This window comes from Mus caroli, chromosome 3 (assembly GCF_900094665.2).
Source record: "Mus caroli chromosome 3, CAROLI_EIJ_v1.1, whole genome shotgun sequence".
Taxonomy (NCBI): domain Eukaryota; kingdom Metazoa; phylum Chordata; class Mammalia; order Rodentia; family Muridae; genus Mus; species Mus caroli.
This window is the reverse complement of record NC_034572.1, coordinates 15,277,816-15,342,085: the sequence shown is the minus strand read 5'-3', so window position 1 is coordinate 15,342,085 and position 64,270 is coordinate 15,277,816. Positions and strand designations below refer to the sequence as shown.

Genomic DNA, 64,270 nt, shown 5'->3' with positions numbered 1-64,270 from the left:
ATAGCATTGGAAATGTAAATGAAGAAAATACTTAATCTAAAAAAAAAAAAAAAAGAGTTGCCTTGGTCGAGCCATGCAGTGGTGGCGCACACCTTTAATCCCAGCACTTGGAAGTCAGAGGCAGGCAGATTTCTGAGTTTGAGGCCAGCCTGGTCTACAGAGTGAGTTTCAGGACAGCCAGAGCTGCACAGAGAAACCCTGTCTCAAAAAACCAAAACCAAAACCAAAAAAAAAGAGTTGCATTGGTCATGGTGTCTGTTCACAGCAATAAAACCCTAAGACAGCTACTAAATGAAAATCTAAATTTTAATAGGATTTCCAGTCAATTGGCATGTATGTTACAATCTAAAAGGCTTTGTTATCTCATACAATGGAAACTCAATGCAAAGAGGGCTCAGACAATGGGTCATTTAATTGTAGTATCATTTGAAAGAAGACTGTAATGGCAATATCAAAATGTTTATATTTGGTTCAAAGTGGTAATGTCAGAGGAAGTTGGATGTAGACAAGGCTCTGTCTTGCTGCTGGGTTGTTTGTTTTGTTTTATTTTGTTTGGTCTTCAGTGATCTCGACTCAGGTAAAGCCATACTATTGGATTCACTACAGAAGAGACTATCAGAACAAGCTACTGTGAAGCATAGTTGAAAGTTATTAAAAGATCCTTTTTAGGGGCTGGAGAGAGGGCTTATCAGTAAAGAGCACTGATTGCTCTGCCAGAGGACCTGGCTTCTATTCCTGGCCTCCACATGGCAGTTCCAACTGTCTATAAGTGTAGTTCCAGGGGCATCCCATGCTGATTTTCTGGCCTCCATGGGAACTGTACAGTCATGCTATACAGATATACAAGCAGGTAAAACACACGCATAAAATAAAAATAAACAATATTTTAAAAGATGTATTTATTATTTCATGTATGTGAGTACATTGTCGCTGTCTTCAGACACACCAGAAGAGGGCATCAGATCCCCATTACAGAGGGTTGTGAACCACCATGTGCTTGCTGGGAATTAAACTCAAGACCTCTGGAAAAACAGTCCATGCTCTTAACTGCTGAGCCTTCTCTCCAGCCCAGAAATAAAATTTTAAAGACATTTTTAGCATAGATCTTAAGCACAAGGGTTAATAGAGAGGTTCTCAGAACAAGAACAAGCCATCCATATTCAAGCAACAGTATGAACATTTTTGTAAATGTGACTGTCAATTTCATTTCCTCAGATGAAGGGATGAGATGAAAACCTGACTCAAGATTTATGAATACATGGCTTGGTCTGAGCCCGGAGCATTTTATCTAACTATCCCTAGGCCTAGGCAGGAAGCTTCTAGCCTACATGCAATCTAATCTTCCGTCAGCCTGGACCTTGAAGACTTCAGCTTCCAGTCTTTGTCTACATAGGCCTAAAATGTTTCAGCCGTTGAGTCTTACTGCTGAATAAATTCACTCTTTCTAGCTCTTTCTGAGCTCTGGATGGCTGGTTCAACTCAGGTGTTCTGGCTCAAACTCCTCTCCAGGCTGACTGATTCAAATGGGCTTTTCTCAGCTGACTGAATTGATCTGCTTGGAAAGACTGCCTTGAACCACACAAACTGAACTGCTCTGAACTGAACTGCTCTGAACTGAAGTCTGTCTCCCTCCCTGCTCTTTAAGTAACTTCTCTTACCTGTTTATTTTCCTGAAAGTTGGTTCTATCTTTGACTCATTCTGTCAGATCTTTCTCTGACTTGACACTTTGTCTGCCCCTCAACTGGATGTTATGTTTGGGATTAAAGATGTATACTAAAGGTGTGTCAATGGTGTATATTCCAGCCAGAGGGATTAAAAGTGTGTGGCATCTCTGCAGTCCAGCTGTGTCATATATTTGGATGTAACTCCTTGCTAGAGTAGCCTTGATGCTGAATTAAAACTCCTCTACACTTAAGGGAGACTGGCACTTTATTGTCTTTACAATGGCTATATCCGTAACCCTGAGGCTTTCTGAACTAATTTACAAGACTTGAAGATTAAACAAAACTTAAAATTTAAGTTAATTTTAGAAATTAATTGAAAACATACAAGCTTATTTATTTATGTAAAAGAATTTTCTTTTATAAATACACTCATAAATTTCTTTTTTCTGTGCCTTCATTTTTAAGTTATATTTCTTTAGTCTATTGTGAAAGGGTAGGAGTGGGAGCTTGCTGTTAATTATGATTGTGGAGAAAACAACTTGCAGGAGAATCCTCTCCTGCTTTGTGGTTCCTGGGCATTGAGCTCAGGTTGTTTCCTTGGCAATAAGTGCCTTTATCCACTGAGCCATCTCACTAGCCCAGAAAGTGGTTTTATGAAAGGGGGAGGTTATTTAGATTTAGAGGTGACACTGGCGTGCTGAAATAGTAAAATACAAAGTTGCAAATACATTGCCCCAAGTAAATACATTGTTGCTGTTGCCGATCATATCCATATTTAGAATGTCCTAAAACTTTATGCATTATCCCTTTCATTTTCTGTCTTTCTAAGCAGTAAAGGCTGTTCTCTCTCTCTCTCTCTCTCTCTCTCTCTCTCTCTCTTCCTCTCTCTCCCTCTCCCTCTCCCCCTCTCTCCCTCTCTCCCCCTCTCTCTTCCTCTCTCTCCCTCTCTCCCTCCCTGCTCTCTTGGAACCCAAGACCACGAGCACAACCCATAAGGGGCCCTCCCCCCTTGATCACTAATTGAGAAAATGCCGCACAGCTGGATCTCGTGGAGGCACCCAACTGAAACTCCTTTCTCTGTGATAACGCCAGCCTGTGTCAGGTTGACACACAAAACCAGTCAGTACATGGGTTTTTTCTGTTTTTTATTTTGTTTTGTCATTTGTTTGTTTGTTTACCAGACCCATCTGTTATCCTGGAAAAGAGCCACTCACCTTTGTAGCACCTACTCTATCTCCCTTCCTCCACTTAAGTACAGTTCAAGTATAGCCTTTATATCAAGTATAGCCTTTATACCTCCTAAAGAGAGCAATTCTTGTAAGCACACAAGGTTTGAGTAAGTGGACAATTGTGTTTTCCCTTTGCCCTGCAGTTTTGTTTCTTAAAAATGACATATATGCCAAATACTAGAAGGTCTTCCTTACATGGTCCATTGGCCTTCAAGCCACAGTGGGCATGGAAAGACTAGGACGGACTCAAAAGAGCTTCTTGAAGGGTAACACTTCAAAAGCTCTGACCTTAAGATCCCAGCACTTGAGAGGCAGAGGCAGGTGGATTTCCAAGTTCGAGGTCAGCTTTGGTCTACAAAATGAGTTCCAGGACAGCCAAGGCTACACAGAGAAACCCTGTCTACAAAAAAAAAAAAAAAAAAAAAAAAAAGGAAAGAAAAAGAAAAAGATTCCGATTCTTTGTGTATCCCTGTAAAACTCAGGGAGAAGACTCATTTTAGGCCAGAAATATGAGGGCAGCTTTGCCTTCACAACTAGACCTTGTACCAAACAATGAAAATAGTCACCTTAGTTTCTCAAGGTAGGAGGACAGCACAATGGTGCAGCACAAGCCTGATGTGTACAACACTCTGTGTTTGAGCCCTAACATTGCAGATAAAAAAGAAAAGAAAAACATCTTATTCTATGCTGGCTCCTCTGACCTGATCATTACACATTGTAAGCCCAACCGACAATACTGCAAAAATGTATAAAGTTAATACATTATCAGTTAAAAATAGAGTGTAGTTTTCAAATGATGCCTCTAGGAGACCTGGACTAAAGAACACAAATGGACTTTTTAACTTGTACTGGTTGAGTCTAGTGGAGGAGGTCTAAGCCCACATGCCAAGGAGCAATGGTGTAGATATGGTCTAGGATGATGGGTGTGGGGCTATATCTTTACAGACCCTCTGTGAATAGACAGAATCTTCTGCCACATCTAGTACCCCATGCCATAGCCTAGCAAAAGAGTAGCATTTACGTGTTTACCTTAATGCTGCCTGGGGACTGGGGCAGGTGTTCGGCATCATGGAAGAATACCATATTGCATATCACTAACCAATGAAATATCAAAATTCAAAGTGGTTTCTGATGATGAATAATGCTTTTGAACTATTATGAAGTTGGAAATTGGAAGTTCAGCAACGACTGTAAGTTGAGGACTATATTGAGGATTGCAGTGCTGTCTTCCCTTATTCTTCAGTATCTGTTTCCTGCTTTGAATAGATATTGTCGCCGTTCATTATTGAGAAAAGATCTACAGAGCGCTGAACCACCACTGCTGTGCTTGGGCCGAGTGGGCGGGATGGAGAATTGTGTTTGCAAGGTGTAGACTACATTAGAAAAGTATTTCTCAACTTCCCCCCTGAAATGACAAATTGACCTTCAAGATTTGTGAAATAGATGAACCGAAACAACTGAATTACCTAAGCAGAATTACGGGAACTTACTACCCTTTATCCAGAACCAGTATGCTAAAGGCACTGGGGCTTTCTATGGGAGTGTGTTGATCTGAAACAAATCCTATCTTTCCTCTTAAGGCTTATTATCATAGCAAAGTAACAACTTTTCTGAGTCTGAGTTTCTCCTACCTACAAGTATATGGCAGTATGGAATTCCTATGCCCCTGACTTGGTAAAAGGGTCTTAACTACCTGATTAAAACCAGTGGTAAGAGTCTAAATATTTGGCAAAAACGTTCTCTTCAGTTTAAAAAGTTTAAATGAATACTGTAACTGGCGTGACTTTGAGAGGTCTCTGTTAATTCAAAGTTTATTACCCTTGCTTTTCCTGCCACAGGCCACACAGCTCTGCCCCCTTCCTTTCCCAGGCCCTGGAAGGAACGCCCGCGGCGCAGTCCCCAACAGGTGTCCCCTGGGCACAGCAGCCTGCGGGTCCCCAGGGCCGCCCCGCCCGCAGTGCGCACCGGGGAGGATGCGGCCTGGGCTTGAGCCTGCGCGGCCACGTGACGGCCGCTATAAGAGCAGCGGGCTGCGGACTCCCGCCCTCCCTGCTGGCCGCGGTCACCTACCGGCGCCCGGCTCCTCCGACCCACCCGGCCACACTATGACAGGTACGCCCCGCGTAACCGGGTCCCGCGACGTCGCCGCCCTTACGCCCGGGAAGCTCCGGGTAGCTCGCGAACAGTGGAGAGCGGCTCCGGCTGCTAACCGAGCCGCGCTGCATGCAGAGCGGCGGCTTCCGTCTCCCGCATCCGGGGAAGGCCAGGAGGGGTGGGGCGGGCGCGGGACGCACTGGGGTCGCACGGAGCCCCGAGGTGCTCTTGCCACCGGGAGCAGCAGGCGCCCTGCGGAAACACCGGGCTGCGGCCCTGCTCTGGCCGCTTCACTGAGCCTATTTTTAGGCCTCAGCAGCCGGGTGCTGCTACATGGGAGCCGGCTAGCGCCCCGGGCGGGCCTCGGTGCCACTTGTTGCAAAGTATCAGGCCCTAGGCGAATGAACCTCAGGACTGGGCACTAGAGGTAACTGGCCCTTCTGAAAGCTTGAAGCTGTAGCCTGGGTTATGACAGTAACTGAACGGCCATCTGAAGGTTAAACCACCCAGCTGTCAATTGGTCTTACTGTCCATTTGTCGGCTAAGTCTGGTGTTTTAGCTTGTGTTTATAACATCTGGCCCCTCCATTTGTTAATTTAACCTGAGAAAGCATAGCGTAGCTTCCTGTAGTTTTTACATACCCGTTTATTATACCACCTCCACGTTTCTCCGCCACCTCCTGAAGTCTCTTTGGATTTAACACATTGTGCTCATTTTTAAGTACTTTTGAGGCAAAATGGTTTTGAAATGTTACTGTCTCAGAATGTTCTAAGAATAACACAGATGAGTATCAGCCGAGGTTGATGGATGTGGCAGGTGTCATTACAGAGTATAATTGACTGGAGGTAGGGTATTCACAACTTTCTTCATCTTGGTAGTGTGTAGTGGGTTGTTCTGAAAGATGGCCCGGTAGTATGAGTTAAAATGGCTTTCAGGTTTCCTTCTGGGGAATGCGCTGGATAACCAGACAACCCACCCACCACACTGTCCCTGCTCAGTGGAATTCCCACGGCTTCTAGCATCCACACCGGAAAATAAGCAAGGGGAAATGAGGAAACCTGAGAGTAACACTGACAAAATCTCCTAACTCTCTTCTTGGGCATCAGTCCCCCCAAATGACTGCTCTGGAACTTGAGCCTTAGGATCCCTATGCATTTGGAGACCCAGCAACTGCTAATGTTAAAGTCCCCTTCAGAGATGGTCCCCAGAGTAATCTTACAAAAAGCCTGAAAAATCTTACAGGCTGATATAATGAGGACTCTTCAGTGGGAGAAAGAATTCATGTTTGACTTCTGTTTGGCTGGGGGTTTGGGAAAATTGGCATATATGTCCATGTCTCTTGTTAGGGGAGGAGGGGAGAATGGGGAAGGTGGTATATTGCTCATTTTCCCAGAGAAGTAAAGGCAGCTGGTCATGGGTTACACCTTTAATTACTAGTACTTGGTATGGGAGACAGGGTTGTTGTCTGGTCAGCTTGGTCTATGCAGCCAAGTCCTAGCTCAAAACAATAAAAGCTGGGAACGTAATTTATCGGTAGAACGCTTGCCTAACGTGTGGAAGGGTTCGGAAGCATGCGGATTGGGACCCCAGGGAAGAATGTGGGTTAGAATAAAGAAAAGACAGAGAAAGGAGATAGAGATGGAAGGAGACAAGAGAGAGGTTGGGTAGAGTTGGCGTCTAAACTCACCAACAGTGATTGGTCTCTAATAGGTAAGGCCACTGTGGGAAGTTCAGTCTTGGCAGCTGCTCGGTTACTTTCTGGGGTAGTGGGTAAGGAGGATCTTGCCTGGATGAAAATACCACTCACCAGGCCTTGTAAGAGAAAGGAAGTGTGCTTCGGAATATTCTCATCACCACCCGTTTCCTAAGCTCCACTCCCGGGGTACAGTTTGCTCTAAGGATTTGTATGGACTCTAACTGGGATTTGAGTTTTGTGGTGGTTATGATCGTCTTGAAGGTTATCTGGCATTCCTGCTAAACTGCAGGTTTAGCCTATTCCTAGATAGATGCCTGTGTGAGTTCTCCCACAAAAGGGGCTGCCGCCTCATTAACAGAAAGTTGATCTGTGAGGAGATGATTTTGCTGAACTGTTGGTTGAGAGAACACCTGGGGAAAATTCTTTTCAGCTGAGATATGCTTCTTTTTCTTTGTATTAAGATCAGGCTTTTGTGACGCTGACCACAAACGATGCCTATGCCAAAGGTGCGCTGGTCCTGGGCTCATCTTTGAAACAGCACAGGACTACTAGGAGGATGGTTGTACTCACCAGCCCACAGGTTTCAGACTCCATGAGGTAAAGATTACCTGCCTGTCTGTCTCCTTGTCCTCGGGACTCTAACACTCTTCTCCCTTGTACCAGTGGCACGGAGCCTGCACCTTCCTGGGGAGCGGAGCACTAAGTAAAAACAGATAATCGATGCCAAGCTAAAGATTATGGAATTTGGCATTTCTTCCCAGCTTTGGGGAGATGTCCCAGGATTCCTCCAGGGAGGTTCCATCTGTGCTCCATCTTCCTGATTCCATCTCAGGAGAGAGAACTGCCCCCTTACTGAGTCTTCTGAGGGGGATCCTGCCAAGTTCTGTCTGTCCTCACTCGTCTGTAGTCCTTTTCCCCCAAATGAAGCTAGGATTGTGTTGTTTCCTGTAAACAAGGAAACCTTCAGGTGCTATTGAACATTGTCATTTCTAGCTGACATTTGTCACCTAGTGATCTTTATGTATGAGAGAATAAAGTCCTTCTTATTAGGCTTCTGAAACTGCTACAGAATTTGTTGGGGACACATGCTGAGAAGTATAAGCTGCTTATTGATTGCATTAGTTCATTTTGAGTTTGGAAATTCAGTTTGCGATATCTGCATAGTAAACTTAAGAAGATTTTGGTGTTTCAGCAGCTTTGTGCTGTCTTGTTTTTACTACCTCCTGGCCTTCTTAGAAATTGAAAATACCTTTTATTTTTTTAAATGTAAACATAGGCCAAGGGCCTTTAAAAAATAAGGCACTATACATATGTGCATATACATATATATGTATGTATCTTCCACATTAATGACATTGATCCTACATAGCTCTTGAGAATGGTGCTCCAAACTCTTTCTTCTGATATATCCATTAGTGAGGATTGTGTAACACCCAGATCTGGTCTTGTACCCCACTACCATGACTCACTACAGTCGCCAGTGTCAAGGCCAAGGTTGCTCTGTGAACTAAAATGTATTTGTTAGCCAACTTACCTAACTTGAGAGATGAAATGCCACACCAATCGTTCTTCTGTTAAAGGCTTCTCAGTAGTTAAATGTTTGTATCGTTCAGTTTTCCTCTAGCTAGATATAGTGTCTGTTTCATTAACATGCCACTAAAGACATGGAAACCTGAATTCAATCCCCAGTACCCATATAAAAATCTGGGCCTCATGGTGGTGCATGTCTGTAATATCATCACTAGGGAGGCAGAGAGAGTTGGATCACTGGAGTTCACTAGCTAGTCATCCTAACCTAGTAAGTTCCAGGTCCCACTGAGAAAAGATTTCCCAAAGAACAAAAACAAAAACCACCAAAGCAGATAGTTCCTGAGAATGACTTCTGCACGCACATGCTCTCCTGTGTGTGCACTCTAACGGGTGAGTGTGTACACACACACACACACATACACACACACACACATACACACACACACACACATACACACACACATACTCTTAAGTTAGGTGACACCATAGCAGTTATCATTACTTATGGGATTTACTACATGTGCACGTGAACACAGTTTGTTCTGAAGTGCATAAAGACAGATGTAAGAGGGTAGACTATGTCAGCGCACCAGTTGTCTTGTGATTGACAGGTTATGAAGTAGAGTAAGGGAATAGTCTTTAAGTGTATCATGTGCTATGAAAAGAGTATATGTGATGCTTTCTGGAACTTATTTTTACAGAAAAGTTTTAGAGACTGTCTTTGATGAAGTCATCATGGTAGATGTCTTGGACAGTGGTGATTCTGCTCATCTAACCTTAATGAAGAGACCTGAGTTGGGCATCACATTGACTAAACTCCACTGCTGGTCACTTACTCAGTATTCCAAATGTGTGTTCATGGATGCAGATACTCTGGTGAGTGTGGCTTTAAGGGCTGAAAAGATGTGCATAGTAAGGGAGACCTGCTACTCATTTGAGAAATGCTCTCAAGACATGACAGATAAAGCCACTATCATAAGAAGTGTCAAGTGATGAAGGAGAATAATCCTAGGCTGCCATATAGCTGTCCCCATCTATTGTTTTGGGTAACAGGGAGAACCTCAGAAGGGTGTGCCAGGGCAAGAACATTCTTGAAACGCCTTTCTTTGTCTTTCTCCTTGAACCAGGTCCTCTCAAATATTGACGATCTGTTTGAAAGAGAAGAATTGTCAGCAGCACCAGACCCAGGGTGGCCTGACTGTTTCAATTCTGGAGTCTTTGTCTATCAACCCTCCATTGAAACGTATAACCAGCTGTTGCATCTTGCTTCTGAGCAAGGTAGTTTTGACGGTAAGTACCTGCTATCATGCATTTGATAAGCTACTAGTAAGTCTCTATATATTTAACTCTCTCTCTCTCTCTCTCTCTCTCTCTCTCTCTCACACACACACACACACACACACACACACACATCTATGACTGTATCAGAGTAACCTAAACTAAGACAGATATGTATTTCTGTGCATGTTTGTTTATGACAGGGTCTCACGTTGTCCAGACTAGCCTCAAACTCACTGTGTAGCTAAGAATGACCTTGAACTCTTGATCCCCTGTCACTACTTCCCCAAGTCGTATTCATCATAACTGGGTTTGTTGTGTACTGGTCGGATCAAACCAGGCTTCAGTCAGGCTAGGTAAATACTTCTCCAGATCCAGGCAGATGCTTAAGTGGCTTTCCCCTATCTAAATCAGAGTTAGTTTTTAAAAACTGAGAAAAGACCAAAGAATGACACACTTCTGCCTTAGTGCTAAGTTCAAAAATAGTGGCCGCTTGCTTGTTTTGAATATGTGATACCCTGGATTCAATCACTAGAACTGAATTAAACATTACTTCTGTTTTTAAACCCAAGTAAACTTCAAAAGTGTTTGTTACCCATTGCTAACAAGGATCCAGTGTTTTGTGAAGAAAACAGCCTGATAATTTGGCATTCTTTTGTAAGTTGTTAAAAACAAACCTTGGGTGAACAATCTCTATTTCCAAAGGCTCATTTTCTATAAAGCTATGTATTAAGTAAAATGCCATCTTCACAGCTGACGAGTGGAGCATTGACTAAGTTGGAAGCCTTTATTTGTATGTGTGAGTATGTCTATAGCTATAGATAACATAGGCCTAAATTGGTCTCTACAAACCCTAGGGCATGCAGTATAGTCCAAGTGATACAAGAATGAAATCGGTTCAACACTACTGGGCGGCGGGGTTGGTCCAAACCTGTAAAGTCTGATGCTGGGTACTTAATTTCAGGAATGCTTAAGTACAGTATAATTTGGAAAAGTGTTTCTTGGTGTAACACAATCCCAAGTGCACAATAAAGGATAATTACATTGAAGCTCCTTTCAAAGTGCTGTCACTTCTTTCATGAAGATAAGTTCTGTAGATAGGCTACAAGAGTTACCTTAAAAGGGCATAGGGAAGGCTCTGATCTGGGCTCGGTCATACAGATAGCACAGAGGTCATCTAGACCACTAACCACTTTCATTTCCACCCTCTGGGCAGAAAGCAGGTTCTACACCTCTTCCTCTGAGGAGGCAGCCCTGAGTGTTGTCTCCTCATGCTATCTGTGAGCAAAAGGACCTTTGTGCTCCCACTAGGCCCACATGTCTTTCAGAAAATTCTTCTCTCTCTTCTCTTTATTCCCGGTGTCAGATCTTGAACCTAGTGCCTTGAATGTGGTAGGCAAGTGCTCATCGGTGGCGAATATGAGCAGCTGAATTAGTAGTATTTGTTTCAGGCCATTGTTTTAAATAATATCAGAAACTTCACAAGACAAAGCCAGCAGTTAACACACAAAAGCAGTTCTTCAAACTGCTGGTAATGGTTTTTTAAGTAGAAAAGGTAATCTACTTAGTGCAGACAGAAAGGACACACTCTATAAAACCTGTTCAGTAGTGACTCAGTGTCAGACCGTTCGCTGACTGTGCCAGTCACAAGCAGGAACCATGGGGACAGTCAGATGCCTGGGCACTGTAGCAGATGCCTGCTTCAGCAGCTTCTTTCTTCCTAAGAACATACCTTTGATTTGAAGTAACTGGGTCTTTCAGAATAAGCTGAACCAGGCTTTCTCATTGAAATTCAACCATGATCATCAAGAAAGAGTCATTCTTGGGTTCAGGGATATGGCTCAGTTGGTAAGAGCACTTGAGATGCAAGCACAAAGACAGGTGTTTGCATCCACAGCACCCATGTAAAGGATTGGCCTGTGATCCCTATGCTGAGGTTTGGAGGAAGACATGCAGAGATTCATTTCTCTTAACCAGTTATAAAAGTTTAAAAAATCTTAATGTCTCAAAGGTTAAGCTGAACATTTGTAACATTGCTGAAGTCAAGCTTGAAACTTCACAGCATTTCAGGCTATGCATATGAGAGGTTTTTTTTCCTTGTCATAGACATCAAATTCTGTATAGTTATTTGCCTGAAGATTTGGGATTTACAGCTCTTTATAATCTCATTGCAAAGAATAAGGAGGGATAAGCTTCTCTCTTGTTTCACTAATTGGCTTATTTACATCCTGAGCTAATAGTTTTCAACTAGGAATGATTCTGTGTTGTACCCTCTGTTCCTTTACCCACCCCAATCTAAAACCAAAAGATGTGTAGCTACTTCTAGAGAATTTGTTTTTCTTGAAACAGATTGTTATCATGTATCCAAACTAGTTGTGTAGCTCAGGCTGGCCGTAAGCTCATTACCAATTCTGCCTCAGCCTTCCAAACTCTGCTTGGACACATTTGTCTTAGCTGAGGGAAGCCGGTGCTATTGGCACCTGAAGGGTAGAAGCTGACACCACTGCGTAATAGTTTGTAGTGCAGAGGAAAGCTCCTCACAATTAACTATCCAACCTACCATAGCAGCAGTGCTGAGGTTCAAATGCTCTGTTTAATGCCAGCGCTTTCTGTGCTGGCACCTCTGAGGAAGTAGTCAGGCTGGGGAGGTTTCTCCGTGGGTAAAGTGCCTGCCGTGCAGTTGTAATAACCTGAGTTCAGTTCCCAGGCACATGTAAGAAACTAATGGGAACAGAGTGCTGGAGCGTTTCTGTAACCCAAGCAATAGGGGATCCAGCACAGGAGGATCTCTGAAATGTATTGGCTGGCCAGCCTAGCTTAATTGATGGGCCTCAGGATCCGTGAGAGAACAGGAAAGGTAGGGGGCAGGCAGTCAAGCAACATACTAAATGTCAATCTTAGTGACAACAATTCTCTCTCTCTCTCTCTCTCTCTCTCTCTCTCTCTCTCTCTCTCTCTCTCTCTCTCTCTCTCTCTCTCACACACACACACACACACACACACTGTCTTGCTTAAGCCACTTTAAGAAAATATTAACTGTTCACTGGGACCAATAGATAAGAGAGTGTCACTTTACTGACATGCTTTTAGCTGATACTATTTTGTTCTCATGAACAAAATGGGAATATGCTAATATTCATGTTTAAACATGTAGAACATTTCTGATCCTTACACTAAAGACAGCTGCCTTAGCAAAAATAGAAAGCAGTGATTTTTAGCAGAACTCTACTGCGTCTCCACCTTTGCTTTAGGTAGAGCTCTTTCCATTTCCTATACTCTAATTGAAGGAAGGCTAATCTTCTCAGAAAGCCAGCACAACCACTCTCAAGTTTAGAAAGTGACTCAAATTCTAAAATATATCTGATGGCCTGCCAGCTGCCTAAAAGCCATGTGATTTTCATCATCTAAAGGAATTCTAGCTTCTAGTCTAGTGGCTCGCAGTTCAGATCCCAGTAGTCACATGCCGTATTAAGTTATTCAGGGTACAACTAAAGATGAGGAAATGAAGTTAACAGCTAGCCGCCAAGAGGCACTGTGCATTATGGAGGCCCTGGTCACGGAGGGCCCGTTGCTAAGCAGCTTGAGTGTGTGCAGTGTTCCTTGGAAAGTGTGTCTGCTTTTTCAGTCAGAACTTGAACCTCTGCGATTCTCTGTGCTGCAACATGATTCTTCATTTAGCTGTAGCGTTCCAGACCCTGACCTTCTTTTCACTTGCTCCTGGCAAAGGGATGGGCTTTCTCAGGTATTCAAAGTGAAAAAGTTAAGCAGTTGGCTATTCAACATGTTTAAATTCAGTAGAAGAATAAACTAGATAATCTTAACTAAATAGCATTGCAGGGGTGTGTTGCTGAGTTTGATTCAGCAAGGTTAGCTAACTCCATACCTTAGGAGCCTGCCCTTCTCTGCAGGGATGTATAGTCATTCCCTTGGAGCAGCACTTGTGTGACAGTAATTAATGGAGCTTATACCTAAGGCCAGTAATGAACAACAACTTTCTGGTGGCAGTTTAGGATTTGTCTCAGAATTTTAATACATTTTATTTTTATTTTAATATATTAATAAATTTTAATATATTTTAGTTTGTAAGAATTATAAATACATAACATTTTTATGTGGATAAATGTTTTGTCCGCATACATGTGTTCCTTGTGCCCAGCTAGATCAGAGAGGACTTCAGAGTCCCTGGACCTGACATTACTGACTGTTTTAAGTCACCTTGGTCCTCTGCAAGAGCAGCAAGTACTCTTATATACCAAGCCTCGCTCTATCCCAATAAATATAGTCTGTGTAATATAGTATATATTACATAAGTATATTTATATGAAATAAATATATATTAATGTACTTTTAGAGTATTTTTGTTGCTGGGCATGATGGCACACACATTAATCAGAGAACTCAGGAGGAAGAGGCACAGCTCTGTGAATTCAAAGCCAACCTTGTCTGTATAACAAGTTTCAGACCAGCTAGAGAAACCCAGTGAGACCTTATCTTAAAAATGTTTGTTGTTGTTAAGGTGTTAAGTCATAGGCATGGAGGCAAACATTTTCAAATACTCCTTTCTCTTGTGCACATTCTAACACCCACAGGGTGCCCCTTCTCCTTTCACATACATTTATCAGGGCCTTGAGTATCAGCAGTGTCAGATTGCTGCCACAGAAAACTTGTTAGCAGATCATTGTATCTGTCTGAGTATCTTCAAAGTCTTGCTTAATCTCTTGGTCACATTCAAAAGACTGGAGCCTGGTGTCTCTGACAAGCCACACGGGCTGCTGATGGCTGGGCTCTTGCAGCTGCTTTTAAAGCCCTTCTAATGAGAAGGAATGTGCCTGCTATTCTTCTAATCACCAGCCTTCAGTCACATCCCTCAGCAATTGCCTCTGGCCAGGGGAAGCATCCTAATATGGCAAACCAGGCTTGACTTCTCTTCATTTCCCAAGTGTCTGAGCTACCAGAATTACAACTAGTGACAACATACTTCATTACTAGCCTCTGTTTTCCTTAGGGGCAAGTGTTAAATCCAATTTCCTATAAAGTTTTGTGTATTTTTAAATTAGCTTGAAACTTGTACTCTATTTGTTTCCTGAAAAGCTGAACAATAGCTTTTGTGAAAGTCCATTAGATTTTATAGGATACTACACAAACATTTCAGAGGAAGAAGATGAAGCTCAGGCGTATTAACGATAGAAAGAGGTCACCGTACCACAAGCCCTCATGGGGTGAAATGAAGCCGACACATTGGCCTCTAAATTTGCACTCAGTCTGCACAAGTTCTGGACTGTACTTTCTTTCCCATGTCTCTAAAATATCCTACATTAAGGCTGCTTATGGATCTGTATGTGTTAGTTTTAAAAACTCATTACAAGAGTTCATATTGCCCAATCTGGAGTGCCTTATTGTTTGTTTATTTAGTCTTGATAGTAGCTTTAATTGTTATAATAAAAGTACCCTAATTACCCTAAATTTTTAATTTATGTACTAGAACTTGGATTTATAATTAAAGTTTGGAGAAAATAGAGAATAAATATTTGTGGCAGAATATTAGATTTTATTTTACTTTAAGCTGTATCAAGGATCTGTAATAAAGTTGGTATTGCTCCAATTTCTTAATTTTCCTTGATATCCTGAGAATCTGATCATGTCTTACAGGTTTGGTGTACCTTCCCTAATCTGTGTAGTTAGTCTGGCTTTGTACTGAACTTGTCCAACAAAAGAAGGAAGGACTGAGGCATTTCAAAAGTAATGAGTACATATATACTTTTTCTTAAGACTGTTTTTCTCGTTGTACTCTTGATCCATTTTCTTAGCCATCTGTCTGCCCTTAGCTTTGGAACAAGGAGAAATGAAGAACTGTGAGAAAGAGGAGGAGGAAGGGACTAATGGGTTATGTGCCCGGAGACTCTAAACCAAACTGTTTTACATTCTCATTATTTCTCCACAGCCTGGGAGGGACAGGTTCTTGCAAGCATTTGTCAAGTAGTCACTGAGTACTCAATGCTAAAAGCTCAGGGCAGCAACTTTCCGACTGGCTCTGAGCTGGCAGCAGAGCCGGCTGTGAGAGGAGTCTTTCTCAGCTCTGCCTCGGTGTACAAGGGGAGGAGTAGAGAATTGTTGCTGTTGCATTGGTTGGTTGTTTTGTTACGTTTCTTTCCCAATTTGCCCACATTGAAACATTCCCTAGATTAAATTCTGAGAATGATTATACATGAATAAAAATATCCTTATTACCCTGTTCATTTTATGGATTCATTTCTTAAGATTCACTTCTCTGAGTAGAAAGAACAGCTAGTGCCTTAATAATTTTATAGATGAAGTGGAAAAGATTCAGGTCTTTTCTTTGGCAGCTGTGTTCCTCCCCTCTGCTCTGCGTCTGGAGACTCATTCTCAATCAGCTGTCTGTCCTCTCCTGCTGTTCTTGGATGTTACTGACTTCCCTCACCTGTGTTCCTATAATCACCCATTGACTTGATATTTCAAAACTTATCGTAACCTCTTACCAAATTGAAGGAACAAGAATAAGTGTCCTAAGTAGCACAGGTTTGGATTTCTGCCTCTCTAAAGTTTACAATATTTGAAAGCCTGTGGGTGTTTGACAGGCAGTTATGCAACTACCGTTCTGTCAGGATCAGCTTTCTAATGATCTTTCCAAGAGTCCCTGCCTCAGACTGGGATGTGTCATTCTTGCTAAAATCAATGTCTCATGGCATGCATGCAATATAACTTTGTCATTAATCTTTTTTTGGTAAGTGAAAAGAGCTGTGTGATGTGGAATGGTAAGTCAGTTGTTCTTGGTTTAAATGGATTAAAGCCAGTGAAATGCAGACATGCCCGGGCCAAGTGCCTGGATTTCCCTAAGCCATGTAGGGTTAATCCACTGATCCCTGGTAAACCTCATTACTCTAGAGGTAAACGTCCCATCTCCACTGTCCCCAGTGCAGTATTACCTGTCATTTGGGAATCTTTGGCCTGCTTCTGTGTGCAGCAGTGATGGTATCTTCCAGATAGAGTGTAAAAGACAGCTTTAGTAATCAGTTTTATGTCATTTCAGTGCCTGACTGATGATAGTTGGAAATTGTTTACTTAATATTGCACCTTTGCCCTCATTCTGAATTAAGAACCATTTGAGAGTTGGACCTTCTCATTTATCATATGCATTATACATATATCAAACATGAAACTTTGTTTTAAATAGAAATTTTTCAGTGTTGTATCCATTGATTTAGTAAATCTTAAAAGGAGTTTTTGTCTAAAAGATTGTGGACCAGTGCTCCTCAACTTGTGTGTGTGTGTGTGTGTGTGTGTGTGTGTGTGTGTGTGGTTTTCACATGGGAATGAAAATGGATTCTGAGTCAGTAGGACTGGGGTGAGAGTCAGCATTCTGCATTTCTATCAAGCTCTTGGGTAAGAACTATTGCTATTGCAACCTGAGTCATGATAAATGAGAAGAATATTCTTATGGGAGAGATACTGGGTTTCTTGTTTAATCTAGAATTGATTTAGACCTTCCTCTTGTGACAATGACCAAGCAATCTGCCAACAAACTTGGCAGTCCCAGAAACTAGAGAGTATTGGGCACATGTACACATTTCAGAGGCAACACTCCCTGTTTATAGAGCCAAGAGAACCAATGTCTTTTTATGTGTCCATGGTTACTAGGCTCAGGACCCTACTCAGAAATGCTAAGGAGCTATAAAGTAGCAGCTCTGGCAGGCTAGTGGAAGAAGCTGATACAGAATTGGGTATTTATTTTTGTTGCTAACTGGAGTCACATGTCCCTTGTTTCATTTTCTTGCTCTCTGCCTCATCTCTGCTGCCACACTCCAGCTTACCAGATCACGCCTGCTGCTGGTCAGTTCTGTGATGACTGAGGTTCAAAATTCTGTAACCTGCAAGATTAAGTCAAGATGCCTATAAGTCTGACTAAAAAGTACTAGACAAAATCCTGGCTTGTTATTTTTTGGTAGTGGAAATTGAGCAATCTTCATTGTATCTTTGTGTGTTTTGTGATGCGTGTTTACCTGTATGCACATTCTGCTTTGAACAGTGATCTTAATATTTCTTAAAAAAATATTTTTCATATCTAAATATTTCAAAAGAAAAATAGAGACAGTCTTACTGACACTAAGTATAGATCTTTCTAACCTTTCTGCATCTACCTTACTGAAATGTTAAGCTGTGTGTTTGAAAAGAGGTGACGGGAATCTCCAGACTGCTTAAGCAACAGCGTTGCCTGACAGTTGTGGTACCACACACCTGAAACCACAGCACTCTGAGGAGGAGACAGGAAGGACAGACATCTAAGGGTGCCTTGACTATAAAAGTTCAAGGCCAGCCTGGCCTACTTGGGACCCTGTCAAAACACTAGATATTACTCAATTCCATTTTTAATTCACTGTTTTGGGATAAACAGTGATTTGTTGTAGTTATATGATGGAGTCAGTAGTTATCTGACTTACTGAGCATTTCAAACACACAGTTTGACATTTCAGTAAGGTAGATAGATAAAGGTTAGAAAGATCTATATGTAGAGTCAGTAAGACTGACTTTTTTTTCCACCAGGGCAACTTTATTGCCTCTTATCCGTCCTGTTTCCTGGGGCCTCAGGGCCTCTCAGTCTTCCCTCAGCTAATGAGCTAGGAATGTCTGGGGGGATGGGCAGACAGAATGCGGAAACAGCCTTTCATGATGGAGGCTACCAGCTTGTGGCTGCACTAGGCCAGCAGCTCTGACTCCTCTTTCCTAAGCTCACATTGGGCTGACTTGGACATGAGAAGTTCTAGTCAGGCCTCTGTGGGATTCAATCGTTTAGATGCTTTGTATACATAGCAAATATTCATTTTAAGCATTGCTTTTTAATGGTCTTACATTGTACCCTAAAAAGACAATAGAAGGGCTGAGGATATAGCTCGGTGGTAGAATGTTTTTCCAGCAAGCACAAGGTTCTGGGTTCCATGCCTAGGTCTGCCAACAAACAAAACTGGTAGTCCAGACAAGTAAGTGGTTTTCTAAAGTTCAAAATAGGAGCTACTGCTTATATTGTCTGGGTATACAAATGTATACAAGTGTAGTAAGGCAATTGTGAATTTTATTTATGATTATATAACTTAATAATTACACTGGGGGTGGGGGACAATGAGATTGGATGGGTGTGCCCTCACAGAGAACACAGAACAGTCTGTAACATCCACGCTCTTAAACTGGATGTGTAAAGTTTTATTAATAAGATGTTTTATCATCTACATTATACTTTTCTGTTGATAATAAGAGCACATAAAGAGTACTTAGAAAGGTCTTAGGACAATTCTCATTCCTACTGTTTTGTATTGATATTTTTAAATTACAAAAATAAAATAAGGAAAAATTAGAGAGAAACATCTATAGCACCAATCCCCTAATATAATGTTGTTTTCATTTTTATTCTTATGTTTAATGCTTCTATCTCATGCATGCAGCCTTGTGTCTTTATAGCACACAGTGGACAACTGGTCTTTATGTTGCCTTTAAAGGCATGATAGCAATTATGGATGATTAGTGCCTTCACTAGATAGCCCTCCATGGCATGATGTTACTTCAGCTGCTCTGCTGTGGAGGTTCTTGAATATCTTGAGGGTTTTGCATTTATTCAGGAACGGGAAATAGTTTTTCTATATTTATGACATACTGTTATCTAGGAGGACGACAATGATAACCAAAAAGGAGCCAAAATCTTTGTCCTTGTGTAATTTAGAGTCAAAATGACCAACAGTTTCTTACTGTATTCTGCATTTTAATTACATTAAGCCTTTTAAACTTTTATGTGTTTATATTTCATTTGCATTATTTTTTATTTTGAGTGAATTGTAGCTTCTCATGCTGCTATAAGAAATAATAGAGATTCTCTATTGCCCTCATTCATCTCCCTCAGTGGCAACATCCTATATAACTATGGTATAATACAAAAATAAGGAACTTTACATTGATCAGTCCATGAAGATTATTCTGATTTCATCAATTTTATGCGCTGGTGTGTCTGTCTGTATGGATGTGATCTGTTCCATTTTATTACATGTATACTTTGTTGTGAACACTACCATAGTCAAGAACAGACCAGGCCCCATCATGATCCACTTTACAGCCACAGCTTCCTCTCTTCTCTCTCCTGTTCTTGGCAGCCACAAATATGCCGTCTGTGATTTTATCCCTCCAAGGAGTTTACATAAATGGGATCATTCTGGTTTTCACTCAGCAGTATGTCTCTTGAGATTGATGCCCTATGCATCAGCAGTCTTCTTTTTTCTCGGTGACTTTCTAATTATGGTTATATTTATGTACCTGTCGAATGGCATCTGGGTTATTTCTAGCTCTGCCCTTTAATAAAAAAAAAGCTGTTATGATCATTTCCTCAGATTTTGTTTTGATAACTATGTAAAAAGAGAATTAGTAAGACTGTAGACATGTGTCCTTGGCCATTAGTGTCTGTGTCATCCATATTGATGATCTTTGGGAGACTCAAAGTTAAGTTTCAGAATGGGTGTAGTGTTTGAGTATTACTACCTTAAGCCTCAGAATATATGTTGGTCTATACAGATAAGACCATCTTTTGTATTGATCTTTGACTGTAGAGTTTAGGGATGCTATTGACCAGGGGCCTGTGCATGATAGGGATTTATTTATTAGTTCTAGAGACTAGGAAGGCCAATGTCAAGATGAAGGCAGATTGTCCTACAGGAAGCTAGCACTCTGCTCTCTCACACCATTTTTTTGCTGTAACCTGAGGTGAAGAGCCTCCTTGACCACTCGGTTATGACACACATGCAGTCTTGGATCTAATCTCCTCTTGGAGATTAGGGTTTCAAAATGTACATTTGGGGATCATAGCCATTCACTTTATTGTATCTTTGAAACAGTGAAACATACTCTATTCCATTTCTGATTTCCATTTCAGTTGTTCATTGAGGAATGGGACCTGTCAGAGGCTCCTCAAACAGAACACTTTCTCCACAGATTGAACATCAATGAATGCCGTTCATCTATCAATTGAATGGATGGTACTTGGGAAGAACAGGATATACACAGTAGGGACCAGGCACATTTGGGTATTAAATACAAAGCTCCAATTTTACTAATTTTTCTTCATGTTACACAAATATCCATAATTTTGAAATCTTTTGGTCCAAAGGAAACCAAATAGCACAGATAGACTATTGATTGGACTTTTTGAATGATTAAAAAGAATACTGGATCTTGACACAAAGCAGACCCAGGACAGGATTGAAATACACGGTTGCTAGCCTCACACTTAAAGTATACTCATTTCCTCTATCACCTCACCACACACACAGTCACCATAAGTCTCTCCATAACACACACACACACACAGACCCCATGTGTCTCCTGTGTCTCACACACACTGTGTCTCCCCCACCCCACACATTTCATGTGTCTACTCAATGTTCTGACTCTTAAGCATGTTTTCTGAACTCTCAGAGGCTAAAATAGAAAACTCCTGGGCTGAAATAAAGATTGAGTTTGGAGATAATTTTTCTTAAATGTCTATTTAGGACTCCGGTCAGACGCTTAGCTTTTTAGATTGTTTCTTTGTCTCCCCTGCTTTGTTTCTGTTTGTTTTTTGAGGCAGGATCTCACTCTATAGCCTAGACTGCCCTGGAATTCACTGTGTGACCCAGGCAGGCAGACCTTAAACTCATAGCAATACTTTTAGCTTCTCCAGTTGGGGGATTATAGGCAAAGAGCTGAGAGTACAGGTAAAAACCATCATGCCCAGCTTATTTTCCTGTAAAGTGAATAGTATGTCTTCACTTTCCAAGAGAGACATAGAGTCTAGGCCCCTAACGGCACTTTACTATTTCATGGATAACCTTAGCCATAGACATGACTGACCAGCACTTGGCCAGGGACCAGGTCAGCAGCACACCCCTGATGGTTGTCACAGTGCTGGCTAAGGTGTGCGGAGAGTGTGCTAATTCTTCTCTGTCCAGATCTCCTTCTGGGCTCATCTCTCCTGAAGTTGTTAAGTGTTCCCCAGGAGAGCTCAGGTCTTAACTCAAGCACAGCTTTGCCTGGGAAGCCTCCTCTGAGCCGAACCCATGAATCCCTATAACACTTGTCCACTTTGCTTTTGTACCCTCATCCAACTGTGATCATTTTTATTGACTTTAACTTGTTAGTATCTCTATCTGCTATCACATTCCAGACCCTTGTGAGGACAGTGACCATGTGTCTTATTCACATTGGTTCCATAGAACCTGGTACAATGTATGACATAGTAGCTGTTCCTTAAGTATTTATTGAACATAAATCAGAAAAAATAGCCATTTACTCCAAGAATGTCTTAAAGAATATGACTTGAAATATATTACTTAAAACAGAATTAGTATATATTTTAAGCTTCCCATATATTTCTATAAAATTCCTGAATTGCCTTAGAGGTTTATAAACCATAATTCTATTTGTCCATTTCCTTCCAGGTGGGGACCAGGGCCTACTGAATACATATTTTAGTGGCTGGGCAACGACAGATATCACAAAACACCTGCCATTTGTGTATAACCTAAGCAGCATTTCAATATACTCCTACCTCCCGGCATTTAAAGCGTAAGTACAAACAGTTTAACTGCTGTTGGTTATGGTGAGGGTAGAGGAGTGGCCTTTCATGTCATCGTCTTTTGGAGGAAAATAATAGCTGGATGATTTTGAGAAAAGCTTGCTCTTGTAAAATCCTGGCTGCAGTTTTGAGAAGCTTGATATTATCCACTGCTCCATACTTAAAGTAGCCCAGAAACATTTTGCTGCCTTCTGGAACAGATTCCCCTCTGTTTCTGCGTTACACCACACTGGCTGCTGAACTTTGATCTTCACTCTTCCTCCTTGTCCTTCTCCTCTTCCTCCTCCTCCTCCTGTCCTCCTCCTAGTCCTCCTCCTTCTCCTCCTAGGCCTCCTCCTCCTCTTCCTCGTCTTCCTCCTCGTCTTCCTCCTCTACTCCTTCCTCCTTATTCACAATGAGGATGTTGCCAATCCCCTCCCTGGCTTTTTGTGGGGGGACTTAGAGCAGGCAGCACCATGCTGTTGTGGTTGGGAGAGGGGGTGACTTGCAACTGACTACACTCAGCTCATATCCTGAAGTTGCCGCTTACCAATTACTGATGCTGGACTAAAGTCTGAGCTGTTCTGCCTCTGTGTCTTCGTGAGGTCATTGTAGGCACTGAAACCGTAACCATGAAAGCAATTAGGAATCTGGCCTGCACTGAGCACTAAGTGAATGTCTTTCACTTAGTTCCATTTTAGAAACTCTGTGTCACTTCATTGCAGTTTATCAAACTGTGAAGGCCTGAGACCTGTTCTTTAGCTTCTGAATCGTTTGTGGTCAACTGAGATGATTCTCACTTCCTGCGCAGCGGCCTAGCTGGCAGGGTGATGCTAGGACATAGACATAAGAACAAGGCCCTTTTGGGAGTTAATCTACTCTCTCCCATCCCTGTGTGGCATGCACATTCCTGCTTTATCATCCAAAGTCCTCTCTGTGCATCCTGCACCACAATAATGAACAAGTCTGGGATTTTGTGGTAGAGATGTTTCCTTTACAACAATTTTTGGGGCAGACTCTGTGACCATCCCCAGATAAGGATTTTAAGTATCTTGTGGGGGTTTCTTTCCCCCTCAGTCCCTCAGTGTTTTTTGGCACCTCTCTGGCATGGAGTCAATTCTTTTGCCCTTCAATAGTAAGGCAGGCAAGCTCTTACACTACTATTCTGAGTAAAGCAAATAGAATAGGGTTGACATCATCAAGAACATAAATATTGTTTTTCATTCCTCAGTCCTTGGAATTATAAAATCCAATCTGTCTTGTGTGCACTTGTGGATCTGGTTTATTTTAATCCTATTGACTCATCACTAGCCTAGCCAGCTTGAACAGTGTCCTACGATCACGGCAGCTTGACCCCCTAGAGCTGAACTTGTCTATAGTAAAGCAGTTACTATAGTCCAACTGGGCAAATGAGTGTAACAAGCAAGAACCATGTGAGAGCAAAAAGAATTTAATGGCAGGAGCAGGATACTTCGTTCTTCGGAGCAGGTATCCGGGAATGAACGTAGTGGAGTGGCACAAAGCTGATGTTGTCTATTTAGCTTCAGTTTCCGAACATGATGAACTTAGTGTTCATGATGCTTCTGTTTCCCTGTGGCTTAGTTTAATCTGCTTTCCATCTTCCATGCCAACACCAGACACATCCCATGTGTCTGGACAGCTTGGTTTGCTTGAGCTCTACTTGTGCTTTTTAACACAGAAGAAGCAGGAAGAGCAGTCTTAGTGCTGCAAAAGAAGGACGACTTTGCTAGAGCTGTGGTACCTATCTCCAAGCTGTTGCATGTGCTCTAAATGAAGTTCCTAAAGTTTGAGATCTAAATAATCATAATGGCCAGGGTGGATTCTTCTTCCTAGTGCAGCACAGATGCTGGCTTTGGCAAGATCCTTGCTTTGTTGCCATTTCTGTAGAGTGTACGGTACATTGAGGAAATTTGGATCAGTTCCATTAATCACTAATCATGCGACCTATAGGCTGGCTGACACATGTATGTTCCCTTACGGTAGCTTGTCCTCAGTGGGGCCAGCTCTTTATTCCTTTGATATGATTGCTCAAAGCCAGACTTTATTTCCTCCCACTGCTGCCTGTTTAAGAACCCTGAAACCAGATTCACGAATTCATTTTCCCTACCTTCTGCCAGAAAATGTTTTTGTTTTTCTTCTAGAGACCTAGCCTGATAGACATTTCCCTCTATTTTCTTATACTGAGAAAAGGATGAGAAGATGTAGGTAGTTCCATTTCTTTTATGCTAATGTATCAATGTCAGAATCAGTTTTTTAGACTAAATTAGCCTGTCCTGGGCCACAGTAGTTTTCTACAGAGAGGCCTCTAAATTAAAGCCCATATCATGTTCAGAATAGCCCGGTGGTCTCTAGGGCTGAGTAGCTCTAGTACTTGCTGCTGCCTGTGGGTGACCATGGGATATGGTAGGTAGAAGGAGAGGCTGGACCATGGGTTAAAGCAAGGGGCTTCACTAGAAAGAATGGAGGTTTTGTCTTAAAACTGCACATAACTATTTGCTAAGATATATCTCTAAAGCCTTTAGTTGTTTCCAAATGTTATTCACAGAAGTCACTCAAAAATAGACTATTTACATACATGCACATGCACTCATGAACCCACACATGCACTTCGTGTGCATCCACATTCACTTTTAAAACATGCAGTTTCAACTAAGATGTCCTCATGGAAATTAATGTGTTTTTGAGCCATGAAGTAGTAAGTCTAATGCCCTCTTAGGAGGTACATCTCCTTGGAGAGGTATTCAGAATGGGCAAAAGGGGGTGAAAGGAGTGAGATCCCACATGCAGAACCTTGTTGAAGATTAACATCTCAATTGGAGAGGGGCTTATGGAAGGACAGAACAAGATTAAGTGGAGGTCCAGCCCTTCTCACAGATCTTCAGCCCTTAGGCTGCATTTGTCACATACGTTTCTTTCAGTTGTGCTATGCATAACTGAATTAAATTCAGTTGGCCTTGTTTAAAAATTAGGGGTTGACTCCCAGCACCACAATATAAAAAATAATTTCACATAAAACCTAGTATTCCAACTTCTGGTAGAATATGTTGAATATGACCAGTAGGTTTCTAGAGTGTGAGTGTTGCATTTCATGAGGTAGGAAGGACTTTGGATAGATGTTAGGAAGTGTATATGAACATCCTAGTGAGACTGTGAAATAGACAAGCTAATATAAAAGGATTCCTCCAACCGTGAATCACACATTTAATCACGGAACATTGAAAGCGAAGGGATGTAAAGGACGCAAGTTCTGGGAAATGGAGAGGGGAGGCTTGTGCAATGTCACCGTCTAGATGCTGTGCAGCGACTGCCCTCATGGGCTCACAGCAGCTGCACTTTCTCACATTGAGACTGCACAAGGCAGGCCTGTCACATGTCAGCTAGGGTTAGGGAAAAGGCTGAACTACTGGCTACTGATAAATCTATCCGTAATGGGAACCTTTGTTTTCAGGTGTGTACTCCATGCTAAGGTGATCAGGATCCACTGGATAGGATAGCTCCAAATCCATGATCACAAAGATGGCCCCAATCAAACTCAGTGGGTCACCCACAAACATGACAAAAGCCATGAATATAGCAATTAGTAAGGAAGGGAAGTATATAGAGGAGGGAGAGAAATTAGGGACAGTACTGGGTAAGAGCATATATACATCTTTGGAATAAGGCCATATACATACATCTATGTAACTGCCAAAGAATCAATTTTAAACAAGTCACACATTTAGGAGAGAGGTATGAATGGGACAAAACTGCCAGCACATAAATGTTTATAGCCACTAAACAAGATGATGTAACCAATGGACTGGTTATTGGTAGAAGAATCCCCAAAACTGAGCCTGGGGAGAAGGGGTAATAGACCCAGAACAGAAATGTACAAGGAGACCCAGCAAGATGGTAGTATTGTGGAAAGCCACTCAATGAAAATGTCTCCAGGAGAAAGGAACACTTTATCTGTGTGGAGTGCTATTGCAGAAGAAAGGACAACTTAGAATGGTACAGAATGTAGACTGTAGAGGACACTGGTGACTTCAGCAAGTATACCTGTGGTAGAGTGGTGGAGGAGAAACTCTGGCTGAATCAGGCCTAAGAGAATGAGGTTGGAAATGTACATTGCTTTCCTAGATGCCTGCTTATCAAAGGAACTGGAAGGGGGTGGCAGCTGACTGGGAAAAGAAAGCAGATGTTACATGTTTCTAGCAATAGGAGTGGATTTGGAAGGATGCCATTAATAAAGCAGAGAAGTGAGAGAAGAGCTGAGAGTGATGCCTTTGATAGGATGAGAAGGAAGAGATCCAGTATACACATGGAGAGGTTGTGCTCAGAGAACATCCTCAGAAACATGGGGGAAATGGGTGTGTAGTACAGGTATGGATACTGGCACATGAGTCAGCTGGTAGAGGCAGAGAATGACATGCTACACCAGGAGAATCTTCCTCTTGACGTTCAGAGACATTGTGGCAAAATGCTGTCCTGACAGGCAATGTAACTGACTAGGCCCAATCAACACTATAGAGTGTCTATGCTCTGACTAGGATACTGTGAGAGGATTTATTTGTAAGGCATGGAAAACAGTATGGCATTTCGTTTGTAGCTGTGAAACAGCTTTATCTGAGGATGGGACAGGCATGGTTCTGTGTTTCACATCCCTATTTCACTTGGTACACAACTCTCTCTGCAGGATTAACCATATCTCACAGGCATTTGAGTTTGCGACTTTTAAAAAATATTTGTACTAGGTTGGGCTGGCCTTGAACTCACTTTGTAACTCAAGCTCTCCTCAAAGTTAGAACAATGCTCTTACCTCACTCAGCTCCTCACTCCCAAGTGCTAAGAGTTTAGGCATGAGCTAGCACGCCAGGCTCCTGACTAACTGTGGATGGGTGAGAGGGGTCCATTTTGGTGAGAGGAGAGAGGTATTCATCACTAGTGGGGACGAGCTGTTGTGACACTGTCTCAGCATGTGTAATCTGAACAGGCATATGAGTGAGTGGTGATGAGACAGAGAGCGTACTCCACACTGGGGTGGGCAAGAGGATACCCGGTGCCTTGGACACATTTCCAGAGGAGTACCATGCAAGTACTTCTTTCTCTTTCGTAGTGTCTCATAGAACATTGCATATAAAAGTTGACTGATTAAATTGCTTCTGTGTGTGTGTTGTCCTGGATTAGTTCCTTTCTGTTCTCACTAGGTCTGAAGCCTCCTCTGTGTCACTAACCACTGAGCAGCCATACGATGTCCATCTGATCTTGTGGTAACATCAGGTCACAAGGATTATTTCAACAGCTAACATAAGCAGTGTTGTTGCTGGCTTCAGTTCAAACTATGTCTTGTGATCTGGATGATGACTCCTTAGAGATTCTATCAAGTTAAAATTAGAATACTTATTTTAAGAAATATATGCAAGCTGATACAAATCCCCTTAGTGGGTCAGAATAAATGGCTCTTGATAATTTAGAAACAATTGAACCAAACTTCCTTTTTAAGTTTCTGGCTAGTGATTTTGTGGATAAACCCTGGGTAGGTCAGGAAACCACCTCATTATTCCTGTCAGAGCTGGAGTTGATTGAGTATTATGCCCTCTTCCTAGCCACTGTGGTGGGTGTTTGTTTGTTTGTTTGTTTGTGGGTTTTTTTTTTTTTCTTTCTGACAGGTAGTATACCTTCTATCTACTTGCGGCTTTAACTGAGGGAAATGTAAACTGTTCACCTACACTAGTATTGAGGCTGAGATTATTTGTTCATTTATCTGTTTGTATGTTTGCAATGCTAAGGCTTGAGCCCAGAATTACACGCATGCCGGGTACCCTACTGAATGAAATTTCCATACCCTTAAAAGTCTTAAAAGACTAAAAGCATTTTTCTTTTACTTAGGACCTTACTCTTAATTCATTTTCATATCATTCTTTTTTATTTTATAAATGAGCAAAAGGTGGAGTTCTTTTTGCATTTTTAAAAACTCTTTTTTTGATCTTTGTGAGTTTCACATGATATACCCCAATCCCACTCATCTCCCTATCCCCTTGTATCTGCCCTCCTCCTTTGCAACCTCTTTCTCCCCCCAAAATAAAAAATACACAAACTAAAAAACAAAACCACAAAAAAAAACCCAAAGCATAAAAAAAAAAATATTGTCATAGAAGCTGGAGTGTGTCATGGTGTGTCTCAGTGTCTTTGTTAGAGTTTTGCTGTTGTGAATAGACACCATGACCAAGGCAAGTCTTATAAAGGACAACATTTAATTGGGGCTTGCTTACAGGTTCAGAGGTTCAGTCCATTATCATTAAGGCTGGAATATTGCAGCATTCAGGCAGGCATAGTGCAGGAAGAGCTGAGAGTTCATCTTCATCTGAAGGTTGCTAAGAGATTACTGGCTTCCAGGCAGCTAGGTTGAAGGCATTTAAGCCCATCCTCACAGTGACACACATACTCCAACAAGGCCACACCTCTTAATAGTGCTGTTCCCTGGACTGAGCATATGTAAACCATCACACACAGTTTATCCCTCTGTCTACACATCTTCTCTTGCAAATGTTCATTGCAATGAGTCATTGGTATGGCTCAAGATCTCTGGCTTCTGTGACATCATTAATGGTGGATCCTCTCTGAGACTCCTCCCAGTTATCCTGTTATCACTCATAGAGATCTTGCCGTTTTGGGTCAGCAGAACTGGCCCTTTCATGAACTCAAACAGTTCATAGATAATGTAGATTTGGGGGTGGGCCAACTCAAAACCCTGTTTCTGGGCCTGGCTAATAGCTGAGCTGGTCATCCTGACAGCTGTCCTGCATCCACACCCCCAGGGCACCAGGGCAAGCTCTCCAGCCCTGTTCAGCTAGGCTACCCAATGCTGTGGCAGGAGGCAGGGTCAGCTCTCCTGCTCTCATGCCCTCATGCCAGCTTGCATGTACCCACACCTCCAAAGCCAGCTCCGCTCTGCTGCCCAGTCCATGCACTGGACTCACTCTCCCAAGTGCTACAGCCAGTGAGGGGTGGACCAGATCTCCTACTCTCACATACTCAGGGCCAGCTCACCCAACGACTGCAGGTGGTGAGGGGTGGGCATCACCCCTATGCCCATTCTGCCTGATGGCAGACAGTGGCAAGGCCAGATCTCCCACACTCACAACCTCAGCCTGCTCCCCTAAATGCTACTGCTGTTGAGAGGAGGTGGGGTCAGCTCTCCAGAGTGCTATAACAGTGAGGAATGACATGAGTTCTGCATAGCCTTTGGATACCGACATGGTCCTAGGAGGCTGTCCAGACCAGGGATTTCCCCATGGTCTCTAGTGGTAATATAAGCCACAGGCATCAACACCGACTTGCTGCAGCATGGCCACAGACCCAGGCATGGCCCGCCCTCAGTGCCAACATGGACTGGAACTTCCCCATGGCCTCAGGTGGCAGGGCTGCCTACTCCTCCCCACCCTCTCATCTCCAGTTCTGCCTCTGTTCATAATGCTCAGTGCTCTGCTTCTCTTCCTCTCTGTCTGTCCATCACATACTTACACACTGTAGTGGCTTCCACTCCAGGCTAGCCACATGTCTGGCCAGCCTCTGGGTGACCTCATCATCTTCCACTGCATGGCATAGCAGCAAGCAGGACTCTAGGTATCTAAGCCTGCCGATGTGACATGGCAGTGGGTTGGTCTCTGGATGTCTTCCTCCTGCTGGGCTGAATTTCGCTACACTGCAATGGTGGCATACAAGCCTCTCTGTGTCTACAGCCTACCTGTGCCATGCAGTAGAGGGCAGGTCTCTCTGGGTGTATCTCCCCACCAACACTGCATGGCATGGCTGGAAAAAATATTTTTTAAGTCATTCCCTCATGCCCATAATGTAGATGTAAAAAGTCTGAAACTTGAATTCAGATAAATTGAAACCTTGGACACAAAAACTAGCCTAGTGTTTGAGACCTTCTGCTCATCGTTTTTTTATATAAGATTATTGGCTAAATCCTTTAGCCTCCTTGGCTGTTCTGCTAAGCAGCTAGTATACTGTGATAGAAGCGAAGGCACTCTTTAACTTTTGTGACCAGTGTGGGACCCAGATAGTGCTCCTCACACTGCAATAGCCCTACACGATTTCAGAGATTGTTCTCTGCTGTGACTACTTTACGTAAAACTGGCAAGTTTGTCTCCATTGCTATTCCTGAGTGCAGTCTGCTTCCCATTTAGCACTGCCTTATCACTCCCTTTGCCTCAGTCACCCAGGAGCTCTTGGGCTGGCCCAGACCAACCACTTGTTTAGTGACCAGTGCAGGTGCCAGCTCTTGCATGTTTTCTTTCTCTTGCTCTCCACCACTATCTATTTCTATAACCATTGTATATGTGGCAGTTTAACTACTAAAGTATGGAGAAGTCCTCAGTCCTTGCTGCCCAGAAATGAGTACCGTAGCCTCAGCTGAAACCAGCAGCGACTGCTCTCTGGTTCCTGCACAGCCATCCTTGCATCATTCTTCTCTCTTCCCTGCTTCCTCCCAGCTTCCTTCAGGAGCTGCTGCTTGTCTTCTCTTATGTAGTCTGCTCCAATTAGCATTTTAGAAAGCTACACAAATCCTATGTATTGTTTCGTTACAGAAATCTGGTCATTGTGCCATGTAATACTTTCTATGGTCCTGCTAATCTTCATCTAAGAAATTCTTTACCTTAGGTCAAAAAGAGCAATTCCACCCACATCTCAGACATCTTATACACTGGTTCTCAACCTGTGGGTCAACTCTTTGGGGAGTTGAACAACCCTTTCACAGTAGTCACATATCAAATTTTCATTATGAAATATAGCAGTAGCAAACTTAGGTTGAGGGACACCACATGTGACAAACAGCATCTACCTTAAACAAAGCTTATTAAGTAATTTAGGACTGCTTTGTCTATTAAAAAAAAATAACCACTGGATTTAGTTTTTTTTTTCTCTCTCTCTCTATTAGGATAGGATAAGTAAAGATATTTCGTAGGAAGAGGATCCTTTCTTTATTACAAAAGGCAATAGTGATCTAGCTAATGAGTATTGGAAACTGGCATTCATGAATGTAGATGCCAAGGCCTGGACCACAGTGAAATGTAGGCCTGTGGGTATCTCCAAATGCCGTTGCTGTGGACATTCGAGAGGAGAACCCTGGGCCCCAGCATAAATCCAGGGAGGTTGTGGCGAGGATCTGAAGATGAGCTGCACATTCCTGCCCACAGCAGAGGACCAGACCATCTGTGCAGATGGGTTGGCTCGTTTTGTCCTTCTCCTCCATGCAGCTTGAAGCCCCAGTTTGCAGACTGAAGTCCCAGGTACAGGAGAGCATTAGATGATCAGTGCTCTGCATTGCACAGTCTATGCATTGCTCACTGTGGACCTGAGGTACACCATCCACTTCTTGTTCTGATTTTCCTTTTTCTCCCCAGACTATGTATAAATTTTATCCTTCTAAGAACAGTGCTTAGACTCTTGGTACTATGGAATTTTCCTGTTGGTTACTTCTACTGCACAATCCTCAACTATACTATGTATTCCCTTTTCTGCTTAGATTGGCTGCCCATGGATGGAGATTAATAGATGCCACTCATCAAACAATGCCCGATACTCCCAAGCGTGTGTTTACAGAATAACTCATCCTGGCCTGGGTTAATCACAGCCTGTTCATTCACTAGCCCTGTGATTTAGCCTTTGACATACTCTTTAACTTTTAGCCTTGCCTGCCCTCCGACTCACACAGTAGTTTTAGAGACCAAATGAGGTACACAATGCAAATGCTAAACATAGCGTAGGGTTTGTACTTCAAAGTATGTCAACTGACTCCCGGTAGCTCACATCTGTGAACTGTCAGGACCCGTAGGAAAGGATAGCTACTCCCTAATATTTCCATGTATTTTAATTATCCTTGCCATCATGCTATGACAGTATAGCATTTATACAAGATACAGGCTAATAGAAATATAAAGATCAGTATATCAGTATATCAGTATGTAGGTTGAGGTTTAGTGCTTGGCTAATACTAGAGGAAAAAATAAGTGCTGTGGCTTCAAGCAGGGCATTTTCATCAGGACCGGTGAGTGTCTGAGACCTGTGCTTCCTTATGTGTGCCTTCTTGCATAATTTGTACTGCTAGGATCAGGCTGTGCCTGCTGCCACCACCTCTGCAGCACACAAACATACACACCCAGATCTCTGAGACAGAATCCCTCACCATCACTGGAACATGTGAGGATGACTACTTGAATCCTGCCTGCCTTTCCCAGGCACTGCTCCATCCCTTACTTTCTACTTGAAGCCTGTTTTGAAAACCCACCTTGGAATTTCCATAATCCATAATATCACCACCCTAGTGGCCCTGACTTGCTTCCTTTCACTGACTATTTTTATGTGACCATTCTTCCTTCCTGGACAAGGCTTCTTGTGGATACACAGCTAACATAGTACCTGGGATATAATAGGACATTATCTTTAGGACATTAGGATTTCTGTCTGTTTAAGTGCAGAGAGCGGGGAGGATGGATGGAATGGAGAGACTGCGCAGGGAAGACAAAGACTTTGTGTATAAAATAGAGAGCTTGGGATACAATCCACCCATTTTCAAAAAGAACTAAAGAACACGAGGAAGACTAAACAAACCTTGAAGAGGAGCTTTTCTTCCCAGCTTTAGTTTTCTTCCAAGATCACAGGTTAAGCTCTGGCCTCAGGCAAACCTGTATGTCTCTGCCACTTAACAGCCATATGACCTTGAACAACAGTCTCTTTAGCTTCAACTAGTATGTTAATCGAAGCCTACACAATAGGATTATTACGCCCAACCATGTCCTTACAAAATCTGGACCTATCCCAAACATTACAAAATAAAATTGGAAGGCAGGAAATGTTACCCAAATGGTCTATGCTATTTTGTTTGTTCATATCACTCAAATATGTTGACTACATATAGGGTAAATCCATAAGTCTAACTCTTTAACCCAGTACACAGGACATATATCACAGTTTCTGGCTATGGCAGTGGCACATGGTTGTGTCCACAGGCTCACACCTGCCATCTGACTGTTGGCATTTGGTACAGATACTCAAGATGTCATCCATATAAGCTTGAAGTTGCAATGTACTGTCTCAAACTTCTGCCCTCCAGCAACTGACTTGTAGTGCCTTCCTTCGCTCTGAAGTCTCCAGCACCCAGGGTTCCCTTTCCCCTTGTGGCGGTTCTTGCACTTGCACTTATTTTATCTTAACTTTGAGACAGATTCTCACTGAGTAATTTGGCCTGCACTTGAACTCACTGTGTAGCATAAGTAAACCTTGAATTGTAAATCCATCTTTCTTGTTCTCTCAAGTAGCCAGGACCACATGCCTGTACAAATAGGCCCAGCTGGTTGCTGGTTGCTGAAATTCATCACCATCATTTTTGTGCTTATCCTATGTGACATCTTAGTTATTCTTTTTTTTTTTTTTTTTAAATTAGATTTACTCATCTTGTTTTGTCTTTTGACTAATTGTATGTATGGGTATCACATGCATGCTTGCTGTCAAACGAGGTCAGAAGAGGACATCAGATCTCTTGAAACTGATGGTTTGTGAACCACCATGTGGGTGCTGGAAACTGAACCCAGACCCTCTGCAAAAGTAACAAGTGCTCTTAACCACTGAGCCATCTCTCCAGCCCCTATTGTTTGTTTTTAAATTCACGGTTTTTTTTTCAAGCTAATCAAAGGACCAGGCTTAGCACCTATGCATTTAAAGTATCATTTGCTGTGAAATTGGGTGTGTATTACAAAAAAATTACCTGTCAAATAAAAGTGCAGTGTAAGGCTGGAGAGTTGGCTCAGCTGGTAAAGCCTGCTGTGTAAGCAATGGCGCCTGCTTGGTAAGCAATGACATCCTGAGTTTGGATCTCCAGCGTTCACATAAAAAGCCAGGTACAGGCACCTGTAACCCCAGTTCTGGGATACAGTCCAGCTGTCTCAAAAATCAAGTAGAAAACAATTAAGAAAGGTACTGACTGTTCCCCTCTGGTCTCTGCACATACAGGCATACATGTGCACACACCCACATCACTTCACACATATATCATATACAAGCTAAAGTGGGTTTCAATTTTTCATATGTCTGTGTATATGGGGGAGGGGAGATGTGTACAAGTGAATACAGTGTCCTCAGAAGCCAGAAGAGGTCATTAGACCCCATTGAACCATGTGTGATGTGGGTTGCCCAGTGTGGGTCCTGAGAACTGAACTCAGGTCCTCTCCAAGAGCAGCAGCACATGCTTTTAACATAACATAACCTCCCTCTTCCACCACAAACTACAGGGTTTTTAAATACTTGCCACTGAAGAAATATCACAACATAGTAGGATGACTGTAGATAACAATATTCTATATATTTCAAAATGCCAGAAGGATTTTCAAAGTTTTCACCAGAAGGCAACAATACAATCTTCAGGAAATGTTTGAGAACATTGATCTAATTATGTAGTGTATATATTTATCAAAACATTACATTCCTGATAAGCAAGTATTTATTACTTAATATCTTCACAGGCCAAAAGAGACAGTTTTAATCTATTCCTAGCTGAAACTGGAACCAGGCCACAGATTTGAGAGAGAAATCCTATGTAACTGGCAGGCTATAGACAACATGGTTCTGCTGGCAGGAGTTTTAACTTCCCAGAAAGAGTAAACATAAGCAAGTTGGCAAGGCAATCAAGTCAGATGAGCGTGTTTAGTAGGAGGTAGGAAGTCCATCCTCTCTGTGGAGAAAGGGAGGGGTGCACATTTACTGTTCAATAGCCTCATCTAACAAGGGTGTGGACTGCTTCTAGTTTGACTAGAAGCACTGTAGTAGCTGTGGCATTGTAATGTCTGCCACTGCACAAACCTATCTCTTTAGAACAGGTGCCTGAGGGATTAGCTCCTGGGAGGCAGAGCATGGGCATTTTGTGTCTCTTATTTTTGGTGTAGTTTTCTTTCCAACTTCTACCACAGGGTAGAAGGTGCGTAACGGAAGCTTTACAGGAGAAGGTGCGCACAAACTACTCACCCTCTCTACCTGTTCACTGGGCAGGTTTGGTAAAAATGCCAAAGTTGTGCACTTCCTGGGACGAACCAAGCCATGGAATTACACTTATAATCCCCAAACAAAAAGTGTCAACTGTGACTCCCAGGACCCGACCGTGAGTCACCCAGAGTTTCTGAACCTGTGGTGGGACACTTTCACCACCAACGTCTTACCCCTGCTCCAACACCATGGCCTTGTCAAAGATGCCAGCTCCTATCTAATGATGGTAAGTTCTGTTTGCTTTACTCTTACTTCAGGAAATTTAGTGCTGTACTTTTTAAACTTGATATAGAATTCAGTAATTCTTAGTAGTATTTTAAATAGAGGAGGACTGTATGGGAAAAACTATAACTATCTTAGAGCTGGGAAGAGAGAATACCACAGAAACAAGGACATTGTGTAGCAAATTTCATTAAACCTGAAAATAGATGGTTTTGGAATTCTATAAACTCATACACTGAAACTATAGAATTCTTGGCTGGATAGTCATAAAAATGATGCTTAGGTTATTCTTAATATTGTAAATCTACATAAAGAGTGCGTAGGCTAGCATTTAGCCTCGTAGAGAAATGCTTACCTAGATTGGGCAAGCTCTTCATTACATCTCCAGTAATGGCTAGGAGAGGTGAAGAGAATGCCATATTTAAGGTTTAGGAACCTCAAGCCTTTAAATATATGTTGTATTTTCAATATGCTTAGAAAAATGAACTTTCTGTTTAAAAAAATCACAATAGGGATACATAATACACAATAAATACTGTAGGAATAGTCTCATTTCCTGTTTTATTCTCCTAAGATCTTGAAAGGATCCCTTTGTGGGAGGGAGACGACGCTGTAAATTTTATAATAACAACGTTCATTAGCATCTTTTCTGATTTTAAAGGTACTTTTCTGAGGTTTGTTCTTCATGCTGAATTGGAAGATGAAGAAGAATGTTATTTTACATACTAAGATACACACAACAAAATTAATGAGTAAATGGTGAGGTAGTACTCAATATAGGTGTAAGAAAGGGATAAATACCATACTCTTCTTAATCAGTACTGTGTGCATCATATACCTGTTGATAGAGTTGGTAGCAACTATATGTTGGTAGTGTCTACCAACATAGTAAGTCCTTAACTGTCTAGAACAATTTGTCCACTCAACTAAATAGTTGTTGTTAATATCCCATCTTTATAGAGGAGTTATAAGGCTTAGAAATCATAGAATTTTACGCACATAAAAGATTACAGTAACAACTAGGACTCAAACCTATGGTCTGAAAGACTATACTCTTTACGAAAATTTGATCTCTAGAGCCTATAATTATAGCATTTTATGGTTGAAGGGAGAATTTTATAATTAGATGCTCATCTATTTTGTTAGCTCCATACCAGGTTTGATTGACCTCAGGTGCCTCTCTCTTAGGGGCAGTCACTAGAGTAAACTCTAGTTACTGTACTGTAATGACCCTGTCTTTAACATCTATGTTGCAAGTAGAAGGCAAAGGTAGGGTTGATCTGATACGCATACTTCCTTGCTTTGCCTGAACTCTGTCCTTGTTCTGTGCCTAAACTACTTGGAGCTTCAGGACATGGATTAATAGTTGTTCACATGATAGTTAAAAACCCTGTACCTTGGAGCTTCAGTACTCTTAAATGTTCATCTACAGTTTTACACATCAGTAAAAACCCTTTACCTAAACTCTTGGGAGATTCAATATCCTTAAAATTATAATATTTATGCCAATAAACCAAGTACAAAAAATGTTCCACCATTTTTTTTCTTGAAAAATCATTACTTGTTTTTATTCATTTTTCTTCCTCTAGTAAGATTTTCACCACCAAACTCAGCTGAGTTTCTGACAGCACAGTGTGCCATTTATGGTACACTTAGTTGATTGTCTAGCCTAATGCAATGAAAATCTAGTTTATTGTAGAGTAGGTTTGCTGCATGTACCATTCTTTCCACCACACAAAAGCTGAGGATTATAAACCAAGAAAAGGTGAAGATGGGAAGCAGTTGTCTAAAACCAAGCAGATTATCAGAAGCTACAAGAATAGATGCTACTTGCAAACCAAATGAAAGCTTGGACAGAAAAAATTGGTACCACCTCAAACCACTTAGCTTTCTTTCATGTAACAATGATTGAGTGTGCACTGTCGCTCTCTGGGTAAGTTTTCTATGAAGCACAGTATCTAGGAATCATTTTGTTTAAGTTCTCAACCTTTCCAAGCCCACATGGATCAAGAATTTATCGTGAAATTTGTGTGCCCTTGTCCGTCCATCTTACACTTTCTACTGAACTGTTTGCAGCTTTCAGACTTGGTCTATACACTGGCTTTCTCTTGTGGCTTCTGTAGAAAGGTATGCAGAACTTAAACATTAACCCTAATTATCTTGTTCTCCCAATGTTTCACTGAGTCAAGAAGTCTTCATTTTTTAGAGGAAAAAAAAATCATATTGCCCTTGTACTCTTGTCTTTTGTTTGTTTGTTTCATGTAATGCTTTTCAGTTTTTTGCATGATGATTCATTTTGGCTTTTCTCATTCTGTTGGTTACATTCTTTAAGTTCATCAGGACTTCAGCTCTTAAGGTGCCTCTGATGACTCTCTTCTAGGAACATGTCTCAGGAGCCTTGTCAGACCTGTCCTTTGGGGAGGCCCCAGCTGCACCACAACCTTCTATGTCCTCAGAAGAAAGGAAGGAACGGTGGGAACAGGGCCAGGCCGATTACATGGGAGCAGATTCTTTTGATAACATCAAGAGAAAACTTGACACTTACCTGCAATAGAAGCACTGCCATTTTCCTGTGGACACACCCATGTCTTAGGCACATTTCGATACATAGTATGTGAAGTCTGTTACAGTTGTTAGAGGCTTTCACTAAACCTCATCAGATGAGGGGTTTGGGCAGGACAACAGGTGAGAACTGGGCAAATGTTATTAAGTCATAATTCCATCATATGGACACGTGTTCTGTTTAATCCTAGACTTTTTTTTTAAACTCTCAATTCTTAAATTGCCAATGTGTGATAAAAGAAAGCCAACATTACGCTACTAAGATGGCTCTCTCAAGTGGTGCATAACTTGACTCTCCATCTTCAAAACAAGGTGTGACATTTTCCAATCTTCACTTGTTGCATCCTTCACAAGACCTGCAATGTAGAACTGCTCAAAGCCTGTCGGAGAAGTAGCTTTCCAGACTAAAGTGGCCTTTATTAACACTGCTGAGTGATTCCTAAGCCTACCAGCTAGTGTTAGTTCACCAGTTTTCTATGCACCGTGAAGGCAGCATGCAGACTTGTTCTTTCTCAGTTGTCTACTTGAAAATTGCAGTGTGCTCTCTGATGGTAGCTGTGGTAGCACTGTGTATAACAAATAAACACTTATTGACATATCTTGGTTGTTTAAGTACTTCTCTACCTCACCTTTGGGGGGCAGGGGAAATCATTCGGTAATGTTTCAAAATTTGTGCAATTAGTTTCAAAAATACAAACCTTCACACTGTAATATGCTTTAAAAATTATTTGAATTTTAAATCTATTCTCTAGCGATTGTGACAGATCTGATCAGTGGAGGAAAGTGAGATGAAAGGTACTTAGTCTATCATACATTGCATCACTGATGAGTATTCAGATGTATTCTTCAAACCTTAAAATTACCAGGCCATGGCAGTAAGCAGGATGCTCAGCAATCTTTCACAACTATCAGACTCAGTCCTGAACCGGTGATTTCTAGTGTTTTAGACAAAACAATACAAGTATTTTTGTTAAACTTTTGGATACCTGAGTCTACATTCCTTCAGTCACCCTAGGGGAATGACCTATAGTATCAAGAGTGTAGGCAGCAATGGGAGGCAAGCTGTGAAGGGTGAGGCCTAAAGCAGTATTATATAACCAAACCAAGGAATCACAAATGATTCTGCTGAAGAAAACAGAATATGAATGAGGAAAACAAGATTTAATGGACAGAATCTGCAAGGGCTTTTATGCCCTACCTCTTATATTCCCTAACTACTTTTCTGTAATATCTTACAGATACTTGGGTCATTCTTATTTGGTATGGCTGAATGAATACACAAGGGTTTGGATACCTCAAGACAAAAATGACTAGGAAGCAACTCAGAGGCAGACTATAGAAACTCTTAGTGATAAAGTATCTCTGAGGCAGTTGGACCAGTAATCATGAGCTGCTAGGATCTTCAATGTAAGAAACATTTACCAAAAGGACGGAGGTGCCTTTGCCACTGGTCAGATGATGTAACGGAATTACAGATGACGTCCAGTTAACTTAGCTAAGTCCTATGCTGCTTCCTTTTTGGCTTCTGAGTCTAGGCTAGAGATAAACAGACTTCCACCTTACCTGTGGCTAAGTAATATGTAGTCCAAACACAACATACAGGAAACAGTGTAACTGAAAATCCTTTTTTTATAATTTTTTTTTAGGTATTTTCTTCATTTACATTTCAAATGCTATCCCAAAAGTCCCCCAGACCCTATCCCCCCACTCCCCTACCCACCCACCCCCACTTCTTGGCCCTGGCATTCCCCTGTACTGGGGCATATAAAGTTTGCAAGACCAAGGGGCCTCTCTTCCCAGTGATGGCCAACTAGGCCATCTTCTGATACATATGCAGCTACAGACACAAGCTCCGGGGGTACTGTACTGGTTAGTTCATATCGTTGTTCCACCTATAGGGTTGCAGACCCCTTTAGCTCCTTGGGTACTTTCGCTAGCTCCTCCATTGGGGGCCCTGTGTTCCATCCAATAGCTGACTGTGAGCATCCACTTCTGTGTTTGCNAGGCCCNGGCATAGNCTCACAAGAGACAGCTATATCNGGGTCCTTTNAGCANAATNTTGCTAGTGTNTGCAATGGTGTCAGCGTTTGGANGNTGATTATGNGATNGATCCCTGGATATGGCAGTCTCTAGATGGTCCATCCTTTTGTCTCAGCTCCAAACTGTGTCTCTGTAACTCCTTCCATGGGTGTTTTGTTCCCAATTCTAAGAAGGGGCAAAGTGTCAGAAAAGATTTATAAACATCAAATTCTAGGAAATCAAGCACTGAATTACTATTCCCTATTTTTAATACAGCCTAAGAGAGTAAGCTTTAGGGAGAAAGCTTCCATGATGTTAGATTTTGCTTAGTAGGTATTTAGTGAAGCCTATCAATGTTGTTAGAGTTAGGAGCGGTACACATTTACCACACAACATGGTACAACACTGTGGGATGATGGTAAGCTGTGCGCAGACAGCCTGGTCCCGGTTGAGCACAGGCCTGGAACCCCAGTGACCCTAAGGGACAAGACATTTGTCCACACCTCCTGGGCCCCTGGCTCCTGTCTCAGCTACAGCCTCCCACAGCCCCCTGCAGAGAGGGGTGTGGCCATCAGTCACAGACAATGCCCCAAGCTCCTGGTATTCAGTCTGGACTCCACCAGATATGCTCCTCCCCACAGTTACCTGGCAACAGTCAGGTATGCTCCTCCCCAGTTACCTGGCAACAGCCAGGACGGCCCAGCCCCCTATAAAAGGAGTTGCTTGCCCCCTCCTTGCTCTCTTGCCTCTCTTACCCTCTTTTTCTCTTACTCTTGCTCCCTCACCCTTCCCCCTCTCCCCACGTGGTCACCCCCTGTTTCTCTACTCTCTCCCCCTGGCTGCCTTTCTACAATAAATGCCTTAAAACCATGAACCATTCTCATCAGAACTTGCTGTGCTGGAGCAATGGAGCAGGTCTTCACATTTAACCTCCCTAGGAAGTCTTCCTATACTCTAGTCCCAGCCACCAGCCAACCAAGCAGCCCTCCCAGATAGCTGCCCTCTCCTCCCCACGGTAACCTGCCAGAGGTCTCCTCCTACCCTTTTCCCTCAGAGAGTCCCCACCCGTTTCTAAGCTCTTCCGTGTCTGGGATGTACAGGAGCAAGAACCTGTCATCCCTGGCCTCCGTGTGGCCCAGGGACCCCAGAACTGGCTCTTCCGCGGTGCCCCAAAGCATCTGTGGTGCCGGAGAGTCAGAGCCTGACTCCGGCAGTTCCACAGTGACCTCAGATTGTGCCTTCCTCACCCCAGAGCTCGATCCTGCAGCTTCTCACAGTCCAACGCCCACTGGCCCCTGGCCCGCCCTTACGGTTCCATTGGGTTCCGTGGGGTTGCGCACAGGACGGTCCGCCTCACCCATCGGCCCTAGCTCCAAGTGGACTCGGGACCCCATTTTTGTCCCACACAATACAGATAATGATGTATCTGCCTGTGTGACTGCAGTGGCATCACCAGCAGCCTACCATTCCTTTGGTAGACTTCATCTTTCAAAGAAGCCTCAAAGTGAAGTCTTTCCTTACTGAAACATCTTTCAAGATTGTTTGCAGGAAGCTCACATACCAAAATACCTCCCAAAAGTCTGAAAGTTTGTAATAAGTTGTATTTGTTTTAAAAAAGGCATTAAGTCAATTTATAAGGTGGAAATTCAAGGAAGTGATCAATATGCCCTTATATTTTTAAACCCTGTGAGCAATACTGGTAATAAACTACTAATCGGATTATTTCTAAACATTATTTTAAGGGCAAAATCTATAATTTACTATACATGGTTATTATAACTCCCTTTGTTCTTAAAATGAGGAAATTAAATGAAACCCAGTGTTTTATGCCAATTTTTATATAAACTTTAAACATACGCTAAAATCTTAACAAGAATTTCAATAGTTGTACCAAAATTAAATGTGAATGAGTAAATTATAATAACAGTACTTTTTACGTGATTCAATGAAAAATTGTGTAACAAACATTTACAGAAGTGAGATGCTTTTGTTTATGTTAAAGGAAAGGTTAAATAGTTCAAAGGAAAATAGTCACTAAGTGACACCAAAGAAGGTAAATTAGATTTTTATTGATTTTTTTTTAATTTAAAGAACAATCCAGTTGGAAACACAATTTGAAATATAATATTTTCAGTACATTTCTAAGTAGTAAAACAGCAGAACATAACATTCTTCATCCCAGTGGTTTGTTTATATATCTTAGAATTCACTTTTTTTATGAACACCAACTTTGATTATTCTCATGTTTTAAAGCATAGAGAGCTCTGTAGTTTTCTGGACAAGACACACATGGCCTTCACTTTTGAACCTCGGTTTATTTGTAATTAAAATGAGTAAACTGTGTTTGTTTCTTGTTTATTTGGGCCATAACTAGTTTACACTTAATTTCACTGTGTATAGGAACTAAAGAACTCCAATGCCATACATAATGAGACTTGATTTGTATGTGATACTAGTCCTACAAAATCTCCTATGGGCTACTCACCCAAGCAGGCCAATCCCAGTTATTCCACTTTCACTGCTACAGAAAACCTGACCTGAATGCTCCTCTGCCTCGCCTGGCTGCCCGAGCACGGGAGCTGAGAAGATGCTTGCTGGCTATCCTGTCTCCTTGGAGGACTAACAGGCTGGGGAGGATTTTGTGAGGATTCAGAAGGGTATCTATCATCTCTCTTAGTCAAGTAAGACTCTTATAGCATAAATACAATCTCAGTTGTTCTTCAGTCTATACCATAAACCATAAAGCTTTTTCTAGGTCATCTTGTCTCTGGATTCAAAAACAACAACAGAAAAGAAAGCTATTGTTATATACCCTGACTGAGTATTTGTTTTAACTATGAGTCATAGTTCCCAAAAAAGGGTTTAAAAAAATGAAGAGATCAATTAATAAAATTCCAAAATTAAATTCTGATTCTAAACTCACAAAGGCATTTTTAGATTGGGGATTACAATGTCTTTAAGAGTTGAGCTGTGAAGGTAATTTCCATCCTGATTATCACCCCTCTCAGGCTCAGTAGTAAAATGTCTTTCAGAGTTGAGCTGTGAAGGTAATTTCCATCCTGATTATCACCCCTCTCAGGCTCAGTAGTAGTCTTCTGTATTAAACTTATAAAGTTGGACTTCCAAAAGACCTATATAAATAGAGAGCACTTATAAAAATATCTATTCAAATTACATAATATAAGCATTCAAGGCAAACCAGGTAGAACTGGTTCCTTCACCCCTACATACCATTTACACCTTGTGCCTCTATCATCACATTTAAATAATGAAGGCACCACTTCACTAAAATGAACACACAATGCTTTTTTTTTTTCTCTAAATTGTCTCTACATTTGGAAAGTCACATATTTGTTATATCTCAACAAAGAAAAAATTGCAATTAACTTGCCCTCTGAACTTTGGTGTTTTATTCAAGGTTTAGTTATGATTGCAACTATAATTTTTGAACATAAAATCTTTCTTATAGTCTGTATATATTTGTTCATAATTTACAAGGACTGTGGATTCACTGAATCATTACCAAAAGGCTTTGGTGAGTAAGTGGTTAGAAGTAGAAGCTTCAACTGCACTTCAGTGAAGATGTGGGATACACGGGAAATGTAGGAAAATACTCAGCAAGGGAATGCAAACCTGGAGCGCAAAGGGCCCTCTATGCACACGTCTCTCAGGCCGGTTTACAATGGAACTCACTGCTATGTGAAGTATCATAAAAAGAAATTCAGGTATAGAAGAGATGTGTCAGTAACACTACTGTATTAACATAAAATATGCCCCCCCATAAAGTATTCTCTAGATCCCATCCTTAAATATATACTTTTCATCTGTAAGACTTAAGTGTCTGTTCAAACTGACCTTAGAAACACCCCACAAATTATAAGTCAATTAAAGTTCTGATTTCATTGATTTTAGCTTGTTTCATTTCATTGGCGTCTGTTTTCTTAGTGCCAAAGGCTCCAGCTGCCAGGTCTCGCTTCGTGTTCTGTATTTTCAACATATTTTCTTCAACAGAGTCCTTCACAATGAACTTCAAACAGAAGAAAATAAGTTAAAAGTCAAGTTAAAGTAACAGTTAAGAACTTTTCAGCTAAAAAAATGAAGTTTTTTAATGCTCTTAAGAAACCTTTACTAAGAAAATTAGCCTTTTCCTAAACTGCACTAAGGATGGACTAACAACACTGCACACTGAAGTCAGAATGAAAACATGGAGACACAGTGAAACAGTAATATACATACCTTTAAAAGAACTTGTATTTCAGGAGTACCCACATTTCAAAAGTGTACCCACATTTTAAAAGTGACATGATCACTTATACATACATACAGTATTATCAAGAGTCAAATGAAGTTCCCACAAATGACAGTCTATATACATACAAAGGTACATATCAATGAGGCAACAGATAAGTAAGAAACTCTTGATAAAATTCATCATTTCTGGTAAGAATCTTAAAAAGTAATAACAAAGTCCTCACCTAGAAATAAAAGGCACATCCAAATTTTATTCATGATCTCTACTAGAAACTTCTTAGGAAATAATGAAGTATTTCTAGCAAATGCTAAAATATCCTTGTTACTGTAATAACAACAAAAGCTATATTTCAGAACATTACTGAAATACACTTAAAAAACTAGATATACTATTTAATATGTTTCTGTACAAAAACACGTCTTATTCCTAAACATGATAGTTATCAAAGGAATTATAAATTTAATAAATCCTGAGCAATATTCCACAAATGAGATATAATGGCATAGATTCAAATTTCCAATAGCAATAGTGATAACTAATAAAAGTTTCAAAATGAACATTAATTAGAACACTTTATCAGATATCTAAACATACTTTGTAGTCTCTGTCAGTAGAACCTAAGTCAACCTGCAGTACCCATATTTAAAAAGCTAAGCATTGTTCAATATGCTTCTAACAACAGGGCTGGGGAGGTGGGGGCAGGCAAATCTCTAGGATTCACTGGCCAGCCAGCCTCGCTATGTGGTAAGCTCCAGGCCAGCGAAACCCCAACTCAAAAGAAGGTACATGGTTAAAAAATAAAACCAAAGGTACCAGTGCTTGGGTAGCAGCACACAGGCTGTCCTCCAGCCTCCATGTGCACATGCTTGCACACACATACACATAGTTTTTACTGAAGTTACTTTTATTTGTGTGTGTGTGTATGAGAGACAGAGAGAGAGGGGGGGGAGAGGGAGAGAGAGGGAGAGAGGAGAAAGAGAAAGAGAGAGAGAGAGGGGGGAGAGAGGGAGAGAGGAGAGAGAGGAGAAAGGGAGAGAGGAGAGAGAGGGAGAGAGGAGAGGGGGGGAAGGAAAGTGAAGGAGAGGAGAGAGAAGGAGAGAGAGGGAAGAGAGGGAGAGAGGAGAGAGAGGGAGAGAGAGAGGAGAGAAAGGGGGGCGGTCCAGAAGAGGGTGTTAGATGATCCTCTGGAGCGGAAGTTACAGGTGATTGTGAGCTGCCTGACCTGGGTGATGTGAAAAATCATAATTATAAAGTATTATTCTAAGGACAGGAAGACATCAAGGAAAGAGAACAAGGGAACGGACTAGAAATAGACCCACATGCACATTTCTACATATCTACTAGCAGATAGACTATGGACTTTTTAAAGCAAAACAAACTCCAAAAGCATAAAAGGAAGGTGACAGAACAATAACCTCTTAATTTGGGAAAGAAATAAATGTAGAAGCACTTCACAAAACACAGTATCTTCCAGAAGAATCATACAGACTGCCCCTTTTAAAAATGCAAATAAGGCCATAAGTACTAGGACATTAAAACTAATATAAACAAAGACTGCTTTGATATCTTATAAGGTAAAGGGTTCTCATAAGGCTCACTGCTATGTAACTACAGAAAAAAGGCCTTAGAAAAACATATTTAAATAAAAATAGAACACATTTGAAAACATAGAACTTTAAAATCTTCTCTCAGAAAGGTTACAGATAAGAGCTGGGGATAAACCATTTTCAACATATATACAACTAAAATCAAAATGAAAGAAGTCCTTGATACTATAAAACTGTGCTTACACTACAAGCAAAAGCAAAGCAGAAATGAACAAGCAGGTCACAGCAGGAAATACAACCATGAGCAGCAGACACATGAAATATATGTAAGGCCTATGTTTAGGGTAAATGCAGATTAGCGCATTTTCATTCACTTATGGTCACATAAATTTACACCCCTCCATACGCCATAAAGACTGTTTGACTTTTGTCTTACAATGCTAGTGATCAAACTCGAGGCCTTCTATAGGCTCGCAGCTCCCAGCAGAACTACACGGCCTACACTGAAATCAACTTGAAGTTACTCAATATCAATTCCAAGTCTCCAAGTATAGTTTTGTAAATCTACCCAGAGGAATTACTGGTATACGTACACAAAGATGTACTCCTTTCATGACAACACTTTTTATTCCAAAGCTTAAGACTAAGTCATGGTGGATCTGTGTGGAGGTGCTAATGAGGACTAAGACTCACAAACAAAGCAAACAGTGGTTAGAAGTGGCTTGGGGGTAGAGAGCAATGGGGAGTACAAAGGAGAATGAAGTGTAAGTCCAGAAGAGTTCTGTTGGGTATGGCACAGACATTCTGTGATGGATGGTGATGGTGACAGCACACTGTGAATATTCCTAATGTAAATGTATGTGTTCAAAATAATGGCTGAATGGTCTTACCACAGGAAGAAAGTGTTCATCTAAATGGATATAGACAGTGATATGTTTAAGGGAAAGGAATATATTATGAAATAATAAAGCATTACCCCATTTTCTTTAAATTATTTTATATTGAGATATGTACATGAAAAAGAACATATGCTAACTACAGAGGAAAAACAAATCTTTGAAAATGTTTGAAACTACAAAGGAGATAAAGTGAGTTTTACATTTTCTCCATATTCTACTTCAATCGTGTGTTACTTTTAAAAAGCAAACAATCTTAAGTAACTTTTAAAACTCACTTTTGTGATGATCACCTCTTGCTTCTGGCCAAGTCGATGGCACCGGTCAAAGCACTGATCTTCTGCAGCAGGATTCCAGGCCTAACAGAGACATGACTGCATTACTACTGCTCTACTGAGGCATGTCCTCTGCACTAGTCCTTCATCCCAGTGTGTCTGTATGCCTTGTTCTCTAATGAAGCTCAAACACTGGTATTACATATATACCCAGAAGAAGGCTATTTCTCCATTACTACTAAGGCAGCCAGCCTTTTCCCAATATACTGCATTTTACCCACTACAACTGTGGCTGAGAATCTTTTCTAAAATGTTTAAGACCTGTGTGTTTCAAAGCTCAATTTTTTTTAAGATTCTGAAATGTTTGCATAGATCCACAGTCCAAAATCAAACATCCAAAACTTTCTGAAGTTTGTGACAGTACTCAAATAGATCCAAGTTTTAGGGCATCTCAGACAGGTATGTGCAACCTGTGTGCAACTAAAGCCTGACAGGTGTGGCAGGAACAACATAAGACCTGCCAGTTGATCAGAAACCTTGTGGCTTTCTGGTCACAAAATGAAACTGTGCATTCTCTCGGATGGTCTAAATGACCAAACAAAATATGTCATTCTTGGGCCCGCATATGAAAAAGTTTCTCCTCTTTTGGCGAGCATCGGTTTTCTTTATATATTTTTTGCTTTTCCATATTGATGAAATTCAAAACAGTTTCAATAGTAGTCATAAGTCTTAAAGCTGTTTCAGACTTGTTGATACAACCAACAATTTGTTTGCAATCAGCTGGATTTGAAAAAAATGTACTTTAAAAGTACGTACGTTCCGACTTAAGCTCAGAGAACACCCAGCTACAGAGGTCTTCAGTAGCAGCCAAATGGCTTCTATTGTTGTCATCCTTGATCATTTCAATGTTTACACAGTCACGTTAGTAAAGACTTTATGTGTGCAGCTTCTGACATGCTAATGTGTATGAGGAAAGCCCAAGGTGCCCCAAGCAGACACAGTGAACTACAGTCCACTAAGGAATGCTGAGAGTGGAAGAAATAGTCTTCCTCAAAGAGTACCCCAACTGGTTATCCAATACCAAATGGTCAGCCCTGAAAACATACACACAAATGACTTTATACAGGTTGTATTTATGCATTTAGGAATATACACATACACATATACATACATGCTTGTAACTACAGTCCCTGAGCAGGGTACCACAAAAGCCAGTCCCTCCTTCTGCCCCAGCCTCTGGCTGCTGCAGTTCAAAATGGCGGTTCCTGTCAACAATGGTGGCACCCTGTGGCCTCCCTTCCCCCAGCCTGGAACCTGCTTGCTCAAGGGTGGAGCTACGTGCTCATTCGTCCTGCCACGCCTACCTACTGCTGGAACCTGCCTTTGCTGCCTGGAGGCACACAGGTGTTCGTCCTGCTACTGGACCCTGAGTTACTTGGCGGGATATTGGGTTCCCTCCCCCTTCCTTTATAACTGAGTGTCTGGAATTAGTAAAATTGAGCCTTGATCAGAACTTGTTGTCTTGGCTCCATTGTTTCTTCNGCCCCGTCTAGATTCCTCTCTTTTCAGCCTGAACTGCCATTCTCAGTTGAACCGTTNGTGTTGTGGACTGAGGGCAGGCCGCAACAGCACCCCAGCATCTTCTCAGCCTCCAGCCCTCACAGGAGCTGTCCATCGTGGTGCATTGCCTTTCTAGTGTCCGCAGGAACTACGGAGCGGTCCAAGGTGGCAACACCTTTTCTGCCTCAGCCTAGAGCTTTCTGGTGTAAAATGAAGTTATGCATCACTGCAAGAGCTACCCCATAGGAGCTGTCCACTGGCAGTGCCTCCTCTCCAGCCTCACCCCAACCCAGCAGCCCCACAGAGATGGTGCCTCAGCAAAAGCTGGCTGGCTGCAGTGGGGAAGAACTTCCCACACTATGGGCCCAATGAAGAGAAAAGAGGAGGAAAAATAGCCACCAATCTCCGAACAGGAAAACACATCCATCACTGAGGTTCAAGCTCAAGACTTGAAATCCCACCAATACTCACTCTGGAAATCTCTGTCCTGAGAAGCCCTGCACCCAAAGATATCCTAAATAAGCACTGTTCCTTTGTCCAGTTCCCTGCTGTCTGCTCCCGGGAAAAGTGGACAGCATATCCCTGGATTCGTCCCTCAACACCCTGGACCCTCCAATAAATCTGTGTCATGAGATTTCCGAAGCCACGAAGAAACGAAGCAACGGAGGGAAGTGAAAAGAAGGAGCTGGGCTGAGGCCCTTGAGCTCCTCAGCTCAGCTGGGATTGCCTCCCTGCGAGCTGCAATGCCTCTGCTGAGAAGGCTTCCTCTCAGAGCTGTGTGGTTCCTGTCTTCTCAGGATGGCCTTCCACTGGGACACTATCCCACCTCGGAGCTGTGTGCTCCTGGGCATCCTAGTCCCAGGTTACCCTTCCTTCTGAGAAGAAACACTTACAATAACAACAGTTAATAAAAAAGTTCATGATTTTAAAAGAAAGCAGGGTACATGAGGGTTTAGAGGGAGGAAAGGGAAAGATGCAATATTATGATCTCAAAAAACTAAAAAGTTTAAATTGTAAAAAACTATCAAGTGCATTGTTCCTCATGATGGCATACACCTTTAATCCCAGGATCTCTGAGTTCATGTCCCATACAGCAAGCTCCACACTGTCTCAAAATAAAGAAGATTACATTTGCAGGCTGGAGAGATGGCTCAGTGGCTAAAGTACTTGCTGCTCCTTCAGGGGATTAGAATTCAGTTCTCAGCCCCCCATTCAGCCATCTCACAACCACCAGGTAACACCAGCTTCAGGTACCTGAAGCTCTCTGCCTGGATTCCCCAGGTATCTCCTTGCACACTGCAGATACACACACATAAACATAAATAAATCATAAACGTTAAATTTGAAAATTCTTAAAAATGAAAGCAAAAGCTAGAGGTGGCTAAGTGGAATGAGAATTTGCTGTGAAAACATGAAGACCTGGGTTTGAAATCCCCACCACCCACACAGAACCTGGGCATGGTCCCATGTGCTTGTATCAGTGTTGGGGGACAGAGACAAGTGGATTCTAGAAGACAGTTGGCCAGCAAGCCTGGACAAAAGGGCATGTTCCAGGTTCAATTCACAGAGCCTGTCTTGACAGAGTGACATGGAGAGCAACAGAAAAAGACAGCTAGTGTCCTTTCTTACACACTCACTTGTACAGGCACACACATTCACATATACATGTGAGCGTGTACATACACACACCCCAAAACGCACACAACCCACAAACTTGAAAACAGTATTTGGGGGTAAAAAAACCATTTAACACAGCAAGTGCTAGCTGAAAATGGAAATAATTATACCTCATATGCAGATGAGATTTATAACAGTAGTAATGCTTAAGTGTTACTCTCTTCTAAATGCCCCCGAGGTCTAAGAAAAGGAAACTTTTGCTGTTAATTTGCCAATAACTTAAATTGTGTATAGGAGACTGACTTTAGGCTGTATCAGCTGACAGTTTTCTAAAAATTTTATGAATTACTTGTATTTCAGACATTTAAAAATTATGATAGCAGTAGATGAAATCATTTTTTTCTCTTGCCTGTACTTTATCCAAGAAGAATGGTAAGCTGACAATATATATCTAATTTGGATTTCTAACAGAAATCCAAAATATCTCTAGGGCCTCTGTTACACAGCCACATTAAGTGCATGCTGTCAGCCAGGGAAACTTACTTAGAATATGTTCATGGACATCTGAACCTGAATCAACTAGGATGCATGTCTAAAATGTACTCTTTAGGTCTCCTCAGGAACTTCTATGTCTCAAAAGAGAGAGGCTTAAATTTGCATTTAATATTTAGGCAAATTAGAAGAATGACCATGACAAGAGCCAATATCTGATTTATAGTCAGATTCCCAATGCCTTGATCATATAATGCATGGTGATATCTCATTGATTTGCTGCTTATTGAATCTTAAAAGCATTACAATAGGCATCCTTATGTATTCAAAAAGTTGGAATGCACAGAACCGTACTTAAGAACACAGAAGCTGACTAGTGTTACAGATCACTGTGTGACTGTGGGAACATGGTATACTTTTCTGTCTACCAGTTTCCTCATCTGCAAGTAAGGATAATGTTACCTTCTCACAATTAATTGTCACTAAAAGGCGCCTCTCAAACAGGTTTTGTTTCTTTTCCTGTTGTTTTGTTTTGGTTTGTTGTAGTAACATTTTGAAAAATCTATATAAGTACCTACCGGATCCATTAAGAACACTCGAGAAGCTGCGCAGAGATTCAAGCCAACTCCACCTGCTTTTAAGGACAGCAGCATTATCGTCGGAGATCCTGCTTCTGTGTTTTGAAAACGCTGAATTGATTCAACTCTTTTCTTTTGAGCCATGGAACCATCTAAGCGAGTAAACACAAATCCTGAGGCTCTAATGGAAAAAGAAAACAGACAATATACTGTGAGAAATATTAAAAGGTTAACAAATATTCACTCATAATTTATTCCTGAGGTACTAAGGATCAGTCAAACTCAAGGCCTTGTATAAGCTAAGTAAACGGCTTCCAAGTGAATGACACATTCACTCAATAATTCATTTCTCGATAAAGCAAATGCCTACTGAGCATCTGGCCATCTGCCAGGTACTAATTATTTCCTGACTAATTTAGACTTAATTTTAAAATCTTATGTTCAGGAAAAGTTCTGTTGTTACACTGAATATCATATTAAATAGATGAAATGACTAAACCTGATAAAACATTACATTAAGACATTTTTTGGGGGGTGGCTATCACACAACACACATGTACAAAATTCTTCTATATGAAGTAAAAGGGCATGTTAAACTTACTTAAGAGGTGTTTCTATTAAAGACAAGAATGTGGTAAACTGAGAAACAACTAAACTTTTTATGTTGGGGTCCTTTGTCCGTAATTCAATCAAAGCATGCATTAGAGCATTAATCTGAAAAAACGAAAATATTGTATCCATTAGATTCCATCTCAATTAGTATGATAAGTCCAGACACTCTAGTTTTTACCAATTTATTTGCACACACTAATTTTAGTAGGGTTCACATAATGACATCATGCAGGACTCATTGATCAAATCTCCAACAATTCTTTTTTTCTTTCTTTCTTCCTTCCTTTCTTTTCTTTTCTTTTTTTTTTTTGTTTTGTTTGTTTGTTTGTTTGTTTGTTTTTTCGAGACAGGGTTTCTCTGTATAGCCCTGGCTGTCCTGGAACTCACTTTGTAGACCAGACTGGCCTCGAACTCAAAAATCCGCCTGCCTCTGCCACTCGAGTGCTGGGATTAAAGGGGTGCGCCACCACGCCCAACTTCCAACAATTTTTTTATTGAGAAGGTTTTCATATAATTTAACTAAAAGGTAAAAGTAAAAGAAAAAGACTGAAAACAATACCATAATAATTCAAATACCTTTCTTTTACAACTGAAACTCAACACTAAATATAAACAAAATCTGGTACAACTAAAAGAATATGAAATGACAGATTAAAAGCAGAATTGGAATTACTATTTTTATCATGACATTTCCTCATTAAGTATGAAACATTAGAATATTTACGTATGTGGACTTTACCTTTGAGCTGGACGTCCATTCCATACTGGACTCTTTGTCACTGTCACATGCCAGTTCTTCTGGAGGACATTCTAATAGATTATCTCCATGTATCTCATTTCTGCACAAAGGACACTTTGCATGTGGCTATATACCAAAGAACAAAGAATGAGTCACTCATAGAAATATAAATTTACCTACATTTTTTGTCACGTATAGAAAGTTCTACACTTCTTATTTTATTCAGGATTTTTGTCATATTCATTTACTCGGGATCAACCTGTACCTGAACTCCAAACATACAAACATGTCCTCGTGTTGTAAGAGACATGTTTACAACCTGTTGTAAAGGACAGAGCAAAAGAGTATAGTCCTGACTAAATGCAGAAGCTCAGAGCACGGAGTATCTTCTGCTACTAAAGAAAACGTGACAATTTCTCGCCCTTAGCTACAGTACAGTAAAAATACATAGAACATTTCAAAAGAAAAAAACAAAGTCCTTAGTGTAGCGGTTCCCACCTTGTGGATAACAATCCCTTGGGAGCTACATATCAGTTATCCTGCACATCAGATATGTACATTAATATTCATAATAGCAAAAGTGCAGTTATGAAGTAGCTGCAAAATAATTTTGTGGTTGGGGTCACCACAACATGAAGAACTGAATTAAAGGGTTGCAGCGTTAGGAAGGTTCAGAACCAGTGCAGGGTTTGACAAAACTTGTAGTTTATAAAGCTTTTTACAGCGGGAGACATCCATGTCTCTCAAATACTCCAAGTTCATTCAAAGCAGGATCGAATACAGTGAGATTGCATCTTAACTAGACACTCAATATCACTGCAAGAAAAAGATTCTAAAATTCAAACTGCATGAAAAATGTCTATGAAGGAGCACCTCTCACAGGGAAAGGCAAGAGACTGGGAGGAGAGGGGAGATTAGGATAGTGGTTCACAAAGCTCTTTACCTCAGAATCAAGCCTGTAAGTGCAATGTGTGCATTTCCCACACGTAGAGTGTAGAACATTTAAAAAGACTTGGAATTTGCATTAGCCGACAGACTGCTTAACATATCATTCAACTTCAGACTTTTTTCACAGAAGAATCTAGCCCTAGTTTACCCTACTTCACTCAACACAGTAATGAGTTGTATGTGTCAAGCAGATCGCTGAGACACAACTGAGTCAGATTAGGATGATAAGCACAATGCCATCAGATGTTAAACTTAGTTTAAGAAAAGAAAGTAATATATTAATAAGTGCTTTAAATATACTAGACTAAATTAAACATGTTGCGTTTTTACTTTTCAAAAATTATGGCTACTATAAAATTTAAATTCATTGTGTCTCCATTAATATATTTACTTAAACACAAGGATCTGAAATTTAGAACTAGAATTACTGACTAAATAATAATGTTCCCCCAAAGTCGTGCCATTTAATTTATAATAAACACATCACTTACTACAATGATGTGATTATTAACCATAAAAGGTGCATTATCAAATTCAAGTATGGAACACCTTATCATCTCTGGAACGTGGCTGGGTTTTTATTATACCAAAGAAAGGTAGATCACTCCGTCAAACACTGAGTCCATACTGAACAACAAACTTACCTGCTCACTCTGAATGACCTGACAGATACAAGGTTTACAGAACACGTGTGCACAATGGGTTATCACAGGAAATGTTAAGGAATCCAGGCAGATTGCACATTCCTCATCTGAACCAGAGCTCAGAATTATCTTCATCTTCTCTATTAACATCTTTCTCAGCTCTTCAGGCGTGTCACTTCCTAGGAAAAAAAGACACTTCAGAATTAGTTTCAGAACAAACTTGGTAATGTGACTAGAACAATTTATCTTATATAAGAAAATTTTGCTTAATTGTCTTTCATCTTTATTCCAGCATTTGTAGAAAGCATGCCATAAATTTGGAATCCTAAGAAAACCTATGAAGGTACAATAGCCATCTCACTTAAGCACCTCATAAAATAACATCTGCCACACTAGCAGCATACAAGAAATATCCAAAACCAGTTTGGATATTCTTCTACATTGGTATCATACTTCCATTTCATTCATAAAAAATTCTTGGAGCCAGCAAGATGGCTCAGCTATGGACATCTGCCACCACACTTGACAACATGAATTAACATGGTACAGAAAGAACTGACTCTTGCAAGTTATGCTCTGATTTCCCACACATGTATCCATGCAGCCATGATATTCATATACAAACACACAGAATAAAAATATAATTTTAAATAATCTTACAGCAAAGGTATATCAAAGTAATAGATCAAATTCAAGTTGCATAATAACCTGTCTTCCAACTGAAATATTTAGCAAACACAATGGTATGAACTAATCCCATTTCCTTACTGGAGGGGCCACTTGAAGACATTCCGTTTGTAAGAAGATGGGTATGGCAACAAATCTGCCGCAATCTAAGCAGAAGACCCAAGACATCTGCATAGTGTGCAAGGACAGTCCCTTCAGTAAAATACCTAGGGATAAAATGTCAAACATTATGAACATCTCTAAACAAGAACAAAAACAAAAGCAACCTCATCTTTAATGAAACCAAGAAAAAAAGTCACCTAGGAAAATGTCAATATGCATGATCTACAGACCTCATCTGGCTCTTCAAAGTAAGTGGTACATACATACTGAAAGGAAAATTCATATCTCTTCTGTAAAAACAGAAATAGGGTGTATGCATGATGACTTCAATTTTCAATCCAATTTATATATACACACACATACACACATACTCACAAAACACACACACAGTAGGGGGAGTGTTACTGTACAATAATCAATTTTGTAAGTAATTATGTTTCTGATCTCTGTTATATAAAAACCAATAAAACCTAGAAGAATTTACATTATACTGACTCCCATGAATAATAAGAAAATTGAGTATTTCTTCATGACCTGGACCTATATGTGACTCTGGACAAAACAGCTCGTCCAAAAAGAACTCAAAATAGTCAAACATTGAATAACCAGCAAAGAGCAAAGAAGGCAGTGAAGTTAAACTCACCAGAAAGTTACCACAGAAAACATAAAACGTGTGACTGTGAGCACCTCCAGGTAGCTCAGAGTTCTACATCTGCACTGGCAAACAGCAAGAAGAGAGTGCCACACTGGACACACCTCTGAAACCTCAAAGCCCAACCCCAGTGACACACTTCCTCCAACAATACCACACCAATTCCAGTAAGGCCAAACAGTGCCACTTCCTATGAGCCTATGAGGACCATTTTCATTCAGACCACCACACACTAAAACCACTGACAAAACCATATGAAAGGACATAGGACTAAGAAAACAAAAATTAGTTATAAGGGATGATAAATAAATCAATACCAATAAAGAGCAGTGGGAAGACATTTAAAAACACAGAAAGAAAATACAACAACAACGAAAGACAAGAAAAGATTTAAATGGTGCTATATCTTCCAGAAAGTCAACAGGAAGGTCCTGATCAAACTGCTGTACTTCTCTGGGGTATGGATGTGCACGTCAGGCTCCTTGCTATTATTTAAGTATGAAACATTCTCCAATGCTTCATATGCTGAACTCCAGGTCTCCAGCTGCAGCACTGATGCCTGAGGTTCTAGAAACTCTAAGCCTTTGGGGAATAGATGGATCTTGCCCTGACTTGAGCACTTGTTTCCAGTGCTCTCTTGTCTGCCTCTTGTTTATCATAATATTGCTCCGCTCCACTCTGTAGTTTCCACTACCATCGGTTGACACCTCTGGAGCAGAAAGCCAAAATAAAAGCTTTCTCTTTAAGTCCTAAGACAAGAATTGGCATTAGAAAGGCAAAACTGACTAATATTTTTTTTCAAAGAAATACTCAGTGCAGAAGAGAAGAATAATTAATCCAAAAATTACATATCCAATCTGAAACTTCAAGTTGATGATGCAATCAATTCTCCTGGTGAAGAGCACAAATTTTAAAGTCAGACTTGTGTATTTTGTCAATTTAGCTATGCAGACTTGGCCTGCAGCTTAATCCTGCCTGTGCTTCCTCAGCTCTAACAGTTACACAACACCATCTGGGAGGACTACTCATGAAGTTAGTGTGCACAAAGCAATTACAACATGACCTGGATTACTTTGTAAACCTTATATACTACTAGTGACAGTGGCAGTGTATTGGATAGTGAAGAAAGTAAAAAAGTAGGCAACATAATACACACGATAAACTTCCACGTCCTGAAACCCATCTGCTAGAATTCAAGTAACAACTCTGTCTCCTGTGCCTTAGCCTCCTAATCCAAAAAAATAATTAAAACAAAAGAGTGTTCATTGTACTTACTTAATAAGGCACCATTAATGTGCACATTTAAATACTTAGATCAACTATACTCAATCAATGCTTATAAAGTATTAATAAGTCTACTCCCTATTAAAGAGAATACTTTACCAATAACATCCCTGAGAATACAATTCAAACAGACAGCTTCATCGGCACTCTGCATTCCCTCCCTGGCATGGCTACATCTGACTGGCATTCAGCATGTTGGTTTAGGAAACTGCTTGTGGGACCCCACCACATGGCATGCTGACAAGAGGCTTCCCACTGTTTTACCAGCCACGTTAGTATCATTTTGGATAGACCTACTTTTAACTTAATCACTCTCTTAGGTGACTTTACTCAGGCTCATCACTCACAAGTAACAGAAACTTAAAGAGTCAAACGGGGAACACTGAATTCTATACCTGCATCTCCAGCTGGTAAAGTCAATCCTGTATCTTCACATGACAGGTCTAATGCAGAGCTTTTGATCCCACGTTAGAAACTGTTCTTCCTTTCTGCCCACCTCTGCAAATGGAGGTTTCCTCTGTTCTATCACTTTCTTCACGGTTGAGAACAAACACTAGGCTTTCTTGTGTAGGTAGGCTACCGTACACCAGGATGGGAGCCACCAGTGAGACTGCATCCAGTCAGGAGGCAGTGAGAGGAGAACTGATAGGCAACTTGCTTCCTTCTTTTTATCTCAGTGGGGACCCCAACCATAAAGTAGTGTTGCCATAGTCAGGGTGGGTCCTCTGTCTTCAATTAGCCTAATCTAGAAACCCTTCAGACTTGTCTGCTCAGTAACACTAGATTCTGTCAAGTTGGCAGAACCAATCATCAAAAGTCCACCTCATATCAGCTTAATGCACAAATACTCCAGTTTTAAGCCATGATCTTTCCCCTTATCTCCACAGGCTCATGGCCATCTCATAATGCAAAATGCATTCAATCCAACTTCAGAAATCCCCGTAGTCTCAACAGTTCTAAAATTTCAAACGTACAGAGTCTCTTCTGAAACCCAAGCAATATAATAACCAGGAGCCCCTATAATATGAAAAAGATAGAGTTAATTCAAACATATAATAGCATAGACTAAAGATTCCCATTACCAAGGGAGGAACAGTAGCATAGCAAAGAAAAACTTGACCAAAGACCAAAACCCAGCCGAGCAAACAACAGATCCTGCGGCTCCAAGTCAGTCACACAGACATGATGAAATGTTCTAAGACTCAAAGGACCCAGGCAGCCCTGCCCCTCCAGGTTTTCTTTCCTCTTGTAACTCACAGAGCTTGAGGGGTCTCTATACCATGCTTTCCTCCAGAGACATCCCACTGTCCTGGCATCTCCAACATTTTGGACTCTCCATTCTAACTTGGACCTTCACAACGGTCTCTCTGACATCCTTGTTGAGGATCTAATTCTGCTACATGTTGTTTTGACCTCAGTGGCTTTCTGGTACCTTTGACAAGACTTCTTGAGGCTCTCACTCTTGTGTCTTTCTTTGCTAAAAATCAGTGCCTCTGGGCTGCCGAGATGGCTCAGCGGGTAAGACTCCTCTTCCAAAGGTCATGAGCTCAAATCCCAGCAACCACATGGTGGCTCACAACCACCTGTAGTGAGATCTGATGCCCTCTTCTGGCACATCTGAAGACAACTACAGTGTACTTATTTATAATAATGAATAAATCTTTGGGCCAAAGCAAGCAGGAACTGAGCGAGCAGAGTTAACCCGAATGAGTGGGGCTGACCTGAGCAACCAGAGCGAGCAGAGGTCCTAAAAATTCAATTCCCATCAACCACATGAAGGCTCACAACCATTTGTACAGCTACAGTGTACTCACATACATAAAATAAATAAATAAATCTTTAAAAAAATAAAAATTCGTGGGCTGGGCAGTCGTGGCGCACGCCTTTAATCCCAGCACTTGGGAGGCAGAGAGGCAGGTGGATTTCTGAGTTCAAGGCCAGCCTGGTTTACAGAGTGAGTTTCAGGACAGCCAGGGCTACACAGAGAAACCCTGTCTCAAAAATATATAAATAAATAAATAAAATAAAATAAATAAATATAAATAAATAAATAAATAAATAAAATTAAATAAATAAATAACTTTTAAAAAAATTGATGCCTCTACAACACTACGTGTCAAATTCTGCTGCCATCATAAGAAGTAGCTTAGCCTCATTGCATTGGCTTCTGGGTGCCTTCCAGGATAACAGAGAAACACTTCCCTAGGTGTTCCCATGCAGGGAATACCTGAGTGGCACTCTGAATTCAGAATCTCTGTTTTTGTTTGTTGTTGTTGTTGTTGTTTGTTTGTTTGTTTTTTCTAGACAGGGTTTCTCTGTATAGCCCTGGCTGTCCTGGAACTCACTTTGTAGACCAGGCTGACCTTGAACTCAGAAATCCGCCTGCCTCTGCCTCCCAAGTTCTGGGACTAAAGGTGTGCGCCACCACTGCCTGGCTCAGAATCTCTGTTTTTAAATCAATTTGACTTTAATTAAGACAGAACATTGGATAGGAGGGGTCCTGCCCTTTAGAGTGTCTTTCCAGTTGTTTCAATATACATCAAGAGGTTTCTCTTTACTGGGATTAAATTTCTTTAACAATTAGACATGCTTTTACTCAGCATGTGCCTTGTCTAAAACTTCAAATTTGCTCAGGGCTCTTAATCTCACCACATTACATAATTCTAAATATCTTTCTGACTCTTTTGTTGTTCTTTTTCACCAGTCAGTGAGCCGTGAGGCCAGGGCATCTACAGAGTAAGATGGTGAGAAGTTATGGAAAACAAAGTAAACGTGCAACCATCTTTGAAAAACATCTCTACAGTATGATGGTATTCTAGGTAGTATTACAAACATGGAAGAAATACGTCAGCCTGTCTTACAACAAAATGTAGAAATCTAAGAACAGAAAATGAAGACAATTAAAGACTTAGGAACCAGAAGGTGAATAATTACAGTTCAAGAAAAAACATATCTGCTGTGAATGCCTACAGGGACCAGAATGAGGCAAAGACAAAAGAGGACTGTAAATTGGAGACTCCTCATAGCAATACAAACTTTAATGAGGTTGGCACAAAACAGATTTCATAAGAGAGAAAACAAACAAACAAACAAACAAAAAAACCAGACTTCCAAGTTCCAAATCGTTGTAGTGCTAAGTGAAATTTCTTCTCAAACTATTAAAATCAAGATTACTAAGAACCTAACATACATATATACTGGGATATATGACTAAAATGAGTTTTATATTTTCAATAAAATGAAGCAGGAAATTTAAAAACACTAAGCTTTATGGGGGAGGGAGAAGCAGGAGGAAGGATTCAGGAAGTTCTAATGCTGTTTTCTAGGACAGTGAGGGATACCTCGCTGAAAAGTTGATTTGTAGCGAGAAAAACCAAAGGAGACTGTGGTTCAGGAACATGTCAAAAGAGAAAACGAATATAAAAGCCCAAGTTGGATGCACGCCTCCTGCCCTGTGTGCATCCTCACATGACACTCAGAACGGAAGCAAGCAAGGCCCTCTGACCTCTGAAATCAAAGTTTTAAATAAGCTTTTATTTTTTGCAGGGCCAAGAAATTACTTAGCTAATGAATTGTACTCTTGTTTCATTCATTTCAACTATCTTTTAAAAAAAGAGAGAAAGAAAGAAAGAAAGAAAGAAAGAAAGAAAGAAAGAGAGAGAGAGAGAGAGAGAAGGAAAAAAGAAAAGGAAGGAAGGAGGAAGAAGGAGAAAATATTATATAATTATATATTAATATATATATTAATATAATATATATTAAAATATTATATATTATATATAGGTCACAAAACAGTTTTCAATATATTTCAGACTTTTAGCTAAAATGTTAAAAATCTGCAAGTCAGCTAAAGTAGACAAAGCCATACAATGTAAAGTGGCATTAGGTTTCCATACCTTCCAATGGCAGCTTTGCCTTCATTTTTAACAGACTGATAAATCTTTCTCTCTTCTTCTGACAGAGTAATGTGCTGAATAAATACTTTCCTTTCTGGCAACTCCAAAACAGGTTTCCCTTTAATTTTGCTTGTCTTTGTTCTTCTAAGCGTGATATTTTTTATTAAGGACTGTAAACGCCTAGTCAAAGTAAAACAAGTAACTATATAACTATTTTTAAATATACTGAGCAATAAGGAACAACAAAAAAAACCAAGTTTGTTGATTTATAATCTTACTAAATTGAAACTTTTAAAAAAAATCTTTTATTTAGGTTTTTATAGTCACAAAAATATTCTGTAAATAAAAAACTATTACTAAAAGTAATGAAATTACACCTCAATATAATACCAATTATTCTATATTGTGTACTTACTTTTTCACAGCTTTTCTGGTTGTGTTGTCAACATTGATAGTTTTTTTCTCAAATGCCTTCTTATCAACTTACCAGTCCATACACAATATCTGAGTTCTTACTAAGCAGCTTATTAAGTTTAAGGTACTTTATTTAAAGAGAGGACAGAGATGAGTAAAAGCTTATCTTCTGTACTCTAAAATAACCCTCTTCTCATGAGTTAAAGCAATCCCATGGGGTTGCTGTCACCTTTGGGGCCTTCAGTCCAAGGCAAAGGGGATGAGGGAGAACCCTGTGAGGGGGGGGGATCAGGAAGGAGGCAGCATTTGAGATGTAAATACATAAGTAAGTTTTTAAAAGTCCCATGTAATGTCATATGAAAAGTAAAGGTATAATATGAAAATCAAATAAGTTAATGAATAACTGAAAAGTAAATCATGCAAACTCAGAAGAGGAAAAAATGCCTTTCTTGGTTCCGTAATCTTCCCACTTTTTTCCCTCAATGTCAATTTTTTTAAAAAATGATGCTTATCAGTTATCATTGCCAATAATAATAAAATAAACAATTTTTAACAGACGAAATAGGGCAAAAATATTTCTTAGGAATCATGTGACCAGTTTTGACAACTAAGAATAATGGCTTATATTTTAAATCATTTCCACTTTAACAATGAGAAGCTCATTTTACTGTATCTAGCCATAACAGAAGTAAGTATTTCAGTACATATACCTTATACATCCTCACATGGAAAACATACTCTGGTACTTTTTTTCCATCTCTATTACGTTTCTGTTTCCTTTTCCATGCTGATACTTTTATAATGACTGTATGGCCCACATAGGGTCCCAAATCCTACTTAGACAATCACTGCTCTAAAACTACAGCACCCAAGTGTGTGGCAAAATCAATGTTTTCAATCCTTTGTCACCATTTATCTGTGCCCACCAAAATCAACCACATGAAATGTTCATTAAACCTTTTGAGATCACTGTCCACTGTGTACTATACACCATATCAAATGCCTCTATAAAAGTTATATACGTTATCAAAATATAGTGCATAGTGAATCATCAAAGGATATAGCTTTTCATATCATTGTGGGACCTGTTACTTTAGGGGTAACAGCTACACACAGTGACCATAGAGCTCTGCCTTTCCTTTAATCTTTGCTAAAATACAGAAAAGATGCACAAACAAAAAGCTTGGTTCCCCAAACACAAGTCACTAGGTTTTCAGAGTCAGTGACACGGAAGCTCTTATGCTTTGGAGACTCACGCTAAGTGAAAACAGTAAAGACAGTGGAATTAGGTTCCATTCATCGTCACTAATGGATGACCTCATAAACTTACTTACCTAAGTCCTCCCTCATCTCCTGAAGTGACAGGACGCTGTATGATCCTATACCACCACTCTCTATCAATGAATGGCTTAAGTTTTAAGAAGGACAGAAGAGACCACAAGTCCTTTAAAGAATTCTGGATAGGAGTACCTAAAACAAAACAATATTTAAAACAGGAAACCACTGTAACTCTTAAAAATAGATTTGTTTTGTGGTGCTGGGGAATCAAATCTATGCCACACACATGTAGGCAAGAACTGTACCACTGAGTTATGGTTCTGTAACCTGGTGCAATGAGACACACGACAGCTGAAACTGGACACTGTACTAGGTAAACACTAACTAAGGTCCCCATACACTTAACATGGCAAATGTTTGACACACTGAGCCATCTTCAGTCTTCATTTCTTTTCCAGATAATTTGCTATTGGACAATATTGCAGGAGGCCAGTTTATTTTAGACATATTTAAATACAGTATAATTTTGGGGAAACACGCTGGTACAATTATCTTAATTCCATGTGCACAATAAACCTCAAGGATGACTACACTGAAACTCTTTTGAAAAGTACATGTGACCATAAAAATTGGCCCTATAGCTTTAAAGAGATAGGATCTGGTGTGATCTCTGACAGAGACAGCTCAGCAGGATATAAACTACATGTGACAATAAGGATGGATTCTTACTCACTGAGAAACAAAGCTAAGGAAAAATATTCTGGTTTTGGGTAAGGCCTGTCCCCACCAAGTCACTAACTATGTCCTCTCCCAGCCTTCTGTATGCATGTCCTCCCGAGAAGACAACTCCGCTGATGAACAATTCCACTTTCACCGGGTGTGGTGGCGCACGCCTTTAATCCCAGCACTTGGGAGGCAGAGGCAGGCAAGTTTCTGAGTTCGAGGCCAGCCTGGTACACAGAGTGAGTTCCAGGAAAGCTGGGACTACACAGAGAAACCCTGTCTCAAAAAACAAAACAAAAACAAAAAAACAAACAAAAAAAACCCAATTCTGCTTTCTCCAACACGTATCAATGATCATTCATAGCCCCTACATCTTCCCATTCCTCAGTTTGTAAAGAAAAAAGAGTGTCTGTATAAAGGTCATAATAGATAATAAATAATAATAATAAAAGGCCTCTATGGTTAGGCAAGCAATAAGATGGTTAAAAGAATAGCTAATAGAGGACCAAAGAAATGGGAAAGCCATCATATCAATGATAGCCATTCAAAGATCACCTGAGAGATTTTGCATATCACTTTATGGAAATCATTAATTTGACCATTAGTATATAATAGTATCAGAAAAGTCTGACACAGTAAAGCAACACAAGCCAGGAAACTGTTGACACCAAGATTATACTTCAACAGCAAATAGTCGACAATAGCTCGACTTTGCAAAATTGTGATCACCGTTGGTACATTAAATGGTACAGAATTTTGCATGTTGATTTTGTATCTGGCAACTTTGAATTTGACTCCATTCAAATGCCCAGAGACTGCATAAAGACAGACACAGCAGCAAGCATCAGTAATCTCAGGAATTTAACAAGGTGAAAGATAATTACAGTGAAAACTACTAAGCCATCAATGAAAGAAACTGACAACAGCATAAAAAAAACAAAAGGCATCACTTGTTCATGGATTGGAAGAATCAGTACTGTGGGGAGGTGGAAAGGAGCTGGAAGGGGCTGGAGAAGGTGAAAGCATGACCAGAAATATTGTGAAAAAACAAAACAAAACAACAACCTTTTTCTCCAATGGGGGGAAAAACAAAAAGCACCCCCAGCTTTGTGCTGTAGAATGCTTGGAAATGCTACTTGGCGAATTTAGCAAGTG

At 40.8% G+C, this 64,270-nt stretch overlaps 2 protein-coding genes across 5 annotated transcripts in view; one reads left to right on the top strand and one right to left on the bottom strand.

Annotated features, from left to right (window-relative positions):
• The first annotated feature begins 4,892 nt into the window (after nt 1-4,892).
• Gyg1 (glycogenin 1) lies at nt 4,893-38,498 on the top strand. Of its 2 annotated transcripts, XM_029475534.1 has the most exons (8): nt 4,893-5,006; nt 7,146-7,281; nt 8,916-9,090; nt 9,342-9,504; nt 21,960-22,086; nt 35,123-35,342; nt 37,415-37,465; nt 37,719-38,498. In XM_029475534.1, exons 1-8 carry the CDS (start codon nt 5,000-5,002, stop codon nt 37,890-37,892), a joined length of 1,053 nt encoding a protein of 350 aa, XP_029331394.1. In that variant the 5' UTR covers nt 4,893-4,999; the 3' UTR covers nt 37,893-38,498. The 2 variants fall into 2 exon arrangements, with proteins under 2 accessions (XP_029331394.1, XP_021013564.1); XM_021157905.2 differs by lacking the exon at nt 37,415-37,465.
• A 3,478-nt stretch (nt 38,499-41,976) lies between these two features.
• The window catches only part of Hltf (helicase like transcription factor), a 58,856-nt gene continuing 36,562 nt past the window's right edge, over nt 41,977-64,270 (bottom strand). The window contains exons 17-26 of one of the 3 annotated variants that reach the window (XM_029475292.1): nt 62,449-62,584; nt 60,701-60,880; nt 54,788-54,972; nt 54,080-54,258; nt 52,488-52,613; nt 51,738-51,850; nt 51,137-51,317; nt 46,893-46,973; nt 43,775-43,946; nt 41,977-43,050 (exon numbers count right to left, since the gene is read on the bottom strand). In XM_029475292.1, the coding sequence (XP_029331152.1) occupies nt 43,794-43,946; nt 46,893-46,973; nt 51,137-51,317; nt 51,738-51,850; nt 52,488-52,613; nt 54,080-54,258; nt 54,788-54,972; nt 60,701-60,880; nt 62,449-62,584 (1,334 nt within the window). In that variant the 3' untranslated portion in view covers nt 41,977-43,050; nt 43,775-43,793. Of the gene's footprint in view, nt 43,947-46,892; nt 46,974-51,136; nt 51,318-51,737; nt 51,851-52,487; nt 52,614-54,079; nt 54,259-54,787; nt 54,973-60,700; nt 60,881-62,448; nt 62,585-64,270 lie in introns of all 3 variants that reach the window. The other 2 variants (XM_021157690.2, XM_029475291.1) reach the window with 2 other exon arrangements.

Excerpts from the sequence above, each read along its gene's own strand:
- Gyg1 (XM_029475534.1), top strand. Across the intron at positions 7,282-8,915 it reads CAGGTTTCAGACTCCATGAG|AAAAGTTTTAGAGACTGTCT; the intron begins GTAAAGATTACC and ends TTATTTTTACAG. Across the intron at positions 35,343-37,414 it reads CCAGCTCCTATCTAATGATG|CTTTCAGACTTGGTCTATAC; the intron begins GTAAGTTCTGTT and ends AACTGTTTGCAG.